Source organism: Meriones unguiculatus, chromosome 17 (genome assembly GCF_030254825.1).
Source record: "Meriones unguiculatus strain TT.TT164.6M chromosome 17, Bangor_MerUng_6.1, whole genome shotgun sequence".
NCBI classification, from domain to species: domain Eukaryota; kingdom Metazoa; phylum Chordata; class Mammalia; order Rodentia; family Muridae; genus Meriones; species Meriones unguiculatus.
This window is the reverse complement of record NC_083364.1, coordinates 40,692,645-40,763,580: the sequence shown is the minus strand read 5'-3', so window position 1 is coordinate 40,763,580 and position 70,936 is coordinate 40,692,645. Positions and strand designations below refer to the sequence as shown.

Below are 70,936 nucleotides of genomic sequence, written 5' to 3'. Positions count from 1 at the left end.
TATCAAGAGCAACAACTAACTACTCTTAACCACAGAGCCATCTCTCCAGCCTCCTTCCCCTGGTTTTGATAAAGTTACTGGTATTTTTGTGAAAAGAAATGTCTGTTTCCGGAAGGCAGAGCAGTGATTGACTGGCAGTTTGAGCAGTCTCACTGTGTGGCATTCAGATACACACTTCAGCAGAAAAGCAGATACATCGATCCTTCCATCTTCTGGCCTTACTCTACTGTTTCCATTTGCAGTATGGAATAACAACACTGCAGAACCCTTCCACCTGAGTGTGGGATGATAATACTGTTTCTAGGGCAGCAGAAGGGTTTTCTTTGGTGTGTGTGTGTGTGTGTTAAAACCTTCTCTGACCAGTAGCGAGTAATTGCCCACATGGTTGAGGAATTTCGACCTGATCGAAAGGCTGGAAGCATCCCCACTCAAGGTTTTCTTACCTATGAGTTACAACTGGTCACCTCAGGGTCAAATTGCTGTAATTCAGTTTAGTTTGAAATGTAAATGTGACAGCTATTTCAGTCTTGCCAATCATGGCTGTTTGGTGTTGGTTAAGACCTTCGGGGTTCATGCTGCATACTGAAGACTAAAGCTGATTTTATTTGCTTATTTTAATCTGCCAGTTAATTGGAGAGAATAATTTCGTAGAATCACTTGGGAATTTAGCTAATTAAGTTTAATTATGTGTTTGGGGTAAATTTGCTATTCTTAGGAAATTCTTTTAGTGTAAGTATATTAAATTATTATTTTTTTCTTAACCAAGACAGGCTGAATATTTTTGACAACCTTTTTTCCCCCCAAGACTTAATGGTGTGGAAAGGAATAGTTTGTTTTCCAAACATCAGCCAAGTTAGTTTAGAAAGTTATAGCTGATGGTGAGAGGTATAGCTCAATGGTAGCATTCCTGCGCAATGCCCTTGCTTTGATCTTCAGAACCAAAAGAAAGCAAAAGCATATAATTCGGAGCCAGAGTACGCCTGCTTTCATCTTCCTGTGGCTGACTTAGCAGGGAAAGGCCAATTGTGACAGCATTAGAAAGGCTCCTAGGAACAAAATAGGAAGCTTGATAGAACATCTAAGGTCTCTTTTCATCAGGGCTGTGGTGTGGCTCCGATGGCCACTTCCAAGAGAGATGAGGTTAAGAATAATCTGAGAAGCAGTTCATGAAAGTGATGAAGGGGGAGAGATGGCTTCTCTGCTGGTTTAAAGTTAAGAATCTTAAATCATAGGTAAATAGAAAGCTGGAGGGGAGGGGAATAGCAGGATTTGAACAGCATCGGCAGACAGATTTTGGTCTGTGATCCCAGCACTTGGGAAGTTGAGATCGAGGCTAGCTTGGGCTACAGGTTAGCCAGGGCTACAGAGCAAAACCAAGAAAGAAAAGGACAAGGAAAAAAGAGGGAGGAGAGAAAGTTTTTTAGTACTAGAAACTAGTCAGGTGGGAGTGATGCACAGTCACATGATCCCAGACTTGGGAGGGAGCAGTCACAAAGCCAGAGGTCAGAGGCGCCCCCTGTGGTCCTCACAACAACCCTGATGAATTTCTTCCTCAACTTGTCCTCCTTAAGGTTGACACTTCTTTGTTTGTATTAATTTCAGGAAGATCCTGCTTTGCATCGTTGGACCTACGCAAGATCAGCAAATATTTATCCTAATTTCAGACCCACCCCCAAGAATTCACTTTTAGGAGCTCTGGCAGGATTTGGGCCCCTCCTCTTCTGGTATTTCATTTTCAAAACGGACAGGGTAAGTATTAGGGCCAGCCTGGTGTGAGAGGGCTCCTGGGTTCCAGCTGGCTTCCTGTGGTGATTGCTCCCAGCGTCCTCCACTGGAACGGCCCTGTGTTTACTCTTTCTAGCTTGTGTCTTTATTCCTTTTGGACTTTCAGTTTGACTTGATACTTTGTTAAAAACCATGGCAGCCTATGGGTCTTTCAGATTTAATGTATTGTCTATTCTGCAATTTTAAAAAAGGAATAGAATAGTGATAATTTAAGTTTATGAGATTAGAATATAGCTCATAAAAGTTTTCCTGTTTGTTTTTCCCCAGATTATATAAGGAAATGATAGTATTATTAGTAAGCAAATGAATGCTAAAATAGCTTTTTATTTTTTTTAAGTTACTTTTCTCATTAGAGGGTATAGAGACACCTGATTTTACTAAGACAGAATTGAGAAGGTCTCCCTGTCCGCCAGGCGGGCCTCAAGTTTAAGGTCTTTCTTGGGTCAGCCTCCTGGGCATTGGGATTATAGGAATGAGTCACGGTGCCTGGTTTAGAACTGAACTTCTTTGGTGATCGACCTTCAGACGTCTTGATGAAGTTCTTTAGTTCTTTAGAGATGATGTTTATTGGTCAAGCATTGACAGAGCTTGAGGCTCACCCAGCATGCTCTCTGTTGCTGAGTTCCTCTTGAGACATACTGCACCCTAGCATCGGAAGCAGAAGCATTGCAGGTCTCCATCATCTAAGGCCTGGCTGAGTGATCATAGAGGTGATCATAGAGAAGCTGCTGCGTTCAGGGTCACGGTTCTGGGCGCAGACCCGGGGCTTGTGTAGCCATCTAGACTGGAGGCCACATACCAGTCTTCATCATCAGCCAACCACCTGCTCTTTCATCAGAGAGCTCTAATCTTGTGATTGGTAAATTTGCCATGCTTTTTCCAGAAGTTATTTGCATTTGCTCTCACTGTCTGCTTTTGAAGCTAGGCCTGGTGCTTCCTGCCTGTAATCCTAGCCCTGCTGAGGCTGGAGGATCACCATGAGTTTGAGGCTAGGCTAAGGACTGAGTTCCATGCTAGCCTGGGCTGTAGGGTGGACCTCTGTCAAAACAAAATGGGGCAATTCCTTTCTGATCACTAAAGAACAGCTAATGTACAGTTTGAACAGTGGTGTTTTCTTACTGTCCTAACTTTATCGTCTTACTACTTCCTCAGGGTCCTTGGCTTTAGGGGATGGAATTGCAATTAAGTTTTGAGAATTTTTATTCTTGGTTTGCAGAGTTATTCCATGGCCATGCCAGATGCATTGCTTTTTAATATTTTGTCTGTTTTTGTTTTAATCTATACAGGACAGAAAGGAAAAACTTATCCAGGAAGGAAAAGTGGACCGAACATTCAACCTGTCCTGTTAAGTTTATCGAGGATGACTCTATTCTTGTATAAATAAATCTTCTGTTAGTCGCTGAACAGTCTCTTTTATTCTTGGGTTTATTGTTGAAGCATGTTAATGCCTGAAAAAACAGAAGCAAAAGTGGCTTGTGTTGAGCATCTGTGTGTCAGAATGATGGCCAGTATTTGCTGGATGTCGTAGAATCTTCTTTCTCGAGAGCCCAGCTTGACGAAGAAACATCTGTTCGTTCATTTAGCCTGTCATTCAGCAAATGAGTGTTAACCAAGGCCAGTTGATCTGTGTGCCGAGGGGATGATGGTTGGAGACGCAGAGTGCACGGCTCTGCTGGCCCACTTAGTGGCTGAGTGCTCCGCGGCCAGGACTCTAACACCCAAGTCCTTGTGCGGCCTCAGCCTGATTGGGAAGCACAGCAGAAGGGAACAGCCGGGTGAAACACAAAATAGAGACTTGGGGGAAGGAAGTGCTGATAAGAAAGTAGTTCTCTGTGGGAAGTTCGGGAGATGGCATCTGATTTGGTCTCTGAAGTTCCCGAGGCTGACAGGCTGACAGGAACATGAAAGAACAGGCCTGCTGAGCTTGTCTGACCTGCCTGCCCTCAGAGTAAGAAAGTGAGGATGGAGGTCATGCTGAGGAACAGAAGGATAACAGCTAAGGGCATAGGCTAGAAACCCAGCTTGCGCTGAAACCTAGCCGGGATTTAGCAGTTAGAATTCTGGTTTCCATTTTCTTTTTATAGCATGGAGATAGTAATGCCTTTCACCTCATAAATCCATGACGACAAAAGTGACATAGCATTAACCAATAACAACAGTCACCACTCCGCTTTCTCGTTCAGTTTTGAAGCAGCGCGGTAACAGTTTCACCCACAAAGAAATGAAGTCATGAGCTCTGGGTGAACAGCTCTCTAGGCTGGTTTACGCAAGTGTCTTTGGTCTTAACTTTGAAAGCACGTGCAACTAGTCTATCATCCATTCCTAACATTAACCTTCATTACCTCAGACAGCAAAGCCTGAAATGCTTTGTGTGCAGGTAATTTATGTTTTGATCTAAAGGGGACTAGGAAGAGTGAAATGCAGGGAGGGAGAGTCCATCGCTGTGTGCTGCTGACCTTGCCTTAGAGTGATGGGCTCCCATAACATTCTGAAGACCTCTGTGTATCCAGAAATTCCCCCTCAAACATGGGAAAAGAAAATGTCCTGTCCACCAGTGGTCAAAAGTTAAGCGGGGTGGGCGTGTTTCAGAATGACTGGCTGGTCTATCATACTTGGAGGAGGAAGACGCTTAGGGCAAAAAGCAAGTGTGGCATGTAGCTATGGCAAGTATGGGCAGCAGCAACAGGACTGTGGATGTGAAGGTGGCACAAGAAGTACGCCATTTCCGTATCTGTACCGGGCAGATCTTCAGCCTTCACACACGAAATAGCAATGGCTGCCTAACAGTCCACAGGACAGGGTAGGAGCTAGTAGAACAAGCCACGGTGCGCACCACTACAACTGGCCTGGGGGCCGAGGCTGTGGTCATCGCCTCGGTCCTACTTTCCAGATGTCCCTTCGTTGGTCATCACTTTAGATGGAGATTGCTTGACCACCGTCTTCATTTCTAAAGACAGTTACTCTGGGCCATTGCCGTAGCAATCGTATTTACAGTTGCCTTCAAGTGGAAGAACCGAGACACCCTAGTGAACGCCCTGCACTCCAGACAGCCCTTCTTGCCCTCAATTATGTAGCAGTAACATTAGCCCCTTGAAATATCAGTGCTGCCAACCCCCAATCGGTCCTGCCAAAGTGCAAAGTATTTTGGTTGACTCATGGGTACAAAACTCCAAATGACCTGGATATCTATCGGATGGATTATAATTCCCCCAGTGGAAGGCTTCTCCCTGTACCACACAGTGAATCAGGGTATCTTCTTCATCAAAACCTACATTGGGCCCAGTGAGATGGCTCTGTGGGCAAAGGCACTTTGCCATCAAGACTGATGACATGAGTTCAATCTCTGGAAGCCGCATGGCGGAAGGAGATAACTGAGTCCTACAAATTCTCCTCTGATGTCTACATGTGAAATGCAGCGCACCACCTGCCTACAAACACACAAATAGACGTAAATTCGGGGGTCAGGGATGTAGCTCAATGGTAGAACGCTTGCCCAGGATGTGTAAGGTGCTTTGATCCCTAGCTCTAGGAAAGAGAAAGGTAAAATTCACCTTAAGGGAAAGAAAGCGTGTGTTCCATTCCAACCTTGAGGAGGGCAAAAAGGACCAGTCCTAATGCTGGTCCTTCCACTCAGGAAGGCTAGCTGCAACACTGTTTATGACCATGCATAGCATGAATTGTCTACATAGTTAACTCTTTGGGGTGCTGTGAGCTAGCTGACGCTGTAGCTAACCTTTAATAGGTTTTGCTGCTGTTCACTTTATCCTAGCTCAATTTTGTTAGAGACATTAACTGACAACTGCTGGCCCTGTTGTCAGGGATGGTTGAGGAAGCAGCTGCTTGACACAGTTCTGGCTGCTGGAGTACCGTCGCCTTGGAGAAAACATGTCTGGATTACCAGTCCACAAATGGCGTTGGTTTTTCCTATATCTCTGCCTGCTTTGTTTCTTACTGTGACTCCATCTTTTTCCTCTAATTCAACCCTAGTTAATGCAACTGGTAAGATTTTTAGGGGGGTTGGGAGATAAGGAAATGGCTCAGAAACAACCGTGATGGAGAAAGCATTTTTCTTGGCTGTAAAGGCAGTGAACCCTGAATGATCTGAACAAGAAATTGAATCCATTGAAGTTGTGCTGATTGTTTCCTGAAAAATTTTACTCAGCTCACGGATATCAAATGATATTAGGAATTGTTTGAGTTTCCACTCAGCCCCCAGATTGCTTTATTCAGAAGGGAGTTAGACCCTAGAGAAACTACTGGACTCATAATAACTTCTTACTCTCGAAAGACTTGATCATATGGACATGACTCCTTGGGATAGGATAAAGGGGTTACAGGAGCTTTGTATAGTTTATGGGGAAGGGCCAGAGACCCTTTGAATGATCACTCCTATTACAAAAGATGTTTAGAAAGAACTTGCCCAGCTACGACAGCAGCTAACAAGAATAGTCCGGTTTGTTTAGCACCTCTTTGTTCTTATGCCACTTATCGTAACTGCAAGATTTTGCCCAGATGACCTATGATGTAGAGGTTTGTCTTGAGAAAAGCACTGAGTTAGTGATTAAATACTCTTGCTTGCTTGCTTGCTTGCTTGCAATGTAATCACTGTACCATGTAGGTAGAGTACAGCTTGCTATGTTCTGTTTATTCTCATCTGTGGGTCTTTGGGGAAAAGCCAATATTCTGGGTTTTGATCATGTAGAAAAAATGTGTAAGGAGATGATTTAACAATAAAGGACAGGGATTGACTCTCCGCTCCAAGGAGAAAATAGAGCAGAAAAAAAGAGAGCATGAGCAGACAGCAGAGAGTTTGCCTCCCTTGAAGAGTCTCTTGAAATGAGTCATCCGTAGGCTTGTACCTGCCCCCGTGTGTGAAGTTAATTTTCTCACGCCGATCCATTCCTCCCAATCTCGAGACCTGCAATTGGCTGAGGCTGGTCCCCAGCACCCTGTAGCCTGAATCTGCTGCAGGCCTCTCTCTGGCCTCCATTCAAAGCATTCCCACTCGTGGGTGAAAACAGGGTGCCCAAGTAGAGTCCTGAATCCAGAGAGAGTCACAGAATGGGGAAGAGTGTTGAAGGGAACCACTTGCTCTTTTTTTTTTTTTTTTTAATTTTTTAAGATGCTGCCCTGCCATGTTACAGATCACTGGGGTCCCATAATCATGCATAACGAAAAGGCTCCTCATCCCACATGGAGATCGTCTTCCACTTCAGCTGTCTCTTCTAAGCCTGTGCTAGTTTCATTTCTCATTGCATCAGAATACCTGATGATGTAAGGGAGGAAGGACCTATTTTGCCTCATGTTTCAGCCCAGGACAGCCTAGAGCAGTTCATGTCTTGGCAACCAAAATACAAGGCAGGATCATCCTACCTAGAGTTCTCTTTTCTGTCCCTCTTTTCTTCCACCTAGACCCCAGCCTGTGAGAAGATGCTGTTCGTATTCGGGGCAGCTCTTCCCACCTTAGTTAATCTGGAAAAATCCTCATAGGAACACCCAGATATGCTGGGTGCCTCTCCAGCCAATCAAGATGACAATCAAAACCAATCGTTCTAAGGCTGAGGCGTGAGTTCAGTCAATAAAAAGCTTTCCGTGAAAGCACGAGGACCCAAACCCACTCAGAAAGCCCGATGTGCCAGAATGCTTGTAATCCCAGCTCTGAAGAGGCAGAGAGAGAAAGAGAGAAAGAGAGAGAGAGAGCCCCGGGGCTCACCAGCCAGCCCCCCTGACCCTAACTTAATCAGAACCTCCAGGCAGGTGTGAGACTCAAAAGCCAAGGTGGTTAGCTCAGGAAGAATAGCTTTTTGCCCTTTACACTCCTGAAATACGTGTGCACGTGAACACACACACACACACACACACACACACACACACGACTATTATGGGAACTGGAATGATAAAGAGCCCAATCAGTAAGCAAACAGGAGTGAGGGGTCAGAGATCACAGGAGGTGTGAGAAACAATTCAGAGGCTGGGGCCCGGTGGACATGAGCTTGGCCTCGAATGTACAATCATCCTACTCAGCCTCTTGAGTAGCTGGGGTTACAGACCTGAGCTATCAGACCAGGCTGCTATTCTTGAATTTTTTTTTTTTATCAGTAGTTCTGGACTTGAACCCAGAGCCCAAGCTCACTAGGAAAACACATAGCTATATTCCCAGCCCAAAAGTGTTCCCTTCTCCATGACCTCCTCTCTCTCTCCACAGGGTCTCACTGTGGAGTCCGTGTGGACTCGAACTTGAGACCTTCCTGACTCTGCCTCCCAAGAGATGGGATCTACACCACGCCCACACCCACGCCCACTGAAGGCAATTACTCTCCAGATTATAACAAACTCTGCTGCCTTGTTCTTATTTTATTAGATAGCAAACATTTTTTCATAGATGACTTCAGTGTGTTATTTGAGTATGCAAATGTACCAATCTATGGTTAAGATAATTGGAAATTAAGTGAAAGAATAAGAAAACCAGAGTCTAAATGAATGTTTTCTATAATTATTTTTAAACCCAAATGAATAAAAAGTATCTTAAATTGGCATTTATTACTGAGATTCAACATTTTTTATGTATTTTTGTCCATTTGTCTGTTATTTGCTTACTCAAGTTCATTTACTGCCCCTTTTTTGAGGTGCTTTTCCTTAATGATTTTTAAGGCTTAAACAGGATAAATTAAAGACTGATCTCTATCATAGCAATCAGGAGTTATTCTAGCATTCCTTCACGTTGGGAAAAACACTGTGTACTTTTGGTGTCTAAACGTTACAAGAAGACAGTACCCAGAGGAATTTTTGCATAATTTCTTAGCGTTGAGAATTATTGAGCAATGTGTTCTTGAGACTCTAATCATTCCACAAGATTTTTTTTCTTACCAGTCAGGAACAATGTCCTAAATCAAACCAAGAAGCAGTCTGATGAGGACACCAATTGCCACCTCCTCTGAGCTCCAAATGTGCCATCTGTCTGACTGAGGCTGGTAGCTCTGGGCACTGGAGCCTGCACTGTGGTACCGCTGAGCATTAAAAAAAAAAAAAAAAAGAAAAGAAAAAACTGTAACGAGGAGGATCCGGATCTTAGGGCTTCTGTCACACAAAGAGCTCAGACTTCAGCATTCAGCAGAAGTCACTGAAGCTCTTAAGCAGGACCAGCCTGCTTCAGTTTCCATTCCGGAAGATCGTGTTGGTTCCTGGGTGGACCATGATCACAGGGCAAAGGGGGCTCCTGGACACCCAGTAACCAGGCTACTGATCTTCGGGCATGCTCTTTGATTCTTGAGCCAGCCTCAAGGAGCCCCTGCCAATCACAGGATGACTCATCTGGATATGAACTTGTCAAAAGCCTGTATGGAAGTCCCTTCATTATCTCTATTAGTTCCCCTTCTGCTCACACGGGCAGAGCCGGTCTTGACCGTGCTTTGGCATTGTATGCCATTGCTTCCTCTTCTCTGGAGCAGTATGCTCCCCTCACAGGCTGTTATTTATTTATTTATTTTCACATGGTAAGCCCTCTTACCCATTTTGCTTGGATCTTGCTGCAAGAAAAAGATCATACCTATGCTCTCGGATTGAAATCCCACTGGGCCTAGTCTTTGATTATGTTTTCTGATTCTTAGAGTTACCCAACGATCTTCTTGTATCTTGGGGTCAAGTAATGGAGTAATTGTTACCCACCTCCATATTCTTCAGAATAACCCATAGGCTATTTGAAGAATTTAGGAATGTGTACAAGAGTCTATTCTGGTTAAATTTGCATGGTTGCAACATATGAACAGGACTTTAAAAAATCTAGAAACACACTATGTTTTTTTTTCCTTTCCAGAGACAGGGTTTCTCTGTGTAACCCTGGCTGTCTTGGATATAAAAAGATTTGGGGTTTTTCAGGCTCCCATTGGTACTTTCTACTTTCGTGGAAACGTTGACTGTGTTCCCATGTCTCTTTCAGTGTGTCCATTCAGTCCTCTATAACTATGACAGTGACGCTTCTGTTCATTCCTTTCTGGCTTTTCCGGCAGAGTCAGATGTCTCATCCTGGTGGCGCCACGGCCAAGAGAAACACCCACCGAGCCACGTCATCTACTCGGAGACCCTCCATTTGAACACATCACAGAGAGGCTCTATGAATCTTGAACTCACAAGCTTCAGATCAGTGAGTTAAAGAGCGTTCATCTGAGCCAGGTGTGGTGGCTCAGCCTTTAATCCCAGCACTCAGGAGGCAGAGGCAGGGGGATCTCTGTGATTTTGAGGCCAGCCTGCGTTATAAAGTGAGTCCAGGACAGCCAGTTTCCTCCGTTGTCACAGGGCGTATGTCTTTCATTTTGAGTCTGCCCCTTCTCATCCTCCTTGTTTGTGCGTGAGCCCTTATGAGTGCGTGGGTGGCTGTGGATGTGAGTATACGTGTACTCGTGTATGCCTGTGAGGCCAGTGGGCAACCTTGGGTACCCACGGCCGGCTCTAACTGTTGCCTACTGGTGCCCACACCCACTTCCTTTTCTTCAAAGCCTGATTTCTCAGGAGGTTGCTGGATTGCCTTCACAACGGGCAAGATGAGACAATGCTTCCCTTAGATCAAGATTGCCAGAGGCTGGTAGGGACAAGTCTGCAGGGTAGACTTCTTCCTGAGGAAGAAGACAGTGTTTCTCCAGGTAAGAGATTAATGTCCACCCAACCTTTTGTCTTCCTCTCTTTGCTGTGTCCTAAATGTAGATGTAAAGTGCAAGAATGAAGATGGGTTAGTTGGAGTTTTGTTGCTGTGAATAGATGCCATGACCACATATTTGGGGCTGTTACTGCTCAGAGGCTTAGTCTATTATTGTCATGGCAGGAAGCACGTGGCATGCAGGCAGACGTGAGTGAGGCTGGAGAGGACAGCTAATCCAAAAACAGCAGGAAGAGAGTGTGGATCTCCAGGCCTGGCTTGAGCTTCTGAAACCTCACAGCCCATGGTCCCCCAGTGACACATTTCTCCAATAAGGCCACACCTACTCCATCAAGGCCACACCTCCTAACAATGCCACTTCCTATGGGGCCTTTGGGGAGCATTCTTTTATTCAAACCACCACAGAAGATAACAAGACAACATGCCAAGAACAGGGAGCAGAAAATCAGAAAGAATGTAGGTCTGTGGTGCCTCTGTGCCATCTTTTTTTTCCCCATCCTGAACTGTTAACCTCAGACATCTTTAATAAGAGAAAAGAGAAGTAGCTAAACTACTGTTAGATTTTCCGATACTCAGAGTTGAATAAGCTCTTAATCAGATCATAATGTTTTATTAAGAGAAATAGAGCATACTTCAGATTTTAATTTTATTCACAGAATCTAAAATAAATGCTAATGAAAGAACAAAATGTCTCCATTTGTCAAATTCCCTTTGCTGAGGTGCTATGGAATTACATCGAGTTGGCCCTCGATCAGGCATTACTGTTAGTCATGCTGTCATGGTTTGTACTGAAGCTCTGATATAACTTCAGATTTTGAAAATCTGGATTAGCCTAATGAAAGTCTCAAGGGCCTCATGATTAGGCAAGATTCCTCTGGGGGGAAAGCTCTCAGATGCTCACGTGGAAACTGCTTTTACAGCAATCACTTTTAGATTCTGTCTTACCTTCCGCTTCACTTTATCTATTAATATACACTGTTGAGTACTTAAATCACACCATATGATTTCTTTGCTCTTTATTCCTAAAGACAACAGGGCCTCAGACCTCCTGTACTCGGTACATCTGTTTCTCATGGCATCAGAAGGGCACACACCTTTCTCTCCAGCCAGATGGCAGTCTGTTTAGCACAGGGACCTCTGCTCAGTCATTCGGGCAGCTCCTCCAGCAGAGGGCTCCATGGTCCCCGTGAGGCAGGAACTGAGTACTCAGTAAAGGGTGCGTCATGTGTGTGTCTTCACAGCTTCGTCTCGTTTAACCCGCACAAAATCCCCGTGAACCACGCCACTCCTTCCCTTTAAGGAAGAATGCGAGGCTTGGAGAGGTTGTGACATACACCAAGTTCATTTGGCTGTAAAGGCGCAAACTGGATTTCAGAACCTAGTTCTTAATGACCATTCTTTTGGAAACTGAAATTCACGTATAATGGTCACTAATAACTACTTAATAATTATATTAAAATCTAATATATTCGCCAGGTGTGGCGGTACATACCTGTGATCCCAGCACTCAGGGAGGCAGAGGCAGGCTGATCTCTGTGAGTGTGAGGCCAGCCTGGTCTATAAATGGAGTCCAGGACAATCAAGGCTACACAGAGAAACCCTGTCTCAAAATCCAAAAAAAACAACCAAACAAAAAAAAAAAAAAAAAAACCCCAACGAAAAAAAAAAACAGAACAAAACAAACAAAATCACAACAACTAATATATTAAGATCAACAATTCCCCCAAACCCCACCAGAAATAATAGCTTCTTGTTATACAGTGCCTGTATTGTGTTAGGTTTCATTCTGCTGCTACAGGCTCTTGTGAGGAGCCCGCATGGGTGCTGGGAACCGAACTCTGGTCCTCTGGTAGAGGGGTCAGTTCTCTTGGCCACTGAGTCATCTCTCCAGTCCCTAAGTAATTTACTGATCTTAACTTATTTGCCTGCCTTAACTAGTGCTAAGAGGTAGATGCCATCTTTAGTGTTTCTTACTTCCTGAGAAATCTCTCGTGCAATGCCGCTGCCTTCACGTCCATTAAGTTTACTGGAAAATGGAGCTTTAACATTGCTGTTGTTTTTCAGAACCTGGTTTTTGTTTGTTTGTTTGTTTCTTTTTTGGTTGACTCTGGAAAACTGGTACCAGTATCTCAGGTTGGAAACAGGTGTCTTCATTGCTGGTTTTATCTTCGTAAAACAGTGGTCTTCAGTCTGAGGCTGAAGTGACCATAGTCTTGTTCCATCCCTAGCGTTTCTGAGTGTATGGTCTGAGGTGTATCCTGGGCACTGGAAGATAAAGATGCTGCCAGCGAGCAAACGCACAACTGATGCTGAGAACCACTGCTAATTCACATTTAGCATCAGAGAATTCTTTGTCGGGTGAGACAGTCCTGGGCACTACCAGCCTGGAGGAAAGGCTGGGTCTTGAATACACTACTTTAGTGGTGGACTCACCAGGAGACCAGATGCCAGCACTTCCCAACCAGTTGTGACAACTTAAAAAAAAAAAAATCTCAGCTTTGCTGGATGTGTTGTACTTGGGATTAAGGAACAAGATGGCCCCTGCTGAGAATCACTGGACTAGGAACATTTCTGCTAACCTGGACCGTGAGAAGTCTTTTAGAAAGAAAAATGAGAAGGATGGCTGCTATTACACTCTCTTCTAAATGGTAACATATACAGAGATGCCAAGGAGGTCTGGCAGCAAATCTTCTGTCACCAGAAGATGCTTAAGCAGGGTGCTTTTTGTTCTTTGAAGTTTTTCATTCCAAGAAAAAAAGATGGCAAAATTTTTTTTTTCTTTTTGAGGAGCATCTTGGAGAATTAAGGAAATGGCACAAAGTTTCCTAAATGATCTGAAGCACACAGAAGGAGACTAAACTTTTTTGTTGTTGTTGTTAATTAGTGTGAAAAGCCTGGCCTCGGTGAGATCTTGTCTTCGGATGGGGAGTCGCTGCTGTAAGTGGAGAGATAGAGTACAGAGGCCTGGGTGCTGGGCGCATGGGAAGCCAGGCCATGGACCGGGCCTTGGGAAAGGTTTGCCACCCGATCAATAAGGGAATGGCAAAAATGGCTCAGTGCTGGGGTGCGATGGTACAGAGTAGGGTTAGAATGACGGCACGGGGGAAAGGCTGGGTCTTGTGAATAAACTACGTTAGTGGAGGTCTTAGTTTGGGATTGAAAAATACCCCTGAAAACTGGAGAGTGAAAGGGAAAAAGGGGAGGAAAATAATACACTAGTGAGAAGTTGCTCTGTGTGGGACTTAATCCTTAAAAGAGTTGCAGGAAACCAGAGGTGCGAACACAGACCTCAGAGGCAAAGGGCAAGAGAGCCTCCATCTTTATTCCCATTTGTTGTTGCCCGAGGACATCCAGACATACTGATTCTTCGGTACTTTTGTGGTGTTCTGGCTTGACATCAGGAAAAGCGGTTGGGACTGGTAGTTGAGAGCAGCCAATTGCCCTGGGCAGTGATCAGTGATAGGACATAAGCTTCAGCTACAGAGTTTATTTTAAAAACATGTTTGAACATAGTTTTGCTAGATCCCAATGTTTAATTTTTAAAGTTTATTTATCAGATATTCTGCCTACACACCAGAAGAGGGCATCAGATCCCCTTATAGATGGCTGTGAGCCACCATGTGGTTGCTGGGAATTGAACTCAGAACCTTTGGAAGAGCAGCCAGTGCTCTTAACCTCTGAGCCATCTCTCCAGTGCCCCCCCATGTTTACTTTTCAATAAAGATTCTTTTATATTAAGTAACACTGGGAAATGCGTTACCTTCAAAGATACTGGCGCTTTATTTATTCATTTGTTTTTTTTATTTGAGACCACAAAATACAACTGCCACAAACTGAGCAGCCAGCCAGCCCTGCTTTCCACAATCCCTCTTTCCAGAGGTCATTTCAGGTCCACTCAAAACCAGACATTCTCCTCTTTCTGTTGCTGCCTCATTGGCTCAGGCTTTTGGTGGCTCTGGGGCTGTCTCTTGTTTCTCTTCTTCCATCTGTGCACTTCTCATTCCAGTTCTTCTCTCAGTTCCTTGAACTCAGAAAGTGTTTGGCATGTTTCTCCTTCTCGTTCCACTCAGCCCACCCCTATGCCCAATGACTTCCTTCTTCCTCTTCCTTCGGTCTGGCTATAAACATCATGTCTGAAGACCTTACTCTACAAAGAAAGGCTTCCGGGGTCCATCTCATCTGTTGTTATATTTCGGTCTACTTGGGTTCTGGCTGGCATGCTTGTAGTTACTGCTTGTAATTGTTTTGTGTGTTTATTTTGTCTGTTTCTCTCACTAGAATACAACCGCTGTTCAGGCCAAGATCATGTCTACGTCCTTCTAATAAGGTTGCCAGATTTAGGAGACAGAAATATTGGTTTCCCAGTTAATTCTGAAGACAAGATGAACCATGAATAACTTTTTAGTATAAAGCTGTCCACGAGTTGGACAGGATGTAGCTGCCACTAAAATTATTTATGGTTCATCAAAAAATTCAAATTTAACTAGCCATCTTGTATTTCATCTGGCAGTCTAGTCCTCAGGTCCTAACATATGACTCTCACCACATATTACTAGAAGAAAACTTGGGTAGCAGCAAATTTATGTTGCTGCCATGGCAACAAACCTGTGAGGGTGAGCTAATCCTATAAAATGAAAGCCATGACAGCTATCATTTTCTGTATTTCTGTTCTGCCTTGCATATCTATTTACCCCAGGAGAACATAGGCAACCTACTTCCAAAGTCTTGGGCAGCCCCAGTTACTGCGGTCCCCTCCTTGGTATCAGTTTCTATTGGCTCTGTCCTCCAACACTGGGGGCTTCCTAAGGAGGACTCTGATTCTCCCACTTCAACCACTCCTTCAGAGCACCCTGCTCTAGAGTTGATAGGAGGGTTTCCACACAGGATTACCAAATGGATTGATAAATCAATGAATAGAAGTGTGAACAACTGTCCCAGTTTAAGGAGGCTGAAGGATTCCCTAGGATACAGGGCCTTTTCCGCAAAGATCAGATCAACCCATATCTTGGCATCCCCAAACACTTGCTCCCCAGAAATAGATGGTTTTCTTCCTCCTCCTCTTCCTCCTTCTCCTCCTTTTCCTTTTCCTCCTCCTTCTCTTCTTCTTCTATCATTGTGTACTACTATCAGAAATGATATGCCTGCTGTCCTGGATGTCCACATAGTTTAGACTAATGGCTGGTTGTTTGGAACTCTGCTGACCTCTTCAAATTCCCCATGCCTGGATTGAGCCTTAGGGTTGGCTCTGGATTCTGCTTCAGCTCATAGTTCTAATGGACTCTTCCTGCTCCATAGTCTCTGACAGATACCTCCTGGAGTTGTGCTCTTAAAGTAAAGCTACCAGCCCAAGCACATGAGAAGTGCCTCCACCCCTACACCCTCAGCCATGGGCTTACCTGGCCCACCAGTTCTGGACACCAAGACCTGAAAACGACCTGCAGCTTCCACAGAACACATATTTATTGAGTCAATAGAAAGCCCCAGACATTTCTGAATGCATTTCTACAAACATTCTGAGTTGCTTGACTATGAACAGTAAGCTCTCATTTCAATCACTATCCCCATACCACCAGAGAGTTTAAGGCTCTCAAGGAAACCATGCAAATCTATTCTCAATTATCGTGGCAGGCTTCGGTCTCACTTAGGTTCTGTTGGGTTCCTGGAATTGGGGGTAAAGTGGCTCTTGAGGGGCTCCCAGCACTTGTAGTAGTTCTCATCCAAACAGCTACAGGTCTTGAGTCCCCATTTGGTGACGGCCAAACTTAAGGAGGATTCAAACATAAATGCCTATAGGGCAATAAGATGGAGATGAGAAAAGAGAGGTAAGGTGACAATCAAGCATGTTGAATTAGATGCACAGAGCAGCTTTGGGTAAACAAACATTGGACTTAATTATGGTTATATGTACTGCCAAGATGAAGAGAGGAAAACCCAAGCTCTGGGTTCTGGATCTGGTCTTGCCGTGTATAAACAGATGAAGCTGTCTGCAAGGCTTCTATCTACTTAGGTCCTTGAGTTTCATTCTGTGGGATGGAACTGAGGAGGCAGAACTAGCATTGTCCACAGCTTTATGGAGGGATGGGACTGGTCAAGTAAAACTAGCATTGCCCACAGCTTTATGGAGGCAATATTATTTCCGAGGACAGATGTGAAAGGATCCTGGGATCTTCTTTTTGGAACCATCAATTGTAGTGATGTCCTTGCATGTGTTGAAAGCATCAGATTCAACACAGGACACACCAGGACCAAGTTCTCAGTGCAAAGGAGATTCATTTGCCTCAGAGGGACAAAGGGCAGAGAATAAGAAACAATGACAGAAGACAAGAGGAAATGGGAAAAGGAACAAGGGTGAAGGGGAAGGGATATTTGCCCCAGAGGGACAAAGCCTCTGGAGAGAGGAGATATGGTCCATAGACAAATGGCAGTTTGTAAAAGAAAATGGGGAAATCCCGTGTTAGGATGAATTGGTTAATTTTTATTGGGCATGTTAATGAGGTGAGTCAAAAGGGAGCTTTTGATAGCTGGGCTTCAATACTTTGGTAACTGGACCTTGATGGTCAGCCTCAGGAGGAGGAAGTGGCCAAATAAGGAAATAGACCTTCGTGGCCAGCTTTAGGAATATAGCTAGGAATTCAGCAAGGAGGAGAAAGGGAAGAGGTAAAACCTCTGGGTGCTGTGTCAGCCATGCTTGAGCCTGTTAGAGATCCTCATGTGTGACATACTCGCTTTTCACAAAGGAAGAAACAAAACTCAGAGCTGGGAGGTAGCTTGTCTAAGGTAGAGTGATGGCAGACATGAGGTCTTAGCTCATGTCTTTCGGAGCCTGACCAAGAGTTCAGCTCAGAGAAAGGAAAGGGCAGAAGGGAGAGGAAATGGTCTGTAAAGGGGCTGAGGCAGCGCGCCCCACTGTGTTCTGGATGTTTCTGGCAGAGCAGAAAGCTGAAAAATATCTGCATATCTCCAACATTTCAGCTTCCCATCAGTTGTTAATTTTTCTATATATAGAGAGCAAATGCTACAGCCATTATCATGGTTGTCTTCTGCTGGCTGCTTTGCTGTCAGGCTGAGCTGTGAAGGGTCACATGATGTTAACCACCTCGCTGGAATAAGGATAGAACAGACTGATCTGTGTCTAAGCTATGTGATGGGGAATGGTAAAGGAGACACAATGTTCGGTATAGGTAAAGTTTCTATTTACAAATATGTGTGTACGTCTGAGTATGTATGTGTACACGCACATGCCTGTGGAGGGTGTCCCCCAGATACTCTGGGGACCCCAGGTACGCAGTTCCCTATCATCCTAATCCCTTTCCCAGGACAGCTTGATCTCACCTGCAATCCAGGTCTTGGACATTACTCAAATTCTTACTGAGTGTAAAACCAGCCCTATGCCTCCCTATTGCTGCATGGAAGCGTGGCTTCCCAAACCCCATCTGGAGACCCAAGGGTTATTGATGAACAGCTGTGGGGTGTATCAATCAAGGGCAGTAGATTCCTGTAGATACTCCCAGGAGGGCCTAGAAATGGGTGACAAAGCGAAGGCGACTCCGTGTCCTTTCCTCCACAAAAGCAGCTCTGGCTTTGGACTTGAGACCAAAACCAGCAAAACCCCGCAGGCCATGTGGACAGCTAATGCTAGGGAGTTGACAAGTTGGGCTTTGAGTCAAGCAGGTCTGCATTACGGGTCTTAAACTCTGTAGCCGTGAAGCCGTCTGTTTTAAAATGCGGAGCAAGTTTGCACTGTGGTTTAGCATAAAATTATTTCTTGAGGCCCATTGAGTCTAGTTTTCGAAGAATGCAAAATAAATAAATAAATAAATAAAATAAAATAATCAAGTACCGCAGCCAACTGCAATCGCGTTCCACCCCAGTGTTTACAGCCTGACACAAGAAGAATACAAAACAGAGTCTAAATCCCATCAGCCTCATCCCATGCCAGAGGAGAACAAAGAAAAAAAAAAATTAAAAAGCAACTGACAGTAGTTACTCACAAGCCCCCAACTACGCAAAAGCTGCTTGACCCTCCTTGGCTTTAGGAACTGGAGGAAGGTGACATCCCGCCTCCTCTGCTCCTGTGGTCCTCAGGATGACTTCCCCCCAAACAGGGCTGCGTTTAGATACAGTGAGACCCTTCAAAGCACACCAATAATGTTCCCTTGCATTTGAAGTTATTCAGTGCGCCATAAGGTGTTATAACTCACAGATGTCCTTTGAGTTGGATAGTATACCCATTCTACAGATGGGGAAATAAAGCATGGAGGGCCTGCATAGGAACCGGGTTAGCACTGGAACCGGTCTGACTCCCGGTTCAAACCCTTTCTACACTGTCACGCCCGAAGTGTGGTGTATGCACAAGGCTGTAAGTGTTCATTCACACTTATAACGTACACACGTAGACACAAGACTCCCCCCCACCCCGCTCTACCACTGTGATGCTGGAGAGATAAAAAAACAAAAAACAAAACAAAACAAAAAACATAGCTGCCTTTTTTCTACAGAAGTTTGTGGAGCCCAGAGCCCTGAAGTATTAACTTGCTCACCATGGTGCCGTCAGCAATCCTCTCAGGTGCCAGTTTGGCCTTGCTGGCCTTCTCAAAGCATTCCACGTCAGGGCCGTGAGGGGTCATGGCACTGTGCAGGCTGCCTCCCCCTGGCAAGAATCCACCTTGCTTTGCCTCATAGTGACCTCGGATGAGTCCCATGAATTCACTCATGCAGTTTCCTGGGAAGGTTGAAGCAGTGTTATTGTTATTATCCAAGGCAAGACCTGTAAAAAACTATCAAGACCTTCCAGACGGTATTTCTTCTAGGCTTTCGGGTCTTGTATTTCAAAATTATCAGATAATTCCCTAAACCCCATGGTTTCATCACAATCTTGATTCCCAGTATAGAAAGTGAGGTGGTATGTGTGTGTCTATGTGCATGTATGTGTGTGTGTGTGTGTGTGTGTAAAGGTAATGATACAGGACAAAGTCCAGACTTACTGTCCATTGTCAAGTGATGGTCTGTGAGACAGATGATAGGTCTCTATAAAATACCATAAATATTCTTTACCATAACAGATAACTGAACCTGAACATGGCAGAATCCTATCCCCTGTTCTCCTGGAACCCTAAATCTGAACATTGGAAATAGTCCTTAGTTCTACTTCATACAGAAGACTTTTCCACACTGGGTTACTCACTGGGCTCTGCCTGCCCGCCTTAAATGAAAGGAAGTGCTCTGCAGAGCAACCTATCAAGTTATTGTATGTTTCTCAGTTTTTCTTATTTTTTTATATTAAATAGACATTTTTACATAGCCTTCAAGAGTCACATCGCATTTGACAAAGCCCACCATGCCCTCACTCTTTTGGTATTTTTTTTTCTTTCTGTTAAAATAAAGCTCTTTATCAACATAGAAATACCTTGTGAGCAAGAATTAAAGGGATCTGACACCGGGGTAAATTCAAGTACCTTTCCAACTGCGTCTATCCATTCATCTGTCTGTCTCCCTCCCACTCATTTTCCCACCCATGCACCTATCCACCCTTATTCAAAATATGTAATTAGACATTGTTCTAATTACTGTAGCCTACAGAGGAAGCAGGCTGCTTAAAGCTGCTTATCGTCGGTCCTGTGGAAAGATGGAGCGCGCAGAGCATGTGACGATGCAGCCATAGCCCTTGCAAAGGCAAACAGTTGACCGGCCAGTGCCGTGCCCTTTTTCCTCCCCTGTGGAATATGAGTAGGCTCTCTACTATTTCTGCAATCAACTGAACAGCCACCCCTTCCCGTCCCCAGCACAGCACCCTGCTCCAGGCCTTCCAAAGTGAACATGCCGTAACCCTGGGGAGAAAGTGAGGCTCAGATCACAGCCCCTCACACCTCTCACAAAGCAGATAAAGGAAAAGGCGTAAATGGAAGCCCTAAGAATCTGTATTTCAAGAACAGTTCTGCACATAGCTTCAGTCTACAGTCACGATTCTTCCTGAAGCACGTGTCGCCAGGGTCACCTTCACGGCTTAATTTTAAGAAGAAAGCAGGATGGGATTTGGTTTTGATCTGAATGTGAATTTAGTTGGCAACGAGTTTGGGGAAGGTATTCTGCATCACTTTCGGTATTTCAAAGGACAGTGGGAGGGTAGGCCTTGCCTTTCTGATTAAACCTGGATCTTATTGACTAAGGTGCATTAAAATGACTGGAGGCAATATTTCTACAGGAATCACTCCCCAGTTCCCCTAAAGTCACATCAAAGTAACAAAGATTTTGAGTATTGCTGAAGCAATATTTTTATATCTCCAATAAAACTAATTCCTAACCTGGGGTTCTGTGGGTTTTTTGTTTTTTTGTAAATCAGCTCAGGATATGATTTCTTTATGGGATGTTATTTGGGGACAAGTCATTAAAAACTTCATAGGAGGCATTTCCCAAGGCCCACTGTTTCAGGCAGTCTGCAGTACAAACAGAGGTAAGGAGTGGTTTGGGAGCCAGAGCACAGCCATGCGGCTGTTGTCCCTCTCCCTAGTGGAGACAAATCCTCCACCACTCTTCTCAACATAGTCTGGAGACCTTCTGGGTCAGAAACCTCTGGCTTCCAAGTTCAAAGTGCAGGCTCTGAGTTTGTACTTTAAAGCCAACGAAGCTTGAGAACAAACTTAAAAGAGAAAAGGCACTCTTGATGGCGACCTCCAAGGGCACACTGGCTGTCACCTGACTGTGAAGTGGCCCTCTTTCATCCTGGCAGCCTTACATCCCCACCCCCACAGATGCCTAGATTGCCCATTCAGTCCAGCCGTACATCATTAAGCTCTGGTACCTGGGAACTGTTACAGAGAGGAGCCTCATATAAACAGAAGGTTCTGTGGTTAACTATGGAAAATCATTTGTTTTCTAAAAATGTTCCAGCTGGAAATGCATGTTAGAGTCTTTCCAGAATTCTATGTGCAAAAAAACTGTAAGAATTTCCTGGAAGCCGAATTGTACCTTGGCCTTGTTTAATGTGCACAATTAAAAATGTCAACCTCATTAAATGCAGCTGCAGTGCACCTTATTCATCGTTGGTAATGTGTTCACTGACTGAATAAATATTTCTAGATGTGTATTATGTACAGGCCACAGCACTAGCTGCATCAATTAGCAGTCACATGTGTCTGCTTTGGCATCAGACAATCTGCAATTAAATCCTGACCCTGCCACTTAACTAACTGTGAGACCTTGAGAATTTCTTATTCCCCTGTGCCACTCTCATCTTCTGGAAAACAGAAAGGGAGATAATTGGTATTAGCTATCTCTTGCTGCTGTTCTCAGACCCAAATAAGTTAATACTTTTTTAAAAACTTACATTAGGGCCTTAGAAACTAGCAAACAATCATTAGTCATTAGTCATACTGATACAAATAAAATGAAAGTGGATTTGTCGGAATCGCCTTCTGTGCTGTGCCGGTGGCTGGGGGAGAAAAGCTATGGAATGGTCTTACCCACCAATGAATTCCACCAATTCTACCAACTCTACAACATTAACCTGTCAGCACAATGTGCCTATGTGTGCAGTAGTGGCATGACAGTCATAGGGTAACCACCTGCTCTCTAGATCTGAGGCCTGTGCCATTGAAGGGACCTTATGCTTGGTTTTGAAAATCTGGTCAAACCCCAAGGCTTCGGAGGTTATAGACTCAGTAAGGCAAACTATTACTGATGTTTAGCCACATGGACATGTTAAGCTTCCTTCTAAATGTCCATGCTCATTTCTTAGACAGAAGGTACTCTCAACCTTACTCAAAGAAGCTTCTCTTTACAGTGGACACTGGTGAATCATGGCTGCCCAAGATGCTGAGAATATGTGACAAATGAGAGTTCAGCCCTAAACAAGTTATATATTTATACTGTCCCCTCTAAAGCTCAGGGAATGTTGTGGAAAGACAAAATGAAATAACATAAAAGCTGGAAGATAGGAAGAAAGGCAGCAAACACCATCCCATGTACACAGCCAACATAGTTACGAACTCATAGTGGCTTTGGTTTCTTGTACAGGAACTGCATAGGAGGCTCTCTCAATGGTCAGTCATGGGTGGGAGAGGGGCTAGCCAGAACTCTCCCCTTCCTGTTGAACTATAGGTCACTGATATGGATTACAAGGAAATGAGCCAACTCTGTGATAGGCAGCCATTGTCTTCAGTTCTGTACCAACTGGTTTACCCGCCACACTCCAATGAATGGTTTCAATCACAAGGCCATAGAGAAGGTCTTGGTCAAACTCAGACGAACACAAACTAAATAAAAAGAAAGGAGTGTGGGAAAGAGATCAATAGAGACGAGGGTGGACGCAAAGGGGATGGGTGATGATGAGAAAGGGTGGGTGAGGACAATCAGAACGCACTATTTATGTATGTGTGTGTGTGCGGAATTGTCAAAGAATAAATTTAATTAATAAAACCTCCCTCTTCTAGAATAATCCACACTGTCTCTCAGTTTAGATTGTTATCTGCCTTGTTTTGCCAACATAATTAAAGAAGGAACATTTTACTTGGTCTTGAACCAGATTTAAGTTGTTTCTCCAAACAAATTCAAAATCACCACAACGTGCTACCCTTAAAAAAGATCTGAAATGTACTTTCTCCCTTCACACCCCACCACCCTGCCTGTCTCTCTTTAGGCTCAGGGGAACAGGAGCCAGTTCAGTTGCTGCAGACTCTTCAAGCCCAATAGCCACTGGGAGGCAGGACTCTAAACTCAAGGCAGGGTAGGGGGGTCCAAGAACAGCCTGGCCCTTGTCCCCAGTGCCTCCCTGCTTTTTGTTCTGGGGAAAGAGGGACTCACTGTGGTAATAAGGTGGTCTGAAGGTCTTATCTGCAACCCCCCAGCGAGGTGGGAAGATGACAAAGTCAGCAATGGCCACTCCGGGTCGCATGGACTTGGCAGTCAGCACTGTGAAAATAGAGGGGTCCTGCGGATACAACGAGGAGAGACTGAATGTAAGCCGGCATGGGAGGTGACCCAACAGGAGCAGCATGTCACCTGCACAGGAGGGTGTTCTCCAGTGACAGTTTCTGATGAAGTGACCCAGGTCAGGCTTAGATACTTGGGCTCTTAGATATTTGGTGCAGTCACTCATGTGACTGTCCCCTCATTGTAACTGAAGCAAAATACATTCCCACTTGATAAGAAGATTGGCAGCCGCATCTCTAAACCTGCAGAAGTCTATATTAGGGGTGCCCTATCGCCCTACGACTCTGAGAGCCAGACTGCCTGCTTGTTCTCCCAGGCTGAGTGGCAGGGAGCTTGTCTGCTGCTCAGAGAATGCTGGGAAACAAACAAAACAGTATCCACATCCTAGGGTAGAGGTAGGTTTGCTTCCTGGGAGGCAGAGCGTCAGGGTGGTGTCCACAGGCAGGAAACAGCTGACAGCTGCTGAAAAAGTCTGACTCTTGTTTGACTCTCAAGATTTCCGGTCCTGCATTTACGCTGTGGACTGTATTGGCGGTGCGGAGAGGGATATGTTGAAGGACAAGATTATGATTTCTCAAGAACTTTAGACTCCTAGATGAAAAAACCCAACAAACCCAAGATTCAATTTAATTGATACCAATGCTCACTTTGAGACTCGGTGCTGACATCTGGATAGTCAAAGATTGGGAATCTATTCTCTACTCCTTTAGCTTTAATGGGGGGGGGGGGGGAGGAGAAAGTAGCTACTTCTTTTTTCGAAATAACTCTGTTGAGTTTGTTTCTTGACAGTTTCATCCGTTTATATAGTGCTGTTCTGCTTGCAGCAACGGCTCTCCCTGCTGCCACCCGTTCTCACCTCCTCTGACAGGATCAGGGACAGCTTCAAAGACCTGTGGCCTGAGTTAAATCTTTAAAAGTGAATAAAGGAGAGGAAGAGGGGGGAAGGGTAGAAGAGAAAAGGAGAAGGGAGGGAGGATAGAAAGGCTGTGGAGATGCACAGAGGGTTTGTGAAGCAGGGGGAAGGTGAAAGCCCGCAGTGTATAGAGGAGAAGGGGGGGCAGGATGTGAACTGGAGATGGGAGCCCAGGGCCAGATGGGGGAGAGCATCAAATCCCACGCTTCAGGGCTCAGACCTAATCCTAAACCATGGGAAGCCCACAAAGGTTTTCTAATGCGGTGGTGGGATGATCAGATCTGAATTTGGGGGAGGGGGTGGGGGATGACTACCAAAGCAGTATAGAGAAGGCCAGACCTCTGTAAAGTCAAATGAAAAAAAAAAAAAAAAAAAAAAAAAAACAACATAAAACAAGACAAAACACAAAGCCAAAACCAAACAAGTCAACCCAACCCTTCTTGCTGGGAGAGTTAACAGTTTTGTTTTTGTTTTTGTGTTTTTTTCATCTGTCTTGGGAACGGTCTGAAACTATTAAAAGAAAAGAAAAGGTGGGAAGGCTCAAACAGAGCTTTACCAGGGTCTCAGGATGCTTCTTCGTGATGCTCTGGGCTTGGAATCTTGATTTTCTTTTCCCCTTTGGTTTTATTAAGATTCGCTGTTGTTCAGAAAGGTAGTTTTGTCCCCCAGAGATAAGCTGAATTGGCTCAGAGTAATCCTTCTATCCCTGATTCTCTGGCTTCTGCCCCAATTATCCCTAAGCTTGTGGGTTAAGTTAATCTATTATGAAGTATACTGCAAAATGAGCTTACCCTCAGGGTCTCAGAACTAGCACTTTATCAAGCATGCAGGCTCTTGGGAGCCTGTACCAGAGACCAGGGACCTATCTGTGGCCCCCTAATTGACTGAAAAATATGACCAGGTTCAAACATTAGGCTTTTTTTTTTTTTTAAACTCAAGCATTCAACCTCTGAGTAACTTTAGAAGAGGGCTGCCTTGCTCTTCACTGCAGCCACAAGCCCAGGCTGGTGAGCAGGTAGAAAGCCAGAGCAAACAGAGTATATGCCCCAGTGTGCAAGGCGCGGCCAGACCTCCAGACCTAGAAACGACCTTTCCTCCTGACTTCATTATTATCATTAGCACATTTTTCCTTTCCCAGCCATTAGAGTTGTGATTACTCTGAGGAAAAGTAAATTAGGTTGGGAATTTCTTCGCTTCCTCATTTGCCACATAGCATATTCCTTCCCCAAAGGACAAATGACCTTGTTGAGGCGTCGCAAGGATGACCTTGAAAACCTGAGATCTGTGAGCGCCACGGGGATACTGTGGATTTCTCCCATTTAAGGGTTGTCCCATGCCCAGGGTCCCTGCATGGTCCACACTTACCGCATGGTCAAAGGCCACTGCGTTGATGACCATGAAGTTCTCTAGGTTGTATTTGTAGGGGGTGTAGTTTCCATGCCAGGCCACGACATTGAATGGGGAGACATCCTAATCACAAAAACCAGGAGAGCACGCTCTTAGAATGCAACGTTTTTGTAGCCATGGTCTAAACAGTGCTCACCGACATAACCCTTGTTACTTGACATTGTTCTAAATTTAACTGTCATCCTTTGGCAAGAATGATAGCTCATAATCATTCTGCGGTTGCTTCACGGACCCTCCCCTAGGTCTTTGCTTCATCACTAACCCTCTTTCCCAGTTTGGAGGCCTCTACCACATGAGCAGCAAAAGCCCAGCACACTCAGCAAGCGGCGCCTTTTCAATTTTTAACATAACCGTGGGAATCTGTAGGTGCCAGCAATCCTCAAATGATTTGGGCTGCCCTCTGTTTCCTGGTGCAGCAGGCACTTGCTGTGCTGTTTGTCCAGGGTTTTGCAGACTAAAGGGACTTCTCACAGACACAGTGTCTGCAGGAGAATAATAATCTGGGGGACATACTTAAAATTCATGTAGATTCCTACTTCTGATTCTCTCCAGAGGCTATCGCTTTTGCCAGGTGAGAGTACTGAGCATTTTAAACAAACCCCTCTGAGGGTTTCTCATACCAATGGTCCCTGAACAACTTTCCAAAAATCCTGACCCAGAAAATATGAGGGTGGTATGTTGCTATTTGCTCCAGGACCTAAGTGGAAGTTTCAAACTGGTTTGCCTTTGCTGGTTGGCATGGTTTTTGGGTGCTATTCAAGGAAAGCAATGCATGCGAGGCAAATATAGATAGTAAATCAGACAAATTAGAAGATAAAGCAAATAATAGTAACTGAAGAGTTATTTGTGCACTTTCTATGATTAATCTGTTCTAAGATGATACACAGTATATTAAATAACAATGTATAGAAATAGCCTGCCATGATGACGCACACCTGTAATCCTCTTTCTTGGGAGGTAGAGGCAAGAAGATCAGGAATTCAAGGTTACTCTCAGCTACAAAGAAAGTTCAAGGCCAACCTGGGCTACATGAGCCCTTGTATCAAAAAAAAAAAAAAAATGAACAAAAAAACCCATATAGTATTGTAGCATAAATTATATATTATATTATCTTTTTCCATATGACAGTCTTACAGAAAGGACAGAATGTTGTCATGTCTTTTTTTTATTTTATTTATTCTTTCTGAGACAGGGTTTCTCTGTGTAGCCTTGGCTGCCATGGACTCCTTTCGTTGACCAGGCTGGCCTCAGACTCACAGAGAGCTTCCTCCCCGAGTACTGGGATTACAGGCTTGCTGCCACCATGCTCAGCTGTTGTCATGTCTTAAAATTAACTTTCTATTATTGCCTGTGATCTCATGTCTTGAGTTTATCAGGGCCTCTGGTACAACTGAAGCTAATTAACTAAATTCTTTTTGCTTTGAACCAACAATCAGTCACTTGTATTTGAAACAATGTGGTCACTGAAGACCATCAGTCTAGGTTGATGTTTGTGGTGTCTCATTTCCTTTTTGAGAACGTGTTAGGTGGTCTATACGTTATGTTTTCCATGTCATCTGTAGAGACCTATATATTGCCAAATTTCCATTGCTAGATAAGTAGAAAGTCCACAACCCCTCGAGTCAAACAGTTGGGGGTTTTAACGCTGGCTCTGCCACTTACTGGAACCAATAATGCATAGAAATAGCCTGCCATAATGACGCACACCTGTAATCCTCTTTCTTGGGAGGTAGAGGCAGGAAGGTCAGGAATTCAAGGTTACTCTCAGCTACAAAGAAAGTTCAAGGCCAACCTGGGTAGTACCTCAGTGGTGTGATAAAGACAAAAGGCTATATGCAATGTACCTGATGCTGACCTTGGCTATCAACTGGTACTTCATAACTGGCACATTCTCTCCCTGACTACTGACAATCTTACTGTACCTGTTTGGAAGCAAAGAGCTTGCCCTGGTATTTGTTAATCACAGTGTAGCCACCTGGCACTTGGCGATCTTCATACCAGGCAACAGGGATCAAGAAATCTCGAGGATTGGCCAGACCATTTGCTCCTAGAACACAGTAACCGGAACTCCATTTAGATACTTCCGAAGTCAAAGGAAAGGTGCCCACAAGCTGGGAAGACCTTCCCTGTCATGAGCCATTCCACAGATTACTTTCTTGGCCAAAATCCTTGCTGGATTCCCAGCCAGGGCTATGGCCAAGTGCTTGCCCAGCATACGTGAAGACCTAGGTTCAATCCCAAGCAGCACAGAATCTGCCGGAGCCCAGTCTGGTAGATTTGTGGGAAGATCCAAGAGTTTTGGTTGGAAAAAGAATATTTCCAAAGTCCTCATAAGCAGAGTCCTTTCCTAGGGTTGTAGAGGGATTATGGTTCTGAAAGGGTTAGACTAACTTTGTAACCTGTATGTCTTCTAAAGCCTATAGCTTTGAGTTTTAGGTTCAGGTTAAGCTAAAGCCTCTTAGTGCCTTTCCAGAGAATGGAGGAATGTGACCCTATCTGTGAGGACAGATATAAAAAAAAAGGCAAGCAAGCAATGACCTTCACTCAGCAAAAAAATGGACCAGACCTTTGTCTTTGAGATAGCATTTCTTAGCAACGAACCCAGACTTCTTCTGAGTAGCTTTTGACCTCCAGCCAAGAGCCCGCAGCCCCTAATCTTCAAGGATGAGCTACCTTAAATTGCAGCTGCATCCACACTTGGCAGGACTGGCCAAGCTTGAGCACCTAAGACTAACCAATTATCTTACTTGATAGCTTCCTCATCCAATCCTAAATTGCCAAAACTGCAACTTCAAATTTCCCGCAATTTTTCTTTTAAAAACCTAAAGGCCTTTGTCTCCGGGTGCCACTCTTTGCTGACCATCAGGGGTGACCCTATTGTGCAATGGTTAATAAACCTCTTGCTTTTGCAACAAGTCTTGGTCTGGGGGAGTTTCTGGGAAGGGCGCGATCTTGAACTCCTGAGCTGTGAGACCCCAGTTCATGTGCTTTTTATATGCATTACCTCATCACTAATCATGTACTGCAGGTAAGAAAGAAGGAAAGGAAGAGAGGGGAAGATCTAGAGAGCTGCCGATCTCTGTTCAAGGAAGCCCTGGGGACTCTCCAATACATCCTTAGACCTTGATCTCATGTTAAAAGGTTATAAGCTATTGTCCCAGGAAGGCCTCTGCCGGCTAGACAGAGCTCAAAAGCCAGGACTATTACGCTGCTGTCCAGCCTAAAAAAAAAAAAAAAACAACTCTGCCTGCCATTCAGGGAGGAAAAAATTAAGGACCTGGCTGCTTAGCTTTGTTCAGGAGTGAGTGTTCCCTTCAGAGAAAGGAAATAAATCAAAAGACAAAATATGAAAAAGCGTAAGTGCAAAAACATAATTTAACTTGGAGAGGAGAAGCCTGGGGAGTGTTTTATCATTTCCAGCTCCTGGGGTTACAAAAAAAAAAAAAAAAAAAATACCGAAACAAAACAAAAAGCCCCCAGCTGGTTAGTAAATTATATATATTTTCCAGAGGGTACACGCTCCACGGAACCTGGAGGCTCTGCAGCCTGCAGAGCAGCAGGAAGCTAAACCAAAGTGGGAAGAGTGGGTGGCGAACAGATGACAGACGGCCCACCATGGCTCCAGCTGCCTCTCTGCTGCCTCCCACCTTCCTCTGAATATTTGGATCCCCAGGGGAGTGACCAGAAGGCACATGCTGGCCTGTCCTTGTTGCTCTGAAAAGCTGTTGACAGGAAGGAAAGAACTGGCCCAAGATGAAACTGGGGGCCAATTCCTCCGGCTCTCTCTCCAAGAGAGGCCTGGGAACACTTGCTCCTAAGGCCTTTGCTTCCCTCCTGCATCTCCTGCCTTTAGCTCTTGGAAGGATATGGGTTGGGAGAACATGTCTGGAAGTTTTACTCTGTCTCCTTCATAGCATGGAGCAAGACGCTTGTTACCGTTCAGTGTGTGGCTTTTGTGACACGTCACTCAGAAGGAATGTGATGTTCAAAGGTCATGGGTCACCTGGTCCAGTCCATCTTTTCATGGGAATAGAGTCCAGGCCATTTTTACGGCTGGAAACACACGGCTCATCGACTTAAGGAAACATGATTCACAAAGCTTATTTCTCATCTGCATGCATGCATTTCGTTAAGCTGTTCCCTGTCCTCTTTACTTCTCTTTCACTTGCCATCAGCTACTAATGGACTCTCGGGGCTGCGGGAATGTAGCTCCGTTGATAAAGTGCTTGCCTAGCATTCTTGAAGCCCTGGGTCCAGCGCCCTGCATTGCGTGGGACTGGGCATTGTGGCGAATACCTATAATTTCAACACCCAGGAAGTTGAGGCAGTCGGCTTACAAACTTGGGGTCAATCTCATCTACATAGAGAGTTCAAGGTCAACCTTGACTGTAAAAAGACCTTGACTTAAAAGAAAAAAAGAATTTAATCAAGTCTCACGTCTCATCTTTGACAACACTATTTTTGTGATCTCCTTCTGCATCCCTTGTAATTTCTACATCTAACCAGAAACCCATTAAATTCCTTTATCATCATTTTTTCGGTCATGTTATGTCAGAGACACTAATAGATTGATTTGGGCCATTTTCTGTTATTCATGTATTTTTATAGGGAGCCACTGGGTCTAAGGAAGCTGTCTGGAGAGGAAAGTCAACGTTCAAGTGTGAGAGTGAAGAAGAGATGGAAGATGCGTCTCAGGCGAGTAAAGGTTTACCGATTGGTCCCAGGTCAGGTAACTCAAAGTGGACGCCATAGACCTCCAGGAGGTAGCCCCGGGTCTCCTCGAAGACATCGATGCTGAATCGCATTCCCCTCTGGAGGACAGAGACACACACGTGCCCTCATAAATCGCACACTTGCCATTATAGGCAGAAGTAAAGCGTTTCCAGCTGTGTTGTTCCGGGCGAGCAGATTAAAGATGGGTTCCAAAGAAAGATCTAATTCCTAATCATGCCCATAATTAATGTCTCGCTGGACCCAGAGAGAACGGCAGGCCCCCCTTGGCTGTTTTTGTGAATACCTTCACCATCTCCTGTGTCTGACATAGCCTTAAGCAGGCTATAGGCAAGGAAGTAATAAACACCCCTTGCTGGGTGTGTGCTATATTAGACAAAGCAGGCACCGAGCCTTCTGGGTAACGCTGACTCCTCCCCATTGCCCAGACATGACAGAGACATTTTAGTGTTAGAAATAGCAGCAGCTGAAACATCTGATTGCTCCCAAATTAGGGAGAGGGAGAGGGGCGAGGGGGCTCATTACCAACCTGAAGGACGCAGATCTCATTGGGTTGCACGAGCATCTTGCCAAATTCTGTGTAAATGAGAAGCTTCCCTTTCTGTGGAACTGGCAAAAAAAAAAAAAAAAAAGTGCAGTGTTCAACCTGTTCAAGAGAGAACCCAAGACTTCCGGGGCTGCATTTGATTGTCCTTGCAAATGAGGGGACCTTCAATGTGTCTTTGGGGGTATATTATATTCTGACAATATCAGTCAGCTATTGTACCGCCTAGAAGATTTTGAAAATTCTTCCAAATCTCAATTTTCTCCCCCTCTTCCCTTTTAGGAGAGCTTGTATACATACACTTATGTGAATTGACCCAAAAGGATCATAGAAATCCCACAGAAAAAAATCAGTCTTTTCTGACATTTCGGTGGGAGCTCTGGCATTTGCATGTCTGCTGACTACACATACTGATACCAACACCACCAAATGGCCTGGGAAGGCCAGAATAATCTCTCCCGGGCCTTATATTCTAAATGATCTCATAAAATTCGTGCCTGGGTTGTGATCATTGATGACAAATGGGCTTTCCTTGGGTGAGTTTAAAAACAAATAGAATTTTCCTAATAAGTTGGTCACAAGTTAGTAACTTCATTTCTTATCGGCGGCCAGATCTCCCACACGAGAGAGGCCAGCCGAGACAGCCAGAGGCAGAAAGCTCAGAACATACTTTTTCCAGACCACCAGTGGTATCTGGATCTCACTCTTGTAGACGGTACTTCATTAAATAAAACAGATGGGAGACTGCAGGCAAATAAAATGCAAATAAAACAAAACAAAACAAAACAAAAAACGGAATATAACTCGGGACTAGGGGTGATCAGTCAATCTCACCAATCAGGAACTCACCAATCAGGAAGTCCCCATCTGAATTGTAAAAACATCTGAAACATACAGAACACTTTCTGTGATTTTCAGCTTTAACACATTCTGGACAAGTTTATTCACTCTACGAATTATTATTTAGTGCCTACCACAGGCCAGGTGCTGGGCATAAAATAGCCAGCAGAGAAGCCCCCCCATGGAGCTTAGAGTCTGGCAGACTCCAACAGGAAATGCAACTGCAGAACTCCGTCACTGCAAGGTACAACGGCACTGTGAAAGTCAAGTTCAGGGGCATGAAGGAATAGGGACCTGTACTGATTTGGGGAGACAACAGAGGCCCCCCTCCCTACAGATGAGGCGATAGATGAGAGAGCAGAAACTATCATCAGGCAAGAGGAGAAACTCCAGGCAAAAGGAGAAGCACTCTCAGGGGGGAGAAAGGATCATGGCAGTTTGAGAGAAGTAAAGGGAGCCCAGAGTGGCTTGAGTGGAGGGAGGGAGGTGACCCGATACAAGCCTGGACCCAAAGGGAGGTCTCCAGTGCTTCTCAAAGGGCTGTAATCTTGGCCTTGACTCATGACTCAAAAAGCGGAATAGCTAGGCCAGGGGAGATGGCTCAGCAGTTAAGAGCAGAACTGCCGTGGTCTCTCACAACCGTCCCTTATCTCCAGTGCCAACGCCCTCCGCAGGCACCAGGCACACACGGTACACAGATACATGTGCAGGCAAAACATCGACACACATAAAGTAAGATACAAATAAAAACAACTTTAAACAGTTGAATAGCTCTCACAGGTTCAGTAAGTTCAGCTTGAGAAACAACAGTCTAGTCCTGGGCTGTGGTTTTCAACCTTCCCAATACTACGAGCCTTCATTTAATACAGTTCCTCATGCATGGAGACCCCTCCCCCCACAACTATCAAATTCTTTTCATTGCTACTTTATAACTGTAATTTTGCTGCGGTTATGACTCATAGTGTAAGTATCTGATATGGGACCCCCGAAGGGGTCTCGACCCACAGGTTGAGAACCGCTGTTCTGGAGGTTGTCTACAAAGCTGCCATGATAGTCCGCTTTCTAAAGGAAAGGCAGGGCTATCATTTACTTTTTTAATTTAAAAAGAAAAGAAGAAAGCAGTATACAGGGACCAGGGACATAGCCCAGCCTGTAAAGGCGCCCGCAGCCAAGGCTGAGGATCTGAGTTCGATCCCTGGGATCTGAATGGTATCCTCCAGTTGTCCTCTGATTTGTAAGTGCAGGCACTGTGCCATGCACCGCCTTGAAGAAAGCCGTATATACACTAGTTAAATGTATACTAACATTAGGCTTACGCAAAGCTACTGGCTATTAGCGAAAGCCAAGTCTGTTGCTTCGCCTTCATAACTACTCATGCAATGTGACTTCGGACTTGAGCCCTAGGGAGCCTTAGAAATGAATTCTATTTATCTCCGACCTACCTACTCGAGCCACTCCTTCATCACAAGGCCCTAACCTCTCCTTTCTGTCTACACTGTCACGTGACGGTCTTGTCTTTGTCACAAGAGTCAGTCAAAATAGAAACTCTTACTGGTCCTTATCAGTAAGTGCGTATCAACAGGAAAAGAACAGTGCTTGTGCGCCTGTGATGCTAATGGGTCTTCACCCTCTGGCCAACGGGCACTGGGGGATGGACATGTCGAGCCCCTGCACTGAGCCTCTCACCTGTTCTCCATGGAGGAGTTACACAGGAAGATGTGGATAGCAAGCCCGTTGTTAGACCTGATGTCTCCGGCTCCACATAAGGTGTGCAGGCCCTGGGAGAAGGGAGAGAGGAGGAGAGGGCGTCGTGTGTAAGAGAGACTCAGCCTTCCCCCTGGCCCCTGAGCATCATGAAGCATGCTTCTAGTACTCTTCCCTTTGAGAATGTCCCAGAGGCCATTTGGGATCTAGGGCTGCCTGAAACATATTGACTAGTTGATAGCCGTGACCTTGTCCGAACTGCCTTAATGGCCACAGCAGAAGAGCTTACAGAGCATGAAGTCATGTCCTTGGATGAATTCAAGACCAGCGTTTTCTTATGATTAAGATAAACTTGGAGGAAGGAGGTCATGCCTACTAGAAGGATTTTGTGGGGAGAAGACATGAAACTTCTTCCCCCGATATGTAATGCCCCTTGAGTTACCAGACCCTGGGAGAGGCCCTCTCCTGTGAAGAAGGCCAGGCTATTTCCCCCAGAGTAGAACAGAGGGGAGCACAGGAAAACTTTGTGACTCACAGCAAATCCTTCTGCTACAAGACCAGATGATCCATAGTGCAAGAAGCCCTGACATAGGGCAGGAGTGTGTGTGTGTGTGTGTGTGTGTGTGTGTGTGTGTGTGTGTATGTGTGTGTGGTGGGGGAAACTGAGCCGAGACTTCTTACAACACCACTCTGGCCCAAACCTGCAGGCAGGGAGCCAAAACAGAGAGGGTCCTGCTCCTCAGACAACCGTAGCTCACACAGGAAGGGGGTTTGTTTTTCTATGTCACTTAATGGGTAAGTCTGAGCTCTCCTAAGGCGAGTCTTCATAAGGTACAGGGACACTTAGAAGGATAAAGACTTCAAGATGATTTCAACAGTTTGAGCTGTAGCTAGGCATCTGGAGTGTCCCTAAGTAAGCTGTGAGCCAGGGTGGCCTGCAGAAATCTCCTCTGTCCTCTTGGGGCACCTCCTCCTGAGAGCTCCAGTCCTCTCACCCACATACTTCCTTCTGTGGATGCAGGTGTCCCCGGGAATGGCAACATTTGTAACTATCAAGAAGGGCTGCCAATTGGCACTGTACTCATCGGGTTACCACCTGACTTGATGCATCTGAGCCCAGTTTATCTGTTTCAGGGGTTCAAGTTCTTGGATGGGAACTTTTTTTTTTTTTTTTTTTTACTAATCTGAGTGAAATTTATCATTTCCTTCAAGTATTTCGAATGCAGGTAGCAAGCCACAGCAGCACCGGAAGTGCCTGCAACTTTGTCAGTGACTGGGACATTTTTATATATGTCAGAGGCATCTCAAAATATCATTTGGGCTCACACCATAGAGATTGGATTTTCCCATAGGTCTTATGATCTAGTACATTAACTAGGGGATGTGTTTGTAACTGTAAAACAAATACTGGGTTTTGTTTTTTTTTGGAAATATTTTTATCGTTGTACTTAAACATAACTGTCCATGTGATTTGATGTAATTTATTTTACCCCATCAAAAATACAGGTGAGGCCAGGTGTGGTGGCTTGGGGCAGTAATCCCAGCATCCAGGATTGAGGGAAAAGGACTGTCAAGAGTTCAAGGCCAGCCTGAGCTGCAGGGGGAGGTCTTGTCTCAACAAAACCAAACCAAGCAACCAACCAACAAACAAATAAACAAATGCAAATCAAATCAGGTTTCACCAGAACCCCAAAGGCATCAGGGTTAAGGGGCCCATCCCAACCCGAAGGAGAGGCGCTTGAGGGAGGATGTTTTTACTCTCACTGGTCTTTCTGTGAGGTAAAAGGCTCCGGGGTGCCCTTTGATGTCAGGAGACATATGGCGCCTGTAAGTAAGGCATCCCTTAGCCAGCCCCCATGCGACACACACAGGTGTCTTTGTCTCTGCCACCTCCGGTTTAGGCTGCTGTGCATGGCATTCCGACTGCAGATGGCTGGATCGCTCCCCGCAGGACAGAGGAGGGCAGTGGGCAGGCAGGGAGAATATTGACTTACACTGACAAAGTCCACTTTCTTCTGAGCTGCTTTCGGAATCTCAAATGGTTTCCACCTAAGCTGGAAAAAGAAATACCCATACAGGAAAATGACTTCATAGGGAGCAACCATGGGCTTATTAAATAGATTCAGTTACACGGAAGAAAAAAAAAAAAGGACAGCTCTGCTCCCTCCGTGAGGTTCTAGCCATTTGTGATTTTGTTATGTTAGAACTAATGAGTATCCATCATTTCTTTAAAGGGGCCTCTCTCTCTCTCTTTCCCTGTGTGTGTGTGTGTGTGTGTGTGTGTGTGTGTGTGTGTGTGTACACTCTGTAGGGGTGTATGTCTCTGTGTGTATGTGCTATAAGGGTGTGTGTAGGGGCATGTATGTGCACTGTAGGAGTGTGTATGAGGGTATGCTATAGGGGACTCTCTCTCCCTGTATGCTGGAGGGGTGTGTATATTTAATATGAATATATGCCTTTATTCCTTAGTCCTTTCAATTATAAAAACAAAGAGAAGCCACCTCTCTCTCTCTGTGTCTCTCTCTCTCTGTCTCTCTCGCTCTCTTGCTCTCTCTCAGAAGGTGTTTCTTTTAACATTTCGCTCAGGCACATCTGTGACTTTTGACTGATGCCACTTTCATGCTATTTATAATCGGCTCCATTTCCTGGCACGCCAGCTTCTCTGTGTGGGCTCCTGACACTGCAGGGGAAGGCTCTACTTCTGCTTCCAGCCCTTGGAGTTTTTGAATTATTTCCTTAAGAGAGAGACAAATGCATCCAGCCGAGACTGGATTTGGTAAATGCAGTACCCGATTCAATTTCTTCCCCCAAACCTTGCGTTTGTCCCCCCAGGCTGTCCAACGGGTGCCCTTTGAATCGCAACGATCTTTAATTCAATAATGAACTGATCTAAGGAAGTGGGGAGAAAAATCGGCGGCCGTGCTCAAAGCGTCTGTGCAGTGTTTATTAATCACTGAAGCACAGGGCCTGTTGCAGCCAGGCTGCGAGCACCTCTGCCCAGCAGCCCAGAGCACATCCTGGGGGCTGGCTCCATTGACTGTTAGGCCTGGCAAAGGCTGGATGGGCAGCAGCTCCATCAAGGACCTGGACTCTACTCTTTCTGTATTTTGAGAAGGTAGCCAGGCAGGTAAGCGGGCAGCAAATGGAAAGGGTGCTGCTGCGATTATCCTGCCTCTGATAAGGCGCAGCCTGGCAGTGTCCATCGTTTCTTAAAATCAAAAGGGATGATGGCATTCTGAGAGCGCTACAAAATGATGCAAAATGTAGGTTTCAAAAAGACCATTGAAACCGTGCTTCAGGATGCAGGAAATAACTTCAGGACTGATTCCAGACCTGGTGATACTTCTTGGGACACAGGGGGGCAGGGATCTAGAAAGGACTTCCAAGCATTGGCATGCACGTGTGTGAGACATTCGTGCCGGGTAATTCTTTGTGGTAGATCTGCCCCACTTTGCAGTTCACTGGTTCCTGCCCGTGAGAGACCAGTTGCATTTCTTCAAGTCGTCATAGCAATCCAAAATACCAACCCCTCAACCCCCACCCCCACTTTGTCAAAACCAACCCCTATCCCCTTTAAGTCAATATCCTGCTGAGAACTACAGACATAGAAGAAAATGCTGAGCACTGAGCATGTAGGACGGTGTGTGTGCTGGCGACCGAACTCAGAACCCTGAGCATGCGCAGCACATGCTCTACCAAGGAGCAACGTCCCCACCCAAGCACTGCTGCGGCTTTTGGGGTGGCCATAACCATGGCCTACCATAACCGCTTGCCTACTGCCTCACCCTCTGGTAGCAGTGGAGGAAAATTCACCTGAAAAAGAGTCATCACTGTAGATTTCCCAGAGGAAGATATTTAAGTGGCAGATCAATGGTTGCCCTGGCAACCATTCAGCGCTAACCAGAGATTCTCAACCCTGGATACCCGTGAGAATCAACTGGACAGCCTTTGAAACCAGGACCAAATTGAATCAGAACCTCTGGAAACGGGACCTAGGCCTCAGCATTTTAGAACCGTTCCTCTATGTGCAGCTAACCAACACTCGGAGATTGGGTGACTGCTGCATCGCAGAACCAAGCATCACGCTTAGAAAAAGTCTACCCAGTCAATCAACGGATAAGCCATCCAGACAAACCAAACCTGTCGTGACATCTCCTGCCTGAACGGTGACGGCAGTGCCAGCTGCCAGAGAGCAGTGATGTTTAAACAGCACAAGCTTAAAAATTAGCAAATTTAGGGGAAAAGAGAAAAGGGCAAGGGGAGATGAAGGAAGGAGAGATATTACACACACACACACACACACACACACACACACACACACACACACGGCCAGCGGGGGGGGGGGCATGAGGGCAGGAAGACAGCACAGCAGCAAGTGAATTGCTGCTGGCTACCTGGCTCTTGCACTAGGACACCTGTGCAGTCTGCCTCAAGGTCAGAATCTGTTGTATGTAGACTCCAGCTCTCAAGCCATGAGGAGAGAGGCTGAGGTAGTAGGTGAAAACGCAGCCACGTCCTGCTGTAGGAAGCCTGCCATCAACAGGACCCGCATTCCAGGTGAAGCAGTGCCCCCCTCCCCCCCAGAGTCTTTCTTCACCAATTTAAAAAAACAATCACCCTCAAATGACAGATACAGGGAGAAGAATGATGTGCCCTTGGGAGAAGAATGACATGCCTGTTGGGTCTGATGGAGGTGGCTGGTACAGTGTCCATGTTCAGATCATGAGGAGCCTGCCTCGGGAGGAACAACAAACACCCTGAAGTCGTTCTGAGAAGCTCTGCAGCCCCAAGGGGAATTCAACCTTGGATCACCAGGCAAAAGAATTTGGTCAGGAGCCCCAGTGTGATGTTCTGGTGAATGTAAGGGGGATGGCAGAAATTGCCCTGGCAGGGCAGAACAGCACATTCCCTGCTGAGGCCAGAAGCTCAGCCTCGTGCGTTTGCTACACAGCAGTCACTATGGTAAGCCCAGGCCCAAAGGGCCGTGCATGGGGCAAACCCAAGACTTGGCTACCGCTACTACCTCTGTGGGCAAGTCATCTCCCCTACTGGATTGCTTTTCTTATCTGTAACATTGAGCTTACAGGGGGACAAGAATTCCATGAGCTCTTCTAGAAGAGCACCTGACAGTAAAGGACATTTTATGACCGAAAAAAAGTCTCTGGTACAGACTGACACCACCCCCCCTCCACATGCCACCGGGTCATATGTTGAAGCTCTAACCTCCAGTGAGATTTCTTGGGAGATGGAGATGGGGACCTTAGATGGTAACTAAGGTTAAGTTAAATAATGAAATTGGTGCTTGCAGAGGGATGGCCTAAGAAAGAGTTAGAATCCAGGCACTTGGGAGACAGAGGCAGGAGGATTGAAGGTTTTACAGTCCTGGGTTATATATAAAAGTCTTTTGAAACAAAAGGAAAAAAAAAAAAAAAGAACTGAAGCCAGAGTACCAAGCCAACAAATCATCCAACATCTAGTCAGAAGATAGGCTGTATGAGAACAAGAAGGGGGATGGCCCAGACATAAGTCAAAGGGAGAGCCATTCTCACACCTTGATACTGGATTTCCAGTCTCCAAGCTTAGAAGGTACTGTTTTTGTTATTTAAGTGGCATAGCCAATGGCATAATATAATGCTACAGTTCTATAACCATGTATTTTATTCATACTATATGTAATCACTGAATACTTCCTCTCATATGGAATTAATTAAGACTTTCAAAAACAATGACCTAGATCGCAGTGTCTAATACAACCTCTAGACTAGAGTATGTCTCAATGCATATTCATTGAATGATTGAAGAAATGAATAAATATAAGCATGGAAACCTTGCTTACAAAAGTTCAAATATTAGTTCCAAAGTGTAAACCAGCTGCTTTTTATTTTTGCAAATTCTATTGGAGAACAAACTCTTATTCACTAAAAATGAGGTGGTAAAAGAATATAAAAAGTATTTCTAAGGATGCTCAATGTTTAAATCTAGAATTCTTTAACATTTCCAAAGGAGGGAGAGAGAGAATCTCCGTTAACATTTCATGAAGGAGATTCAAAATTCATGCCCAGAGATGAAAAGGAAACAAGAAAGGAGCTTCAATATGTCTGAAGTTGGAAGACTGAAGTTTGGCTGGGTGGTGTGAATATCCCTTCAACCCTGAGTTTCCTTGATTGACTGACGCCTTCCAAAGAGTGCCACAGACTCAACCACACAGGGTGACCTGGAACTTCGTCACATTGGCTGACTAGAGGCAGACTTATTATTACAAGTTGGTAACATCATTCAAGAACATTGAAGTCACTTGTGGGTAAAACCGTGAACATAATGCTTAAGCCAGCACCGGCAGCACCTATGGTTGGAGGAGGTTCAGAATAATCAGAATAATCAGTGGTGCTGCCTTTCAGACCGAGGAGGGAAGAGGCTGTGGGTAAAATAGTGACTCACAGAGGTCTTCAGCAAATCTAGCAATCTCAGGAGAAAAGGAGAGAAATTATGTGGGGAGAAATTAGGCTTTGATGGATCCACTGGAGATCTTTGGAGTAATGGGAAAAGAAGATCCAAATGGCAATAATTTGTAAAGTCTTTCATGGGATTCCCCCCCTCCAAAAAAAAAAAGTCATCATGGATGGAACCTGGATTCCCAATGTGATCTTGACCCTGAGTAAAAAGCTGAGGATTTTATATTCATGGCCCAGTGTTATGGTTTAAATTTATTAGTCAGCCTTCCATTATAATAATGAAATACCTGAGTCACCTAACTAATAAAGACAAAAGGTTTATTTTGGCTCATAGCTTTGGAGATTCCAGTATAAGATTGAGAAGCCTCAGGCTTTGGAAGTCTGAGGAGGGTAAATATCATGATGGTGGTACCTTTGCCTCATGAGTCAGGTAGCAAAAGAGCAAGAAGGAGAGAGTGGGTTTCTGTAATACCTTATGAGACTAGACACCCACTGACCTAAAGGACCCACTGCCTAAAAGTTCTTTCATGGTCCATCACTCTGGGAACCAAGCCATTTCATGCCATCCTTATCCCAACTGTAGAAAGTGTGTGCCTTAAAAGTTTACATGTGTAACAGATTTAATCCTGAAATCCATAGGTCAGTGGGGTAGGGCTCTGGGTAAAGAATTAAGGTGAAATGAAGTCATTCGAGTGGGGGTGCTCCGTGACGGTACTAGAGGGTTAGGAAAGAACCAGTCATGCACAGCTCTCTGTCTCGCCACGCAAGACCCTTCACACTATGGCACAAGAAGAAGCTCGTCAGCACATGCCCTCATCATGCCCCCAGATCGCATACTAAGTAAGCCCTCTTTGTTTCGTTATAAATCATAAAATTACTTATAATTATTTTTTTAATAAATTACCCCGCCTCTGTTCTCTTGTCAGAGGGAGAGAAAATGGACTAAGTGGACTTGACTGTAACTCCATTAGTAGAGGATCTGACTAGCACCACACGAGGTCCTGGGTTCAATCCTTAGCACTGGAGAAACGGACTAAGAGGTCAGGCACCTTGAACAAACCATAGAACACAGTTATCTCCCAATAAATGTTTGTGGGCGACTTAATTCTCACAGCTCCCTGAAATACATATAGTTATTATTGTCTTTGTTTTCTTTAGGTTAGCGTACAAAAACTGGTTTTGCTGTGATGTTTGCATCATACTTACTGTATTTCCATCCTCCATGACCACCCATTTCACCCTCACCCCCGCTTCTACTGGTGCCATCTCTTATTTTGTTTCTTGTGTAGCCAGGAGAACATGGAGGACTTAGACCGGTTCTATCTTCCCCCACTAAAAATGGTGCTAACATGTCTTGCTCCCTTTTTTAACTGTCACCTTTAGTCCTTTATTATCAACCTGTTTTGATTTGCTTCCCAAACTATTCCTTATCTCCTTGGTCCTAAACTCAGGCCTTTTTCACTTGATTGTTTTTCAAGCTGACCCTTCGGGGTATTTTGTTTGTTTGTTTTTGTTTGTTTGTTTTCCTCTCTTGCTGGGATACCCTGTCTCAGTCTGACTCCTGGGATGCCACCCCTGCTAAAGACCTTCAGTCTCCGCATTCCTGTCCAATCCTCCAAAGTTAATTCACGTATACAATAGTTATCAAACAAGATCTTATGCTAGGTTTGGAGGTGATGTTCTCTGTGTTCAGGGAACACGCTACAGAGGACCTCAAAATGTGAGGATTTCCCAAGCAGGAAAACACGCAGATAGTGGAAATGACTTTGAAAGAGATACATAAATAGAAGCATTCCTTCAGGAATATGTCCTGGCACAAGGCCTATTTGACATTCGCATACACGGGAATAAGAGATACAAGCAATGAACTCTTTTGGTGTGCAGACAGCTCCAATATCTTCCCAGGGAGTGAAATAGAAGTTGATGGAGATGAACTGTACAAAAGATGGAGCAATCTGTCCGAAAAGGGCCGAGCAAGGCGATGCGCACTGCGGTGCTGGCCAGTGTCAGCAGATGCATTTGGGGAAATGCAATCCTGTCTATTTATAGGATGCTGAGATCTGAGCTACCAGGGAATATGTTCAACAAATATTTGCAGTTTTGGGAAATAGGTATGTGCTGGGTGCTGCAGACCAGACAGAGAGAGAGAGACCCTGGAAATAAAAGGTCCCCTCAGACCCTAAGAAATGCCTAAGAGCTCAATGGAAGAAAGCAGTATTTACATTTAAGAGCAGCTTTAAATTATTGTAGGATTTTGATGGATAAAATGTTTATATGAGAAGAGAAAATTCCAGGGGGACAAAAAGCACAAAACATCAAAGTAAAACAATATGGCACAATTCCCTGGGATGGTGGTGGTCTAAGTGTCACTGTTAAGCAGAGGTCATGGCAGGAAGTAGAGCAGCAGTTCTCAACCTGTGGGTCGTGACCCCCTTGGCAAACCCTTAGCTGCAAAAATATCTACATTCTGATTCACAACAGTAGCGAAGTGACAGTTATGAAGTAGCAACAAAAATAAGGTTATGGTTGTGAGATCATCACAACAGGAGGAAGTGTGCTAAAGGTTGAGAACCGCTGAAGTAGAGGGTTTAAAAGCTCGTGACAGGGTATCAGTGCTCTTGCTCTCCTGGGTAGGCTCCTGCCCTTATCAGCCTGGACAGTGTGGTTAACGAGGGACTGCAGGATCTGAAGACTCTTTTTAGATGAGAGAAAGCTGAATCAGGCATAGAATGATGATAGCATACGGATCAATTATGAGGCTATTACAATCATCCAGGTAAATGGAAAAATTAAAGTGTAAACCACTTTAATTTTTTTTTTTTTTTGAAGGGAGCTAGAAAATTCCTTAGTTGCTCAAGAAATTCTTCCTATTGGTTCATCTCATTCAGGATTTTTTTTCATCCCTTTGCATGTGTGGCAAAGAGAATCCAGCAAAAAGAAGTCACCTTTGATATTTGGAAGGAAAGGGCGAGGAAGAGTATTATGGTCTGGATTGCCCTCCCCCATTCATACATTCTTAGCCTCAGAATGTTTGTTTGTTTGTTTGTTTATGAAACAGAGTCTCCTGAGGCTGGCTTTAAAGTCCTGCCTTTGTCTCCTGAGTGCTGGAATTGTAGGCATGAACCACCATGACCAGCTTGGGTAAAATCTTGACAGAAGACTTTAGTTGCTGTGAGGTCCCCATGTGTGTGTGTGCGTGTGTGTGTGTTTGTGTGTGTGTGTGTGTGTGTGTGTGTGTGTGATAACTGAATATGATTTGAGCCCTTACAAGAACAGGCAGATGGAGGGAACAGAAGGGAGATGTGAGAAGACAGAGGAGCAAGACAGCCTCTGCCAGCCCAGCAGAAGAAGGCCGCCTCAGTCTCTGGAAGCAGAAATTTGAGAAAGTGATGCCACGAGATCTGTTTTGGTTTTGTTCTGGCATCCTTAGCAAGTGAATGCAGAGAGGGAATGGAAGACAAACAGGAAGTGAAAGGGAAGAGAGGAGGGTAGGAAAGACACAAAGGGAGTGCTCCGATTCCAAGAGGGAGATGGCCACAAGGGGGGAGGTGATAGTCTGGTTCAGGACCTGGAGAGTACTTATTGTGTGCATTTTGAGTCACTGCAATATCTTGGTACCCAGGGAAGGACTAAGGTTCAGAAAGAAAAAAAAAAAAAAAAAAAGGCAGATCAGCATTCATGCTTTGAAGTGCTGGAAAGACAACGAAAGACAAGGACTGAAATTATCCACAGATGATTTATAACAGCAAAAATAATAACTACCTAAATATGTGACAGTAGAACTTACTTGCCAACATGGGTTATAATACAGCATTAAAATGACAGTAGAATTTGTTTACCAATACGGGCTATAAATATGATCAGCTTTGGGCTGCTGCCATAGCTCACCAGGTAAAAGTGCTTGCCACCAAGCCCGGAGATAAATGCCCAGAATCCACATGGCATATGAAGATCCTGAGACCCTCACTCCTAACCACATCTGTGCTGTGGCGTGTATACGTACACACACACACACACACACACACACACACTAACTGAATTTAATTTTTTAAAAACACATCTACCAACAGGAGTATAAGACGTGGAAAAAGGCACAAAATATGTTTTCAAAAAAACCAAATAAGAAACTGTTATATCATGAGATAATTACAGACATATGCAAACAATGTTTTTAAATCATTAGTATTCATAGTTTTTTTTTCCCTGCCTTTCCCTTCTCCATGAAGAGCGATTTTCACTTGCACATTCTCACTGGACAACCTTGAACTTCAGCCTCACCATGGGAGTGGGGAAGCTACATAACTAATGCCATTTTGTAGATGGAGGAGGCAGAGTGTAGAAAAATCGAACCAAGAATCAGAGAAGATGAGGCAAAAATTTAGGAGCAGATGAGAGAAGGAAAGAGAAGATCCCAGCTCCAAAAGGATTGGATTCTGGGTACAAGTGAGGAAGGGGGATTTTACAAAGGGCATATATCAGATATTTATTCAGGGCATATATCAGATATTTATTAATGTTTTCAGGAGAATCAAATAAGGACTGATGTGGTTTTTGGTTATTTTGGGTATCTGGTTGCATGGAACTCTAGAAATTACCTATTCCTCCATATTTACAAGAAATAAAATGAAAAGGAATAAGCCAAAACTTTAGATGTGGTTAATTCTGCATTGGTGGAATTTGTAGGCATTGGTACTTTTATGACAGTTTTGAATAAAAGTGTGCTATTCATGAAGATAAGGCCTAGCATGGGGATATAGTCCCATGTACTCAAGAAGCTACGTCAGAGGATCGCCTGAGCCCTGGGGTTCAAGGCCAGACTGGGCAAATACAATGGATATTTGTCTCAAGAACAAATGAGGGAAATGGGAGGGGAGTTAAGTTTCTTGTATTTTTCTTTTCTTTTCTTTTTTTTTTTTTTTTTTTTTTTTTTTTTTTACTTAGGGTCTCATTTTATAGCCTAGGCTGGACTTAAACTCATAACTGTCCTATCTCAGCCTTCTGAGTACAAGGACGAACTTCCAAGAACAGTCAGGGCGAGTGACCTACATAGGATAGAGCTAATAGGGGTAATCAGTGTGAGGGGTTAAATTATTTTCTCTAAATGTCTGTCAGGACTGGGGAGAGGGTGCACATTTAGCATGAATGAGACCCAGATTCATTCTGCAAAGAAAAGAAGAAGGAGGAGAAGGAAGAAGAGGTGTCAGGGTGGCATATGATTGTAAAGAGAGAGTTGGATAAAAGAGGCAGGAAGGCCTAATGTATTTTTGAAGGAAAAAGACTGTCAATATGGCAAGATTTGGAGAGTTGGACAAGTTTGACAGCAAATAATTTGGAAGGATTATTATTTGGCAGCATTTCAGATAACTTTAATATTCTGAGACAGAAGGAATTCTATGATATGACCTTTAGTTAATTTTGAAATAATTCCCACGTGGTCCAAATCATACCATTTGAAAGCCAAACAGCAATTTCCATAGCCTAGGCTTTACTGAGGTCAAGGGTCTGATTGTCCAGTTAGGGATCAAAAGTTAGGGATCGTAATAAAAATAATAATAAAGTTTGAAAGACTGACTTCTAAAAAGGATGGCTGATTCAGAATGTGAGTTGGAATCTGTAAGCTTGAATTGGATTTAGATTTGCTCATTAAATCCCGAGATTTCACAAGTTAGGGGAAAAGACATGATAAAATTAGGCACACTTCTTCTATGAGATATGAATGGACTGAACTAACATCAAGGGCTGAATTTAAAGACACTCAAAGAGTTCCCATTAATTCTCAGACGCAGGATCAAATATGAACTAGAGAAGGTGAAGGCTGTGGTGGGATAGTTCCCAGTTTTCTGGGGAGGAATCAAGGATGATGGTCATGACTGCCTATCCCTTGGCACTCTCTGTAGGACTGGAGGTTAGATGAGAGGTGGTATTAAGCAATTCTTGAAACTCCAGAGTTTCAAGGATCATTACTGTGGGTAGTTGGCGAAGCTTCTAAGTATTAAACTTGGGCTTTGACAGGTAAAGACATACCTATCGTACAGGGAAGGGCTGTCAGATAGGAACCTAATTATAATTTTCTCAGACTTCCTTCAAGAGAGCCCGGGGTACACATTTGGGAAAGGTTATGAAGGGGGAAGTGATGAATGCAGAATGCTGTGGTTAATTAGTGAAGCATAAAATTGGAAAGAGATATTAACTTGTCAAGGAGTAAATGGAGACAGAAGGATAGATATGTACAAGAATAGCCAGAGTGTGTATCGGGCAGGGGAAGCAGATGGCAGGTGACACAGACTACAGGTCAAGAAAACGGTTAGCTGCTATTTCTACGACGCTGGCGTCACAAAGGTACTGTGGAGCTCTGAGGCACAATGCTCCTGGTGTGTGAGCAGAGGAGACGCTAGAGGAGAAAGCGGTTTGGTCATTGCCAGAAGTGAAGTGTTCAAAGAATGCAAAACAAGGATCAGGTAACAGGTTCAAGAAGAAGAGGAGGAGGAAAAGGAGGAGGAGGAGAAGGAGGAAAAACATCCCCACAATGTCAAGCATGCCTTTGATCCCAGCACTGGAGAGGCAGGGGCAGGTAGATCTCTGAGCTCAAGGCCAGGGTGGCCTATAGAATAAGTTCCAGGCCAGCCACAGGTACACGGAGAAACCCTGTTTTGAAAAACAAAACAAAGAAGAAGGAGAAGAAGAAGAAGAGGAGGAGGAGGAGGAGGAGGAGGAGGAGGAGGAGGAGGAGGAGGAGGAAGAGGAAGGAGAAGGAGAAGGAGAAGGAGGAGAAGAAGAAGAAGAAAGCACAGAAAACAGGGCAGCCAGTGAATTAGGGGTCTACTGGAAAGCAGCTGTCGAGTTCCTACACAGCTGTTCTGGTTTCTCGCCATGGACCCAAGCTGTTAAAGGCAGAGCCCGGAGTGTCTTTGTAAAATGTACGTCAAGTGGTTACGAAGTAATGATTCAGCATATGCAGCTGAAATCCATGGTACTCTTCCCGCTTTCCGTTTCATTGATTCCCACGTCAGCTGAGGTTTTAGAAGCTAAATGCTTGTACAGAAGGCAAGGCTGGTGGTGGTAGCTGCCTATATACTTAGCATTCGAGAGACAGAGGCAATAGGATCATTTGTTGCAGGATGTGTGACCACACTGTGAACCCTGAGACTGTGGACTGGAAAAGCCTGTTTCTAGTTGTGGCATGACTCAGCCCTAGCACACACCTTTAATCCAAGAGCTTTCTGTAAACAGGAATAAATAAAGTCAACCACAGGTCAAGAGGCAGAACAAGCAACCAGCTGACAAAGAATGGACCCAGAGGAGAAATGAGGAAACTTCAGTTTGAAGGGTTTTTAGGACAGCATGGAGAAGGGGCTTCTTCCTTCTGGGACATCAGCTTTGGAGGAAGCTCAGCTGGGCGCTTTCTCTGCCTCTCTGAGCTAGTAGGCTTTCACCCCTGCATCTGGCTCCTGAGTCTTTCTTTACTGGTAAAATCAAACGTCTGGGATTTTATGTAAAAACAACCACCATCACTTTGAAGCCATCCTGCCACAGACACACACTCACACACTCACACTCACTCGCACGCACACACACACTCGCACATACAACGTGAGGAGGTGGGAAGAGAGAGAGGTTCAAACTAGCACAATCCTATTTATATAAGGTTAATTTTCAAACTCTGGTATGTCCCAAATTTAATGACAGAGGCCAAAGTGGTAAGAAATGGAAGTTAATCAGAATTAAATTCAAAACTAATAAAATAACAGTTGATATTGAAACCGTGACTTTAATCCAGTCACAGGGCCACAGAACTCTATTTTACATATCAGTTTTTGTAATCCATTCTCCTTAAGGACTGTCCTTCTGTCTCCAGACTTCCTGTTCAGGGTCATAGTTGACCCTTGCCCATCGATAGCCAGTAGAGTGCATTTCTTCCCCCGTGTTTATTGAGGAATGCCCTTAGCTCTGGTTTGACAGACATCTGTTAACTGCTACCCAGGCTGTCGGTGATGGTGGGAACTTGCCCCAGAGCCTTGTCTCATTTTATGGCTAGCGCCTGTCATAGATCGGTAAACATTTTATCGCAGAGATCTGTTAGTCTCTACAATCGTGGTTTCACCTATTTCTATGACACGTAACCCGAACCTCAAAATAACCTTAGAAAGGGATGCAGCCCAGTAGTCATGGAAACAACAGGTAATAAAAGTCTGTCCCCTAGTACTTTATACTTCGTACTTGCAGGAGAGTTGTGTTGTATGTGTTTCTTTTTTTTTTTTTTTTTTTTTTCAATGCAGTTTATTCAGGAACATTGAACAATCCTCGGACCCCGGGGAAAGCCAGCCCACAGCTTAAATAGCCTCTGGGTAGCCAACCCAGGCGTGCCACGGGGGCAATGCAGATAGGTCCACATACATGGAAGCAAGCCAGATCCTCGGCCTTAGCCAAATGTGGAGTTGTTCGTGACAGAGAGCACTCACCATCGGGAAGGTGGAAGGCGGAAACCAGCTCCATCTTTAAGGCATAGCATTCCGCAGCTCTCTACAGTTCCCCCTTTTTGTTTTAGACGCATCAGGCAAGAGTAGAGGTCTGATCTCTGTATGTGTTTCTTAAAGGTCGGATTTAAAACCTGCCCCTAACAGAGTCAGTCAGGAAAAGTAACGGCTCCACCATTGCCCACACAACTACAGACAAGACTAGGACGATGCGGTCAAGTTTGGAGGTTGAAGCTGCTGCTGGGTAGGACGTGCGCAGGCGCGGACATTGGAGCTTCTGGCCCACTCCACTTACCACGAGGGATAGGCTTGTGGTCTTTACAGACACCTTTCCTCCAGTCTGCCTAGAAAACTTGCCCTGTACGCCTTCATTTAGTCTAGCTCAGTGGTTCTAAATTTAGTTTCCAAAGAGAAAAAAAAATTTTTTTGTGGGTAGCACACACAGGACCATATAGCCTGTACTTTATGGGCGATTAAAGAAATTCTCAGAGATAATTTCACTTGTGCTTAATTTTCCTCGTCTTTGGTCATTTCACAGCCCTTTTGTTCCTCTGTGTGATAGGCGAATTGGCTCTGTTGGAGAGAACTGTCGGAAATATAATTGAGGACTTCCTGTGCCACCTGAACAAAGAAGAGGAAAACTCTCCGTGGTCCAAATACCCTCTCAGTCCTCCCACGCTGGCATATAATAAGCATCGCATTGGCATTTATAAAACCCATAGGTGCCATGCTTCCTATTTTCCTGTTGCTAAGCAGACAGGCGACTCCAGGAGAGGACTTAGAGATTCTGAATTTTAATTCTAGGGGCTCAGAAAGAGAACTCCCTCCCCCCCAAAATGACACTTGGGCAGGCTGAGATTAAGAAGCTGTCTCAGCCTGCTGCTTCCTCTCACAGAGAGGGGTGCGAATGCCCTTATTGACTGGGAAACTGTCTTCCACAAGCGATGCCCTGCAGTGTCATCAAAGGAAAGGTAAACAGCGGAGGACAGGAAGCTGAAAGTCATTGCAGGCACACAAACCTGGCCTGAGCCGTGGGAAAGCGCATCTACCTGATAGAATCCTTGTCTACATGGAAGTTCTTCATCCCACGCTTCCTGAGACTGGTGACGACGGACGTGTCGGTTGTTTGGTAATCACTCTGCAATGCCTCCCCCCCTCCACACCAAAGCTAATAGACTTGGCTTCCCTTTCTCCTGACCTCTGTCTGTGGCCAGCTCGTGCTTTCATTTTGCCCATGTCACCCATTTAGAGGCCAAACAAGAGCTCAGAGAATGAGCACAGATTTTTATGGCCGTTTGTGAGCTAACTGGGGAGATGGTAAAGTGAGGAGGTTCTGCCATGTTAATTCCCAAATGTTAGAGACAAGGGGAAAAGAATTATTGAGGTAAGGAGAACCAGGTAAAGGCAGGATGGGGTGTGTGTGTGTGTGTGTGTGTGTGTGTGTGTGTAAATTGCGTGCTTCACGAGAGTCTGACTTAAGAAGAATGGGGTAGGGACTAAAAGCCAAAGGTTCTTGTTTATGTAGCGTCTGGATCTGTGGCGTTTGGGGTAGAGCTGTAGCTGGGACTGACTTTTTACCCACTGTGCTGAAAGGAGATGCACAGCAGGGGCCAGGGAGGGCATTTGCTAGACCACTGAACTTCACAAAAGGCCAGGCTTGTGGCACAGGCCCCCACAATTCTAGCTACTCAGCAGTCTGACATGGGAAGATTCCAAGTTCAAGATATGCCCAGGATGCAGAGTGAGTTCAAGGCCACCATAACAACTTAGTAAGACTGTCACCCAGTAAGTACAAAGAGGGCAGGGGGGTAGCTCTGTGTCAGAGCTTGCCTGGCATATGTGAAGTCCTTAGGTTCAACCCTGGATACCAAAAAAGAAAGTCACATAAGGTTAAGAGTCAATTGTTAGGGACAAAAACCAAAACAAACAAACAAACAAAAACCCAGTTTAAAATGACTGAAGTAGATAATATTTTAAGATACATCTTGACCACTCTGAATTCTTCCATTTCTGTTCTTGGTGGAGAGGGTGGGCAGCCTTCAAACTGTGCTTTGCCCTCTAAGTTCCTATAATTAGGAGGAGATATGGAGCAAGGCAGGAAACAAAATGATTGAAAAATTCCAATTTTTGTCTAAGAGGGGAAAAAAACCTGAGCATTTAGCAGAAGTAACTTTGTAGATGTTTTCAGGAATAGATGAACTGTCATGGGTCAACAAGGAGAAGCAAGGTTCCCTTGGAACCTTGGTTCTCCTTGGACTCAGGAGAGAAGTAAGGCAGGGGTGTGGACAGATCCTCAGAATGGGAAAAAAAAACATCTAAGTAAGAGCTCGATTTACTCGAGTGTAAAATCCGAGGCTCACGGGACCTGCCTCAGCCTGCAAGTGACTGCAGCAGGATGACAGCAGAGTCACGGTTCTTCCCGTTACCTGTCAGGCACCGTGCAAACGAATTCGCACCTACTCTCTCACAGAGCTCTCACGGTGCTGCAAGGCCAGTGTTGTCATCACGTTTATAAGTGAGGCACCGTGGCTCAAGGGCTTGGCTGGTAAGTAGTGGGGTCAGGGACGCAAACCCAGGCCCGGGCCTGCTAAACTCAGAGACAAAGGGAATGCGGCAGGCTCTCGTACTTGTCTTCCTTTAGAGAGTTCTGTCTCTTACAGTGCTGGGTCATTGCTGCAGAATGAGAGTTGAGTATTAACAGTGGCCTGCCACCAGAGGACTTTGAGAATCCTTTGCAGACAATTCTCTCATCCCTATTCCAGACTTCAGAAGTCTCTCTTAAAGGACGTCGGTGTTAAAGGCGTTCTCTGTATTCTGAGAGAAGTGTAGGTTAATGTTAAAACCCTAAGGGCATACAGGCAGTCCGACCAGTCTGTAACTAAATCCAAACCACACCCTTGCCTATCTACATGACATTAAACCAAAAAGATATGTTTGCCTTCCCTGCTCTCCACACAAACTTACAATCAATCAGCGTAGTTCAAGATTCCCTGCTCAGCCAAGAGTCACAAACAGGAATGCCAGCACTTACTTTAAAAATCAGTCTAAGTTTTCAATGGCTTTGGCCCCAGTGTGAGCATTTCCGTTGAAGGCTTTGAATGCATAGTGTGTTTCAGTTCAGGGGGCCGGATTACCTGGTTAGGATCAGGGCCAGCTTCATCCCAGTTGTTAGTGATGTGGCCTTGGTCAATGGATTCAAAGGGCTTGTGGGAAACCGAAGGAAGAATCCTATACAGCCAGCTAGGGGGGAACAAGAAAAACAAGACCCAGCTTTAGACAATGTTCCGAGGGACACAAAATGGCTCTGGAGCTGCCATCAGTAAGTCACTCAACAACCGTCTGTGGGCTTCTTCCTCAATAACCATCTCCTGCCTGTAACTCTGGTCTCTTCACTCCTTCCATGACACCCATCACCCTTTAGCTTGGCTCTGGCTTCTACCTATTCATATACTGCCAGAAGAAGAAGAGGAGGAAGAGGAGGAGGATTGCCTTTTCCAACAACTGTAAGGGAAAAGGAAGCACCATGAGGAAAACACACATAGAAATCCACAGAAAAGCATCCTGGGATACTAATTCTCACTTCCCACGTCAGAACAGCAAATCCTGGATAGCCTGAGAGAATACAAGGAGTGCCTTTGTTATTTTTTAAAAAGGTGACTCAACTTTGTTATTTAAAATGACAGAATGGTTTAGGACAATGGTGGAATAATTCCGTAAATTTAAAAATTCCTGGGGATGGCCAACTCCTCTACAGTATTTTTCACGTCTATTCGGTAGAGGTCCAGAGCTTAACATTCTTTCTCATGTATTTCTATTTCCTTGGGTATCTCCAATGCACGTATAAGCACAATTGGCAAACTATAGGCCTGCTGTCTTCTCACACTGATGATACAGGAGAAAACTTGTCTCCCACATCTCCCCCCACTATGGATATTATTATAATTTTACTTTTTAGAGCGATATTTCCTCGTTTCTAATTTTTTTTGTGTGAGTGTGCTATATGTAGGTGATGTGTGAGAATGTGTGTGTGCACAGGGGGACACACCCTTGTGCATTATGTTAGAGAAGAACACTGGTGTCCTGCTCCATCAGTCTCTGTTTTATTCCCTTGAGGCAGGGTCTCTCACTGAGCCTGGAGCTGGACTGGAGGCTAGTGAGCTCTGGCAGTCCTGTTTCTGTGTCCCACGGGTGCATGCAGCCATATTGGCTTTTTATGTAGGTGACGGGGATTTGAACTCAGGTCCCCCTGCTTACACAGCAAATGCTTTTTTTCACTAAGCCACCTCTCGAGCTCCAATGAATGAAAAATAGCATTTGATTTTAAATGGGTCCTCTATTTTCAGTAAGGCTGAATAAGTTTTGCTTATTCATTAGTCCTTTGTAATTTGTCTATAAATTTCTTGTATAGTTCCATATTGGTTTCAACTGGGTTTTATTTGGTATTTTCTGGAATTCTTTTGTGAGAAGTTTCAGAAGTTTCAGTTCCCTGGGTAGTTATACATCCACGTCATAATGTAGTATATTTATGTGTAATGGAAGTTTTGGTTTCTTTGTAAAATCAGTTATGTTACACAAACATGTTTTTGTTTTAAAGCCAAGTGTGGGATTTTAGTTGGGTTTCAGTTTGTTCATCAACGATAATTGTCCCAAGCAGGGCGTGGCCTTTGACAGCTGGTAACACCCTTCTTCATGCAGCCCGGAGAGGGGTGTGGTCTAGGGCTCTGAGGATATAAATATGAGAGCCCAGAAAGAGAGGGTGTGGTGCGTGGTGGTGACATGTGCCGAGTAGCAGTTTGAAGGGACCAGAGTGGTGTGGTGGTTTGTGGCCGACAGATGGAGAGAAACGCTTCAGGGCACAGCGGATTGGCGGAGACTGCTGGCTGCATTTGCTGTTGATGGAGATTGGTATAGCCCTAAAAGAACAGGAGAAGTAAAGGGGTCTGTGCCCCCTCTCCCCAATAACCTTCTCTCTCCTCCTTACGGTTGGGGGTTGGGAGGGAGAGGCTTTAGGGAACCCCAAAGTAGAGTTTAAAAGCTAGCGCTCCATTTATGTTTTGCTTTGGCTTTTCTTTTCTTTGTTAAGTTTTGCTGTCTGCGTACGTTAAGGCCTGAACTGAAGGTCTCTTTTTCCAGAATCAAATCTGCCTCAAGGAATGGGAAAAGAGCCTGCTGAGGGAATCCTAAAGGTGAGAGGGACACTGTGTCTCACTGAGTCTTCCCAGTGGTTGACAGGGTGAGGAGGGGGGAGCACCTTCCGTGACAACGGAAGACCTGTGGTGCTCCAGGAGTGAAGGTGGCCTGGCTGGACACTGAGCATCTGTTCCTCCAGCTCTTGATGCCATGACGTCAGACCTTGGACTCGCCAAGCCTTTCCAGCTCCCGGGAGTCTGTGGGCTGAGCATGTCTGCACGTCTCAGCACTGGCTGTATGATTCAACTGCCCAGGTCCTGTTCTCCTCACCTTTATCCCACAGGGTTAGGCTAAGGACTGCAAGTTCACCTACCTAAAACCCCAGGCATGTGTAGGCACTCATTCACTGGACAGTTATTGAACTGCTCTCCCTTCATCATCATGGGTTTTTAACCACAGTTTAAACTTTCCACATTCTCTGTCTCAAGAGATAGATGGAACCTCTAATGATCTTAGTGTTTCTAGTGCTTTGGGGTTTAAGTGAGCAGTGACTAGCTGAGAACTGCAGGCAGGACACACTTTTCTGCTGGAGGTTTGAGCATTTTCATAAAAGTCCCGTGAATACCCCTAGGGAGTTCTGAGCAGATGGGTGAGCCATGCCTAGTGTCCCTTATTTTTCAGCTGAGTTTATAAAACTCCCCAGGCTACACTACATTGCCCTGGACAGAGATTTAATTCTGATGCAGGGAATGTTGCCAGCTCCTTAATGAAATGCCAACAGCTCCCTTTCAGCCTCCTGGAACAGAGCTCAGCTCCTGCTGGCTGAAGATATTGCTGAATAATGGGGGCAGGAGGCAGATTCCAGAGACCAGGTGGCCTGTGTGTAGATGGACTATGGAGTCAAGAACACAGACATGGAGGCCAGGCTGTCTTACATTGCAGCAGATAGGAGCTGTTCGTGGATCATCTTATCTTGTCTAAGGAAGAGACAGTTAAATGACAATAGAAACAGCCTCTGGAGGCTTGTCTGATTTGGTGTTGTGTCTGCTTAGTCGGTTTTGGTGTTTTGAGACACGGTATGTAGTCCAGGTTGGCTTCAGCCCAGGATCTCTCCCTCCAGCCCCTTTCCAGAGATTACAGGCATTCACCGCATGCCCAGCTTAATCTTTGCTTGCTTGTTTGTTTTGACAAATACACGAGATTCTATATCTTCCCCTATCCCTTCACCTACATTGTCTCTGGAGATCCAGTTTACAAATGAAGACAATCTGCGAGGATAGACAGCTTGTTCAGTGCCAAACAGCTATAGACAAAGGAGTAAGAGCTGAACCACCGGGCCTGCCTGCCTGCCGAGTCCATGATGAAGGGAAACGATATTTAGCATCCACGGGGCTCTTTGTGCTGTTGTGCTCACTGGCCCGTCTGCTTCTCAGGAGGACTCAAGACAGTGGAGACAAACCCATTCCCTCCTTCTATTCAGGCAGCATAAGACCCATTCCAACTCTCCTTCAAATCTCCAAAGTCAGCGACATCGTTCATTGTACATACCTTACCTGAAATCCCAACAATTAGATACGATTTATTCAAATAACAACACCTGACTGCCTCCTGGGTCTTCGGCGTCTGCATCTAACCTACTCTGTAGAAGCTGATTAGAGAGCAAGTTCTTGAGGTAGCTTGTAGGATTAGAGTGAGCACAGAACAAGCCATACTGTGCTAATGAATGCACTGGTTCCCAGGAAAGGCAAGTTCCAAAGAGGAAAAGCCTCATAAACTCAAACCGCAAGGGGCCACACTGCAGGACCTTTCAAGCACTTCCGCTGGGATTAGCAGGTTTCATGGAAAGAACATCATTCTTCCAGTCAGCCAAGCAGATGTCTGACACTTCTCTGACTGTGATTTGAAACCATACAATCCTCAGAGGAAAGTCAGAGTTGAGAAACATTTCCTGCGGAATTCTAGTGAGCCTTGGTAACAGAACTGGACTCTGCTTTTTGCCTCTGGACGGCTGTTCCCTAGCTCTCTGCTGCCGACCACTCACTGTGAACAAGCCTGGATGCCCCTGGTGTGACCCAGAATGCAGCTCACAGCTCACAGCTCACGAGGAGGACCTTGGGGAGACTGTGGCTGGGATACAGTTCCCACCGACCGTAAGTCAGAACCTATCTCATTACGCACCTTCTCTTGTTGGTGCTCCGTGGGCAGGTGAAGGCAGATCCTGAGAGCTGCTCGGCGTAGAGATTGTAGGGGCAGACCTGAGGATTATTCTAAAACAAAGGAGCCAACACACAGCGTCATTCCAATATCCAAAGCACCTACCTTCCCACCAAACAGTTCACTGTGTGTGTGTTGGGGGAGCTTACGGGGACGGGGGAGAGGGGGTTAGATCCTGGCCTGAATCGGGGAGGCTCTAGGCCTCTGCATGTTACTTTCCCAACCCAAGTTTACATGGAATACCCCGTGACTTCCCCTATCGTGGGAGTGATACAGGCTTATTGTGGAAAATTCATAACATGTGTGGTGACGTCACCCTTACCTCACTGACCGAAGTAGCCCAATATTGTTTGAATATTTCTTTCCATGCTTACCTCAGAGTGAGGGTCTTAGAGACATATGTAATAACTAGTCATTTTTTTTCCTTTTGAAAAGGACCTACTATGTCAGGAGCATTTCTTTTGTTTTTGAGACAGGTCTCTCAAATTCAGCCTGCTCTCAAACAGCCTGCTTTCAAATTCAAGATCCCCCCCCCCCCGTTTCTGCCTCATGAGTGCTGGGGTTCCTGGTGTATGCCACTATGCCCAGTTGATAAGTACTTTTTATGCCATGAAATAGCCACCAAAAAGTTTTGACGATAAACCCGTTTGCTGTAGTTTTTGCTGCTGTGCAAAACCGTGCATGTATTTTTCAAGTAACTTTTTTTTTTTTTTTAAGTCATACTTGTGTCTGATGCAGCAAAAAAGGAGCTCCCAGAAAGCTGCTCCAATCCTGGACTTTGTGGGTATATCCTGGAAGTCCTGCAGCAGTTAATCTCACTAATTTGGCAATTTGCTGTAGCTAATCAAAGATTTAAGTCCAGTTTTGATATTTTTATTGCTATTGTGCTGTAACGCCATTGTCCCAGCGATCTTGGAAACCGAAAGTTCACCTGCTAAAGTAGGAGAACTGTGTTTGGGGGCAGTTTTTGGCCTCCAAGTTTGTCTTCCAGGACTTCAGCTTGGAGCTCTCCCAGCGTTCCCTTCACTCTTACCTGTCCTTCCGGCAGGGAACCTGGACAGCGAGGGTCCTCTGAAGCACACTCGTTCCCGAATCCGGAAATGTACTACAGGTGACAAAGACACGGTTTTCTTTTGTTACTGGGACATATTTATTTGTTCATGTGTGTATAGGCTTACATATGTGTGGTGAGTGTGTGTGTGTGTGTGTGTGTGTGTGTGTGTAAAGGACCACAGTTGATATTGAATGCCTTTCCTGCTTGCTCTCCACCTTATATACCGAGGTAGTCTCTCTCTCTCTGAACTGGAGGTTCACCGCTAGGCCGGCTAGCCAGTTTGCTCCAGGACCTCCTGACCCTCTACTTCTCACAAGCTGGTGCCTTCCGGGGATCCAAACTCTGGTCCTTGAACCTGAGCTGCAGTTGATAGACCTGCTGAGTCATACTCCCAGCCCTGAATGGGATTGAAAGAATGTTTCACAACACTGCCTTTCTACAAAGGCAAGAACAGCTAGGAGGGAGGGCATGTCTCTGTGTATGATGCTCTCTGTATGTAATATCTGCTATGTCTCGGCTGCCAACCATTTAGGAACCCTTAAGTGTTGTGTGTATTTAAATATTTGCAGTTAACCAGAGGAATGCTGGGTATTTCACAGACTTTTTTTTTTCTACCCTTAACCATTCTTGACTGGTTTTATTAAGCTTGCTTTTAATGATCCCATTTCAAGAATGAGCTCTTTAATTTTGGTTCTATGTGGAAATTCCTGGAAGGGAGATGGCACAGGCATTGTTTCGACTCCAAATCAGCAGGAACCTGCTGGCTCTACATTGCAATTCCTTTCCCCGGGACTGCACACCCTAAAACAAAGAAATAAACAAGAAACCAACACCCCAAACTGGGAAGAGGTGGCTTTCGAGTGACCGGAAGATGCTTGCTGGAAAACTCCTTCCCCGGGAGCCAACCTCACCTGGGTTATCTATAGTGTGTGTGCCTGTGAGTCCCTGCGTGGGGTGTGCGTACGAGCTGTGCTCTGGGGGAGCCTGCTCTGATTGCCATCTCAGGGGAAAATCAAGTTTCTCAACAAGGTAACTTACAGGTGTCCCCTGAAGTTTATCCCCCCCCCCCCCGTAAAGACCGCTTTATTGGTGGTCATTGGTAAAGCCAATAAACACTGATTGTCCAAGATCTCAGTTATCAGGTTAACGTCCACGGACAGCTGTACTAGGACCAACTGCTGTCATTTGTTGTGTTGTGCTCTAAGTTATATGTTCCCTGTTCCTTGGAGAATGAATGCACAGCTGACACAGCCATCTGCTGGTCTACAAACTGAGAGCCCATGGTGCCTCTCTATGGGAGGCTGCCCCAACCTCTAGATGCCTCTAGATGCCTTGGAATCCCATTAGCCCTCTGAAACATCTTAGTTTCCTCTCTGGAAATGTATTTACAAAAAGGTTGCATGAAATCGTGCTTAGGGCCATTGAGGATGGGTGGCAAATTTTTGCAACATCCTGGCTCAGTTACTGCTCACCCACTGCGCCCCAAGACATATTATACTTTCAATGCTTAGCACACCCAACTGGCTGACACTGTCTGGCTTCCCTGTTCGGCTATGTTTCCTGAAGTTTGGGATTGTGCCGGTTTTATTTACCTCTGTGTCTCCGCTCACGCAAGCCATTCAGTGAGCCTCCATTGGGAGTTTCTCCCTCAGGACTAGACCTCAAAGTGCGTGATTGCCACGGTGAGTGGGATTTGACCTCCCTTTGCTCTAACGTAAAAGCGAGTTGGTTTTAGCCCACGATAGGGAGAGCGCAGCCTTCCTGGGTGAGTGAAATGCCACCATCTGAACACAGTTCTTGAAGAGATATAAGAAGGATGGGTGTGGGCGGAGGGTAGGCCCTTCAAAGTTCTTGGCAGGGGAAGAATGAGCTAGCTGTAACACAGGCTGGATATGTGTGAGCAGTCATCAGGCCAGCAGCGTCTATATTTGGAAGGAATATGAAATGTGAAATGTTATGACCTAGAAAGCAACGGGAATGAAATTATTCATTTGCCCGTCAGACACTTTTTTTTTTTTTTTTTTTGGTCCGGGGAGGGTGTTGCTGGAGGGTTGAACTCGAGGCCCCATGTATGTCACCACTGAGCTAAACCTCTCAACCCCCACAGTCTTAGTTTTTAAATCTCTCTGAAAATTTATCAGAACAAACCTCCTCCCCCAACCAAGTTCTATTATAATGAGATGTGTTCCAAGCTGCACGCAGTACGGAATTATAGCTTTGGGGTAATGGCAGAGGCGATCCACTACCCTGAACCTCCGCTGAGTACAATTTTCTTCTCTCAAAATGAGCCTTGTGCTCATCACCAACAGGACTGAGTCGGAGCCGCTGAGAATCAGCAATGACCGCAAATTATCTTCAGCTCTGTGAAACAGAATTGTAGATCAGCCTGCGACAGAAGCCGGGCCGAGGAGGACAGCGGCCCCACTCTTCTTTGTTGGGCTGCCACATTGTTCCTATCTGCGGGGAGGAAGAGAGGCCTAAGAGCTCCGCAGCCAGCTCAGCTTTCTGGCAGGCAGGGGCGGATTCACTGATTAACCTCCGCTGCTCATTGTAACCGCCCCCCCCCCCGCCCCCCAACAGAGGTTAGAGGTGCGTTAGGAACAAGGGGAAAACCAGAGCTAGTGAATCTGAACCATTTGATTAAGGATGTGCTCTAAGGAAAAAGGGAAAGAAGACAGAAAGAACAGCTGTTGGCTGGGAAGGCAGCCACCCCTCCGAGCTCTGAGGGAAAGGGGGAAGGAGGGAGAGAGGGAGGGAGGGAGGGAGCAATTTTGAGTCTTTTTTTTTTTATTCCACCCCATGGAAGTGCACTAGCTTAAAGAGCAGGTGGAAGGTGCTGAGTCACCGTTAGCAGGCTGGTCCTCCTAACCCTCCCGGAGCAAAATTATAGAGCTTTAAGATGGGGCGCTTTGCCGCCGCCTAGGAAGGCTTCGCGGTGGGGGGAGCTGTGTTTTTGCAGCTGCTGTCTCAAGGCCCCCAGTCCAAGGACAGAATCTGAACTGTCCTTTTATCATCTGTGAAAAACCCAAGCGCTGCGCTCCCGCAGCCGCTGCGATTATGTAAAGACGCGCCTTCTGCAAAATACGAAATAAAAACCTGACATTCAGGGAGCGTGTTTATGTTTCCTTCAGCTCAGATTTCTGAATAATTTGGTGCTATATAAAAATACGGTCTTCTTTCTTTCCACGCTCGTTAAATGAAAGAATACACTTCTGGGGCCCGCGTGAGTTGGGTGCAGTCACTTCTTTGGCAGCTCACTCGCATCCAGCTTTTTGGTTCTCACCTGGTCCCCAGGATATCATTTACTTGTCAGGTACTTTCTTCTGAGTCAGGTTCTTCTGGGTAACACTGGGTGGGGGAGCAGGCCTCACTTCCTTTTACTGGGTGCTATGGAAATAGGGACAAGTCTGGAGAGAGAGAGAGAGAGAGAGAGAGAGAGAGAGAGAGAGAGAGAGAGAGAGAGAGAGAGAGAGGCCTAGGGCTCCTCTTTTTTTAATTTAATTTTTTTTTTTCTGTGAAAGGATCCAGTTTTCCTGGCTAACCTTAATGGGATCATAAAATCTAGGTTGTTAAGGAAACTTGCAGGCTGACTAATGGTCTGGAATGACTATGTTTCTTATTTCTTAATGCCTAAAACTGCCAGGCACTGGCTTTTAAGTAGACAGCTTAGAACTTTGAAACCCCAACCTTTTGGCAAACAGTCCTCAAAGTGGGTGTTATCGGTTAGTTAACAATAAACCAGGAGTCACAGGCGGTGGCTCAGCCTGTGATTTCTGCACTTGGGAGGTACGTGAAGAAGAGTTCAAGGTCAACGCTCTGAGTAGTGAGCTCAACCTCTCCCCCACCCTCCCCAGCTACCCAAGACCTTGTAAGACAAAGATGAAACAAAACAGACAAAAAAAAAAAGAACCAGAGAAGCAACTTGGGGCTCCATGGGCCACAGAGTGAAGAGGTAGATCAGTGAGAGTAAAAACAAGTACCTACTCCTTCCTGTCCCAGAGCAAACCAACGCTAAAAGGTAAACTGATGGCCATAGATGTAGTGGTAGTGAGGGAGTTAGTAGACGCGTAGTCTCTTGTCTCAAATACCTGCCCTGAGTTTGTGGCTGCACAGAACAGCCCCTGACTGCAAAGTTAAAAACCAGAAGAATCCTGTCACAGCGAATTCTGTCTTCCCGGGTTGGCCTGAGAGAGAGCAGATGTTTTTCTCTGGAGGCTGGAGTCGTGGGGGCAAATTGCAGTCTTCATGCCCATCTCAAGAAAAACCCGACTAGAGGCACTGAATTCTTCATTCTGGTCTCTGTCACCTTGTTACTAGCTGTCTTCGCCAGTCTCCGTTCTTTGGGAAGGAGCCTAAGGAAGGTCCGTCCTGAGGTGATTTTCCAGTTGCCCTGAGGTAACTCAGAATGAATTTGGAAATGTGATCAGATATACTTCTGAGGATGTGAATAAGCAAACAGCTTTGGGCATGGGAAGACTGCTGATTTTTTGAGTGTTCTCAAAGGTAATCGCCTGTATCCTGTTTGGACAGCAGTAGAAGATATGGAAAAGGGAAAGCAGAGATCTAAGCGTGAAGATAAAGGTGCTGGGAGCCGAGGAATGTAGGCTCTTTAAAAATTGAAGCCACAGAAAGAGTCTTCAGAGCCTCCAGACAAGCTCAGCCACGCTGACACTTAGATGTTGGCCTAGAGGGACATCCACTCTCCAGAAGTGCAGGGGAAGGTTTGTGTTATTTTAACCCAGTAAGTTTATGGCAATTTGGTGTAGCCCAACAGGAAACTATGGGCCAGTGTGTCCTCTCATCGGAAGAATCATTTCCGGCCTGAAGCGGGCATGTGAAACTAGCTCTCCATGTGAGAGATGGTAGACCCGAAGTGGCAGGAAGTCCAACCTTGAACTTCATGGGATCATTTTAGCTTTTGACTTTGCTTCCCCTAGTTACGCTTTTATTTATGTCAATATGGTTTCATTCAAGGTTTTGTGTTGACATAGCCGTTGAAATGATGGAGGAAATGTGAGAAACGTTTTAAATTAAGTTTTATAACGTTTATTGATTATATAATATTATATATACTAATATATAATGTTTATTGGGTGTGCTTTAATCTGGCTCTCCGTGTCGAGATGCCTGACCTCTGGAAATGACCTTTCCTTCTGGAGATCCGTTAGACAGCAGGCAGGGCAAGCCTTTGAAGCGGAGAACAAAGGCCAGCGTGCCATTTGCATGTGCTGGTGTTTTGCATAATAAGTTGCTTAAACACTGCGGCAGGACAGGACTTTAGATATGATTTATTTATAAATGGTAAGAGTGTTTCCTCCCTTGAAGATGAGCTGTCTCATAGGATTTCCATCAAAAAACAAAACTGAAGAATTCTCCTTTCTCTACATCCTCAACTGCACCCCTGGCATTATGGTCCCATTCTCTATGCCTGCTCCCCTGCGATTCAGATCCACACATTGGTCCCCTCCTGGGAACCTCCTTTCATGCAGCAGCCTCCAATTTAGCTGAAGTACTAGGTTCCTGAAGCCCACAGATCTTTCTGGGTATTTTGCATCTTCGCATGGGGTATTTCCTCCGTCCTAATTCTTTGTCACTTCACCTAGGGACAGCTTCCCTTGAGAAGTTTCTCCATCCCCAATCTGCATTAAGTGCAAGGCCACCAGCTAAGCACAGGATGAGAGCTAACTCTCAATCTGGGGTGAAGATAAAGGAGAAAAGCCCCTTACCACGGTGCTAAGCACCTTCAAGGCGTCTATTAATTAGGGGCCTGCTGGATTCACCATCCCAGCTTTGATTAGAAGGCTTCCCGGCAATCAATGTTCAGTCCCTACATCCCAGGAAGAGACGTAGGGAGGCCGTCTCACTTGGCTTCAGCAAATTTATCAGGATGCTCTAGTTCCAGGTGCTGAGCACTAGGTAGAGTTTTAGAAACCAGGAACAAACTTCTTATCCCTGGCCCAAAGGTACAAGCCAAATAGGTGCCACTAATCTTCCCTTTGGGGCCTGAGATTTGAACTTCTTTTCAAGCCCAAGTTCTACTGAGGTCCCCATAATTTACCAGCAGGAACCCTGGATGGTTCCCTCCACCTTGCTTTCCTTATTGGTTTAAAATAGATATAAAATGGCACCCACACCCCAGGCTTACCATGAAGAGCACTCATGCATAGTTAAAGCACCTAGCACCTGCATCACGTGACCCAGTCACTCTTCTCAACGGCACACCAAACAAAAGGTTCTGTCCAGAGCTGAGTCTGAACCACCAGACGATTAAGTAGATTGAGCACATTGAACTGGCTGGCCTGAAGCAGTCCAGGAAGGCTCAGGATGACAGAGAGTGGTGGGGAAGGAGTGGAGAACACATACATGTGTGTGTCCATGTAGAAGGGGGGCTCTCAGCATGATCACTGGCCCTCGAGACAACCTTAGGAATTAACAAAGGCAAGGATGCTATTGCCTCCTTTGCCATCTCTTCCTTGTTAGCTCAGCTCAGTCAGCTCCTGCTAACACCGCAGCACAGCGGCTGAACACACGGGTTTAGGCCGAGCCCCTTCAGATGTGTGTGTGTTCCCGCGTGTGCGAGAGCTAGTGAGCTTGTGTGTTTATGTATGTGTGTATGTGAATACATATGCACATGAGCCTGTAGAGGCCACCAGGCTGGAAGAGGGTGTCAGATGCCCCGGAGCTGGACTTGTGAGCTGCTGAGTGGGCTCTGGGAACTGAACTCGGGTCCTCTGGAAGAGCAGCAAGTCCTCTTACCTACTAAGCCACCTCTACAGCCCCAACCCACCAGTCTTTTACAACTCCGACACCAGAAGACTTCTGAAGAAGGCACAATAAACTCGTTAGACACCTCTCCCCTCTTGCTCTGCCGTCCTTTCTTGCTTTCTGTCCATTTCTCTCCCATTCTTCTTTGTGTGGCATTGAGGTTTGACACCCGCTAGGTGTGCAGGGCCCAGTTTAAGCGATGCGCCCCAGGCACACTCTCTGATCTTAATTCAAATCCAGCCAGATGGTTTCTTACCTTTAACTCTGCCATTTCCCTTCTGCCAGAAGGAAAGCCAAGCTTAGGAGGTACTGGCGTTTCGGTGTCTCTTTAAAGCTGCTCTCTGGGCGTTCTCGCCTTCACCAGTACCCTGTCTCCGTGGCTCAGCAGGTCGGAGTTGCTTAACTGACTCACAAGTCAGAAAGTCCAACATGCCTACCTCAAAAATTCTTGCACAACTTTTTTTCTTTTTTTGGAATTATTAACCCCAAGTCATTTCTGAGAGCGTGCCCAGAGAACTGGCGGTTCCTCTCACCTGAGGTAAACATTGCCCAATTATGTGTTTCACTTTAAGGAAGGCTTCTCCTCCCTGCCCCCTCCCCCGCCTCCTCCATCCCCCACTCCCCAGAGAATGGAAACCTGTCTAAGAAAGCAACTGTGGGAATTAGTTAGCACCTGACAGACATGAGAGAGAATTCTCAATCCTGACTCAGGCCAGGAAGGAGCAAGGTCAATGCCCCATGCCCATGGAAAAACGCAAGGTGCTTTGAGCCAGGAGCAAGAGCTGTGGGAGGAAGGGGACAAGGACTGGACACTCTTGCCCCTGCCTCCCTGGGAAGAGCTCCGCTCCCAGAGTGTGAGGGAGTGTGAGTTGTTGAGGACCTCAAGTGTTGCACTGAGAGCAAACTGAGATGTTTACTGTCATTTGTCTTGTTTTCTTAAACTGTATTTAGTATTCTCCAATCTTTAGCCATTTGTTTCCTGATGCCTTCCTTCCTCTGAAAGCAGACTGTAGGCACACGGTTATCGTGTCATTCAGATGCTGATTTCAGCACCACCACTCCCTATCTGGTTGCAATCCTTGTTCTGAGAATCTCCTGTCTCAGTGCAGGAGACTTCAGCAGAGAGGAGGTGGAGCAGGAAAGCCATAAAAGCGCAAGTATCTCTGGGATGCATGCTGGGGAGCCAGGTTAATTTAGAGGGTTAAGAATAATGAGTAATAACTGCTCGGTTATTGCACTGTGAAGCTTATTAAAGCAATGTAATAGAGTCTTGGTTATTTGGGTGATAGCTGGGTTAAGGGAGAAACAGACAAGTGCAGGTTTATGAAAATAGCTTTAACAGCAGAGTGCTTCCCAGCTGCCTTCTCCCAGGCTCCCTTGTCCTTTGTCCTAACCGGTCCTAACATTGGCCAAGGAAAGGGTGTTGGAAGGTGCTTCACATGCGTACTCAGGGTGGGGGTGGGGGCGCTTAGAAAGTGAAACAAGGAGTGAAGCCTGATAACTCTCAGGGTAATAAATTCTTACTAGGGTTGATGGTGGGGGAGCTAGCTTTATGGTGCCAGGATGAGAGGTGGGGAGAGAGCCAACTCCTGCCATCTTCCCGGATCGAAGCTCCCTTGACCCTTTCTCTGTAACCCTGGGCCATTACAGCCCCACATGTTTGGTTGATTCCAAAATGAGAAAGCTGTATGGTACTGAGGGCTGATCCTCAGCACACAGAAGAGGAATATGAAAGTGGTTTTCTTTTTCCCTTTCTGATTAACCCTGAAATGTGAGCCTTTTCTTGCCTCTTTACTCCTCTGTTCTCTGGCATACAACTTCATATAGGGCATCTGAGGATGGAGGAAAGGAAGAAAGGGAAGGAGGGAGGGCTGGAGGGAGAGAGGAACGAAAGGAGAAAAGAGGGAGGGAAAGGAGAGTAAGGGAGGGGATGAAAAAAGAATCCGTTATAGTAAATTGCAAACAAAGCGTAGATTCTCCCCCATGTTTCTGTATGCCCCTTGAACATGACCTTGCTGTTTCCTCACTCAATCGTGTCTCTAGCTGGGTAGCACTTGGGAGGCTAAGGCAAGAGGATTTTGAGTTTGAGGCCAGCGTGGATAACACAGTGAGACTCTACGTAAAATCAAGTCAAGAGATGGAGTCTCTTTTCTTCTCTGGATCTTGGGAAACATGACATTAGAAAACATAACACAGTGGCTTGAAAAACTGCCCGCAGACACCGTGTGTATTTCCTGCTGTCTCAGACTAACATATAAAGAGGTGGGACCAGCTCCCAGGGGCAGGCGGCAGCTCCATAGCCTACACTAAGTGCCACCGATGGGGATGAGGCGATCTGGGTGCCAGATGACTGCAGGCACGTAAGTGGTCTCAGGTGAGGCCAAAAGAACCATTCAGTAAGCCCATCCCAGATCCATGTGTTCAGTTCTGAAATGGATCCAGGCCGCCTTTCTGAGATCCTGTCTTTAGATTATGGGGCTAAGCAACCTTCAAAGCTCAGGACTGTGGCACACTGTAGCTGCAGTGCAATGATCTGCCTGTGTATTATGTGCTGTTTCCACATGGAGGGCAGCCCTATGGGCCATGGTCATAGAAATAAGGGATGCTGGTACAAACTTGCGGACTAATTCCTGGCAGGCAGCTTACAGGGAATCTCAGCACATAGATCAAATGATATTATATGGTATACAAACTCTGGGCTTCACATTCAGGCTTTGAAGGAAGTGCATGGAGATCCCTGTGTTATTGAGGCTAACCATACAGCATGCAGACTCTAAATTCAGGAAAGGTATCTCTTCTATGTCTGAGTGTATGAGTACCTTAGAGCTTTAGTACTGACTTCTAAATTGCTTTGGTGGCAACACAGGAGCCAGTAAGAGACAAAGGAAATTCTTCCCTGCTTCACTTTTCTATGGAGCCAGCTTCTAAGGCAGGTTTAAGTGTTTCGGGACTAGGTATGGAGTCCCAGCACAGAGGAGGCAGAGGCAGGTGGATCTCTCTGCGTCTGAGGCCAGCCTGGTCTACATAGTGAGTTCCAGGACAGCCAGGGATATGTAGAGAACCTATCTTAAAAAAATATACATATATGTTTTGTAGTGAGAATTTTGGTTTCTTTAAAAACAAGAAGTATTATAAGACCATGTCTTTGTTTTAATTCCAGGTGTGGGGATACGGGGCTGCTTTGCAGCAGCTGACTATGATTTGCCTCATGCTCTGAGAGGGGCATAATCTTGCCAGCTGCAGATAGTTTCTGCAATTGTGCGACATTTGGAATTCTGGGAACTCTTCAGAGGGTAGATAAATGGTAGAGCTCCAATAGGGAAGCAGCTGGTGGGTTGTTGGTTGCTGTTGGTCTCAGGTAGTTGTACGCAAAGAAGAAATAACAAGAAATTAGCTATCCTGATGGTGAAGATGAAGCTTGCCCTGAGGAACTGGAAGATTTTAATCAGCAGGAAGTAGTCTAATGGTAATATTGACCCATTTCCGAACCCTGACTCTATTCAGGGAGCTCTTTCCTCTCTATCCTGTTTTCTCTTTTATCTAGTGTTAGGAGTTTGAAAGAAGAAAAGAAGTGAAGAAAGAACACACAAAGTAGCAAAGGCTGGCTACAGTATTTGTAAGAAAAGTGATGACAGATTCCTGGCTAGATGACATTTTCTTTAGGGAACTGAAAATGTTTAAATCAAAATTAACCTATGACTGTAAGACCTGGAGTCTCACTGCTCAGGATCGCGCCCTTCCCAGGAACCCTCACAGACCACAACTCGATGCAAAAGCAAGAGGTTTTATTGCTATCGTGATAGGGTCGTCCCTCCAAAAGCAGGAGATGACCCCGAACATGCAAAGCACAGGGTTTTTATACCTGAAAATCAGGTCACTTTTGCTCTATAGTTTACAGCTGGTTGTACATAGTTTATAGCTGGTTGTTTCTCAGAACAGTTCACCCCACCCTTCAAGAGCTCTCTGCACCTGGCTTCAATTCAAATAATCAGAGTTGTTTCTCATTCCCAGGTGGTCCCTCATGACTAGGCTTTAGGAATTCCTTTTATGTGAGTTAACCTTATCTCCTGCCTTTTCCATTTTTTTTTTTTTAATAAAAGTGATTCAATAAATTATTTGCTTTGTAATTACCATGCCAGGTACTGTGAGGCACACATCCAGAGAATGAGAATAAAAAACCACAGTACGGGTAGTCTTGATTCTTTGTCTAATGGCTTCCCATTTTAATGAATGTGAGCACATATTCATTCATTCTTTTATTCATTTCTTCTGGAGGACCATTTCAACAGTGTGTGCGAAGTGCTAGGAGAGCGACTACTGGTCCAGGTGTTATTGGTGGGATTCGACAGGGCACCGTGTCCAGACTAGGAGAGCCAGGGAAGGCCTCCCAGTGGAGATGATGTCTGGGCCACATCCCACAGAGTAAGGGTTAGAAAGGGCTTCAGCAGAGGGAACAGTATGTGTGGATAAAGAAGAGGCGGTGTGGTATACTGTGTTGGGGACAGTGTGGCTGAAATTGGGAGGTCCTACTCAGGAGCCTCCCAGGAACTGGAGTGTTTGGGCAGGCTTTTGAAGTAGAGGAAACAGAAGTGACCTGGCTAGGAGAGCCACGTTTAAAAACATCCCCAGAGGGAGGATGAGACTGTCAGGCTAAGCCAAGGGCATGCTGGGCCGGAGAACAGTGACAATACCCAAGCAATGAGCAACAAAACAAAATGAATAGAACCTGGAGAGAGTGGGGGGTTGATGAGCCAATACTGGGGATGTGTGGAGCAGGGAAGAAGCAAGAGCTGAAGCCTGCAGGTGTTGCTGCTTTTGACCGAGCAGATAGGAACTTCACTCTCTGTGGAAGCTCCCCAGACAAGGTCTACACTCAGCCATCAGCAAGCTGGGGAAAGGATCAAATGCAAGTGTCATAAATGGTGACCTCTAGCCCCAATGTTGGGATGCATGCCTGTGGTCTCAGGTACCTGGGAGGTTGAGGCAGGTGGTGAGGTTCTCTTCAGCCGACGCACTGTCTGTATGTGCGTGTGTATGTGTGTGTGTGTGAAGACTCTTCTCTAGGTCACTGGCCTGAAATACAACATATCTGGATAATTTATCATTAGCTATGTATACAAAATTACTGGAAATGTTCAGTATATTTGAGTTTTTGTGGGGGAGGGTTGTACATATCTCAGTGTACCTACGGACAACTTAAAGAAGTGGTTCTCAATCTGTGGGTCTGGGTCACTACCCATTTGAACCCACTTGGGGGGTTCAAAATACCCTCTCTCAGAGGTTGTACATCAGATATCCTACGTATCAAATATTCACATGAAAGTTCATAACATCAGCAATATTACAGTGAAATAGCAACAAAATAACCTTATGTTTGGGGGTCATCACACCATGAAGGATATTTGAGGGTTGCAGCATTTGGAAGGTTGAGAACCACTGACCTGAGGGACTGGTTCTCCTGTCCCACCATGTGGGTCCTGGGCTCAAACTCCATTGTCAGGCTTGGCAGCAAGAGCCTTTACCTGCTGAGCCATTTTACAAGCCCTGAAAGGATTTCTCTAGTTCTTTTTCCTCCTTTGTGTATTTATGAATGAATAACCCTTAATCTGAAATAGCAAGATTGTATCATTTAATCCTATTTTTTGTGGCTATACAAGTCAGAAAATTTGTTCACATAAAAATAGATATGAATGCAAGAGATTTTATTTTAAAACTCACTTCTGAATTTTAAAAAAATCACACTCATTTACCATTAAGTATTACTTCTAATGATCTATAATTCAACACCTTACTTAGGTTTTTTTTTTTTCTTTGTGTTGAAAGGGAATAATCGGAAGTATGAGTGAAAAAGTCTTCATTTCCCAGATACTGGCACCATGTACAGTAATTGAATTTTATACTTTGTCTAACCTGCTTACTCAGAAAGGGCTGGGGAAATAAAAATGTTAATTTTTATAGCCATTTTTTTAAACTTTGTTTCATACTTTGATAGACTAAAGAATGTGTCAGGAAAAGAATGTGGCACAGCCTTGGCTATTCTTCCCTTTTCTACTTTCATGGCTCTTGGTGCTCCAATGAGCATGGCAAAGTTGTCTAAAGGAACATGGCTGTCTATAGGTTTGGGGCGGGGGGTGGGGGGTTACTAGCAGTGCTGATACTGTCTAACAGTCCTGGGTTGGGTTTGTTTTCTCTGCCAAGCAAAGATTTCAAAGGTGGAAAGGAAGCCAGCCACAGCAAGCAAACAAGTTTTATTAGAAGCAAAGAGCATGTGCCCACCCGACTAACAAGACAGAAGTTGAAATCTACTTTTTCTCTGGGAGGGCTAGAGGTTTGAAAGGTGGCCTAGGAGGGGTCTCCTGCCTCACTTTGGATTGGTCATCGTAGACAGATAATTAGAGTGGGCTGTCTGGCACACAGCCCATGTCTGGACTTGCCTAGGACATAGGTAGTTTAGAGAGGTTGGTTGAAAGGAGAAGCGGTGAAGGCCATCAAATCTTTGTCCTGAGTGAAGAAGCCAGAGTACAGCATCTTTCTCATCCATGTCTGTCGGGAGCCGTGACTCAGCGGCCTGCTTTGATATTTAAATCTCGGCGGAGAGATGGCTTTTAGCAGGCCTTTACTAATGGCAGAGGAGAACTTGCAAGTCCATCTCCTTTTGTTTGTGACAACAGGTGGGATAGCTTGTGAGGGTTACACCTCTTCCTCAGGCTCCTTGTGCAAATTAACCTATTGTTCTGAGATGTTTTACTGGCTAAAGTAACTCCTCAAAGAATAAAATGGTCAGAAGGCTGGAGGCAGAGGATGAGGCAGCATTTGAGACTTGCTGCTTGCTGCAGCAGTCTGCCTTTTGCTATGGCTGTCGACTCTGGACCTTTAAAAAGTTTCCTGTGTGCTGTGTGTTTATTTTATTAATATTAATCCTCACACCCGACTCAAGAACAGTTCGACTCTGACCGGCTGGCCCCGGCAGATTGGCGCCCAATGTGGGGCTCGAGATACAGGGATTCAGTGAAGGACACCGCTGTTTGGCTGGCGAGCTCGCATTAAATAGAAGGGGAGCAGTGAGTAAATCCCAAAATAAAAATGGGACAAGGCATTAACCTAGTGTTTTCTTTATGGAACTTAATTAAAGGTAGTCTGTATAAGCAACAGGAAACTGAGAAAGCTAAACTTTCAGGCTCAGAGAGAAGGAGGTTAGAAAGATGGCAGGCTTCAAGAGAAAATGTTATTATACCATCAGCTCCTCCAGAGGAGTTGTATTGTCCTTCTGATGACAATAATTTCTTGCCAGAAGGAGACTTTGAGGAAGACTTGAAACCTAATGAGGTTGGAGAGCTGGAGAAAGA

At 45.3% G+C, this 70,936-nt stretch overlaps 2 protein-coding genes across 3 annotated transcripts in view; one reads left to right on the top strand and one right to left on the bottom strand.

Moving 5' to 3' along the window:
* Positions 1-3,189, top strand: part of Ndufb4 (NADH:ubiquinone oxidoreductase subunit B4) — a 6,659-nt gene extending 3,470 nt beyond the window's left edge. The window contains exons 2-3 of the mRNA XM_060370370.1: positions 1,603-1,749; positions 3,072-3,189. Of these exons, the coding sequence (XP_060226353.1) occupies positions 1,603-1,749; positions 3,072-3,134 (210 nt within the window). The 3' untranslated portion in view covers positions 3,135-3,189. The remainder of the gene's footprint in view (positions 1-1,602; positions 1,750-3,071) is intronic.
* A 12,688-nt stretch (positions 3,190-15,877) lies between these two features.
* Hgd (homogentisate 1,2-dioxygenase) lies at positions 15,878-64,013 on the bottom strand. Of its 2 annotated transcripts, XM_060370368.1 has the most exons (15): positions 63,847-64,002; positions 58,418-58,747; positions 56,805-56,876; positions 55,736-55,824; positions 51,562-51,667; positions 35,496-35,555; positions 33,484-33,575; positions 31,807-31,841; positions 30,943-31,022; positions 30,394-30,493; positions 27,605-27,729; positions 25,641-25,745; positions 23,234-23,360; positions 18,976-19,157; positions 15,878-16,222 (listed from the first exon to the last, which is right to left on the bottom strand). In XM_060370368.1, the coding sequence occupies exons 2-15, from the start codon at positions 58,442-58,444 to the stop codon at positions 16,073-16,075; spliced, it is 1,350 nt and encodes a 449-aa protein (XP_060226351.1). In that variant the 5' UTR covers positions 58,445-58,747; positions 63,847-64,002; the 3' UTR covers positions 15,878-16,072. The 2 variants fall into 2 exon arrangements, with proteins under 2 accessions (XP_060226351.1, XP_060226352.1); XM_060370369.1 differs by lacking the exon at positions 58,418-58,747 and having other exon boundaries at positions 63,847-64,013.
* Positions 64,014-70,936: the final 6,923 nt, after the last annotated feature.

Bases quoted from the DNA above. Each gene is read 5' to 3' on its own strand.
- Hgd (XM_060370368.1), bottom strand. From the start codon at position 58,444: ATGGCTTGCGTGAGCGGAGACACAGAG. The intron at 55,825-56,804 runs GTAAGAGTGAAG...CCTTTGTTTTAG, and splicing joins GTTCCCTGCCGGAAGGACAG to AATAATCCTCAGGTCTGCCC. The intron at 23,361-25,640 runs GTAAGTGTGGAC...TTGTATCCGCAG, and splicing joins CAGTGGCCTTTGACCATGCG to GACCCCTCTATTTTCACAGT.